This window comes from Petromyzon marinus, chromosome 6, assembly GCF_048934315.1.
Source record: "Petromyzon marinus isolate PM22_M1 ecotype Great Lakes invasive population chromosome 6, UKy_Petmar_22M1.pri1.0, whole genome shotgun sequence".
Taxonomy (NCBI): Eukaryota; Metazoa; Chordata; class Hyperoartia; order Petromyzontiformes; family Petromyzontidae; genus Petromyzon; species Petromyzon marinus.
Window position 1 is genome coordinate 3,813,337 of NC_133672.1, and position 72,089 is coordinate 3,885,425.

At 44.6% G+C, this 72,089-nt stretch overlaps 1 protein-coding gene across 8 annotated transcripts; it reads right to left on the reverse strand.

Moving 5' to 3' along the window:
- Window positions 1-11,400: 11,400 nt before the first annotated feature.
- On the reverse strand, window positions 11,401-37,482 carry KIZ (kizuna centrosomal protein). 8 transcript variants are annotated; one of them, XM_032948321.2, is made up of 18 exons: window positions 37,034-37,476; window positions 35,806-35,868; window positions 35,432-35,594; window positions 34,269-34,349; window positions 32,813-33,311; window positions 31,900-32,137; window positions 31,275-31,364; window positions 26,206-26,286; window positions 24,927-24,959; window positions 22,340-22,477; window positions 21,469-21,642; window positions 20,793-20,943; window positions 20,423-20,564; window positions 18,602-18,691; window positions 16,185-16,296; window positions 15,716-15,889; window positions 14,018-14,058; window positions 11,401-13,226 (listed from the first exon to the last, which is right to left on the reverse strand). In XM_032948321.2, exons 1-18 carry the CDS (start codon window positions 37,096-37,098, stop codon window positions 13,123-13,125), a joined length of 2,439 nt encoding a protein of 812 aa, XP_032804212.2. In that variant the 5' UTR covers window positions 37,099-37,476; the 3' UTR covers window positions 11,401-13,122. The 8 variants fall into 8 exon arrangements, with proteins under 8 accessions (XP_032804212.2, XP_032804214.2, XP_032804213.2 ...); XM_032948323.2 differs by lacking the exon at window positions 31,275-31,364 and having other exon boundaries at window positions 37,034-37,475; XM_032948322.2 differs by lacking the exon at window positions 24,927-24,959 and having other exon boundaries at window positions 37,034-37,474.
- Between the last annotated feature and the right edge of the window lie 34,607 nt (window positions 37,483-72,089).

Genomic DNA, 72,089 nt, shown 5'->3' on the forward strand with positions numbered 1-72,089 from the left:
ACGGAGCTCTCATAAGAGTAGCAATTAAAACATAACATGAGAAAACGTATTAAAGCTGGGTAAACACTGGATTAAATATTAAAACCAGTTCAGACATCACGGCCATGTGGCACCTCCATGCTATGTGTATCCTATTACGCGGAGACTAACTTGCGTGTATTCTCTAATCCACGTGTTCCTCTTTCTGTCTCTCGGTGTCATTCCAAGCACGCGTGTGTTACAGTTTTTTGGCATGGTCACAATCAAACGTTTTCCGATCCATTTGTCTTATCTGGCAAATTGTTGACAAAACAACCTCCCACGACGGCCTTCGTCCAGCAGTGGATTATCAATTTGCTGCAAGTGCAATGTTTATTCAGAATCTAGAATGTATCTCAATTTCTAAGGTCTATTAGGATTGAACACCGTTGGGCGCTTTCAAATGCGGCCGTCTGGAATGCTCTTCCTTGGGAAATTAAAAAGCCACTGGAGCTACGCACCTTTAAATCTGAATTGAACACGCATTTCTCTAGAATTGCATATTTGTGTTTAGTTTGTTGTCCTTCTCCCCGCATCTCCAATTAGCACGGTTGGCGATGTACGGTGCGAAATAAGTAAAAAATACGTACGTAAACATTGGGAGGGAAGAGGGGGGAGGAGGAGGAGGGAGGAGAGAGGTGGAGGAGGAAATAACGGGGCCAAGATGTCAGGGGATGAGAGGGCCATGCTGAGGTGAGAGGGAGAAGAGAAAAGGAAGGATCAAGTGGAAGTGAGCTGCACGGAGTAGCGTCTGTTTTCAAAGGGGGCGGGGGGAAGAGAGGGATTCAGAGTGATGTAGGGAGTCACGTGATTTACGAGAGGCTTGAGCTGACTTAGATATACAGATGGGCATTGCAGACACGCAGTGAAACACCAATTATCTGCATCGATAAATATTATCCGTTGTTTGACCATACTTCACCACGCTGGTTAGTGCGTGTTGGTGAAGGGGAATCCAGGACCGGTTCAGATATCACCCGCCAATGCTGATGTTAGCCTTGGCCAGAAATTGAACCGAGATGGGCAACGGTTCACAGTGAAGTGCGCAAAACCAAATGCGCCAATTTCTCCCCTCACGCACCGGCCGCGTTCAAAATTAATTTGAACAACGCTTCCGAAGAGTCGTGGAGACCCATGCCATTCCATAGTAAAACGTAAAAAAAAAAACTCACCACATTCGTCAATAACACCGCCTTACAAAGACAACGTAGATTATAATAGGACGCGTTTCAGCCACGGGTTAAGGGGCCTTTCTTCACAGCCCAGAGGGCCCAGAGAGTCTATGTGGCCATTCCGTCGTTGGGATTCCCAAACAGTAACATCTGGAGGAAGAGAAAGGTGGGTGGTGGGGGTGCTTGTGGTGGTGGTGGGGTTAAAGAGAGAGAGAGAGAGATATGAAGGAAATACAATTAAATCGTCCGACTAATAGAGTTTGAGCGGCCCGGCGCTCTTTAGCGCGAGCAATAATCTAACGGCGCAAATGTTTGAAAATCCGCTGGGTAAATTTGCGCAGTGTTTCGCGGCGACGGCTGCTCATTAAGGGTGGAGTCCCCCCCCCCACCCCCCCCCCACCCCCCCCCCTCTTGTCACGGAGCGATTAGCGTGGAGAGTCCTGGACAGAGGGCGACGGACGCTCTCGACAGCCCACAGCGAAGAGCCCCCACACCGCACACCCCCCGTGTCAAGGCGCGCGTGACAACATAATCTAATTTCACAAGCAGCCGACACACAACGCAAGGTGTCTTGCGGTGGGGGGGGGAGGTGGAGTGTTTTAAAAATATATGTGTAAAGAATTAAAATCGCACGGCGTTTTCGTCCTGAATCTCCGATTAGCAGCACGTGCGGTGCGAAAGAAGTTCAACGCACGTGCGTACCGTCGTGAAAAGTAATGATGACAATGTTCTATGGTTCTTTCGGTAAAGTCACGTAGATAGAAGAAAAAATAACAACAATAAAATAAGAAAAATATAAATAATAATCATGAATATAAAGAATTAAAAAATAATAATAAAAATATCACGACGTTTCGATCGCTTGTGTTGCGATCGAAACGTCGTGATATTTTTATTATTTTGTATTCACTTTATTTTGATTTATATTTTTATTATTTTATTGCCATTATATTTTCTATATACGTGACTTTACCGAAAGAGCTATAGAATATGGATTCCTGCAGTCACGAAAGTTTTAAGTCAAAATGTAATGATGACAACTTTACAGCCCTTTTCCAACCCACTGCTGAATGAAGGCCTCTCCCCTTGTTATGTCGCTCAAGGGGCTTTTGCCATACTTCACCACGCTGGTCAGTGCGCGTTGGTCAAGGGGGTGTTGGTGGATCCGGAGACTGTTTTTTTTAGACATCACCCATCACTGAAGTGAGCCGTGGCTGGGAATCGAACTCAAGATCAATGCCAACATACGTCAGCGTCTCGGCTGACACGTACACAACACACCTGCCAGCACTTACAGGTGCTAGTGTAGGGGGGGGGTGACCTGCGATGCAGTGGTTAGCGCACTACTTTCGCTACGAACCCGGCGATCCAAGTTCGATAACCCGCCCACGGCCAACACCAGTGACAATTACCTGCACGGGTCCTGCGCCTCCACTGGTTCGACTCAGCCTCAGATGAGGCACACTAGGGAGACAAAGGTGGCCAGGCGTGGTGCTGGCGGCGCGTGGTTAGTGCACTGCGCTACGAGCTCGGCGATCCGAGTTCGATTCAAGCTCACGGCCAATAAATAAGCAGTGGCGAATATTTGAATCGGGGCCAGGAGGGTCTCCCCTAGGTCTACTCAGCTTTAACTAACTATCTGGTGCGGTGTGTAAATCATTGGGGAGACAATAACAACAACCGCTCCCTTTATTGTCACCGCTATCATCTCACGTACAATTCCATGAGTATCGTTAAAGCGCCCTGGACTATATGGATCTACGTAAGATGAGATATTGTCTTGCATCTGGAGGGGGGCGCTTGGTTAAAACTTGGGCTCCTCGGCATTTGCATCGTTTGCTCATTAAGGCCCTCGCACAGCGAACGCGTGCGTCGTACGCAATCGTGAGCAACGTGAGAACAAGGCGATTGAAAGTGACCGTGGGTTTTTGTTGTTGTTTGTTTGTCCTTTACAGGCGCCACAACAAAGCATAAGCCCGAGGCGGTGCGTCGGTCGCATCTGTTTCTAGGTGGCCAAGCGTAGCCGCTGGGATCATCGTATCAATGGTTTCTCCTTCTCCAGCGCATTGGCGGTGCTGTCGACGGACAAAACATAGTCGCGTGCGGTTGTCCCACTAACGTATAACTCTCGGATTGTACCGCGTGGTGTTCGGCATGATGTCACCGTGCCACTATAACGCGGTGCCGAGCAACACGCGTTGCACAACCCTAAACACACGCACACACACACACGGGAAGAGATGCACAGCACGGTTGCGACAATACCGACGCAGTCGTATCCACGAGACGAGTCGCACAGGCCATCTTTTAAAATCGTGGTGGATGATGTCAGCCTTCTCGCGGCCCACCCTGCTACGGCAACGAGGTTTACGACGAAGTTCATAACGATTGACAACGCCAAGGGAGCCGTAACGTCGCCAGTCGACCCCTGGGTTACAGCAGAAGCAACTAAGCCTGGCAACAAAGGTCTTCCTCGGGGCCATACGAGCCGACCCATGCTCCAACCTCCCCCCTGGTTCGTCGAAGCCATATAAATGTCGAGGACCGAAGACAGATGTCCTCGCAAAGATCCTTCAAGCAAGAAGCCACCGGCAACCTTGCGCTCTTCTCTCATTTTAAGGAGGAGTGGACGAGATCCACTCCGCTTCTCAACGGACAATTGAATTGTATAACAAGTATAAAATTTCGATTTAAAGCTTTCGTGACTGCAATGATTCATCTTCTTTGGTTCTTTCGGTAAAGTCACGTAGAATGATAATAAAATAATAAATTGATAAAATAAAATATTATTGTGTTATTTTATTAAATATTATTGTGTTATTTTATTTTATCAATTTATTATTTTATTATCATTCTACGTGACTTTACCGAAAGAACCAAAGAAGAAGTATAAAATTGCATCTTTAATCTGCTGGTGTTATTCATCCATACGAAAGAAGGAGACGAGTGATTGAACAACGATGAGAATTACTCGTTTCATTCACGAGCCCGTCGTCGTGATAGATGAAATGTTGTTGCCAATAACATCTGGAAAACCGGCTATACTTCCATAATATAGGGTTTTTTGGTTTAGATCGCGTAAATTGTTACGCAATTTAACCCAAAAAAATCATATTTACGCGATCTAAACCTCCAAAAAACCCTGTATTATGGATGATATTGATCGCGAAAGCCTGCATGTTAAACCAGCTATACTCGTTTTACACGCGTGACTGCTGATGGTACCCAACAGAGTTCACCGGCTTAAACAATATCCGCCGGACACTATGCGTCTGGAAGGTCAAAGGTCATTTACGGAGAGAAAACAAAGGTCGGTTTAGATGCCAAAAAAAATACTTTAAGAAATGTCTTTCAATAGAAAAAAAATCTAACGAATTTGGCGATCCACTGCTGCAGGCCTCTCCGTCCATGCCAGTCATGGGGTTATTTTATGACTATACTTCACCACTCTTGGCACTTTGGGGCAGCACAGATCGGTGAAGGGTAGGCGCAGGGGCCCCACCGAGGAGTGGTTCGGATATCGCCGCACACTGACGCGAGCGATGCCCCATGAATCAAACTGACGACACTTCGATTGACAAGGCAGCGCTCACAGCCGTGACACCGCTCCACCCTGAAAGGATTGAGGCACAGGCACCACAAATGAGCTTGCGCTGAGATTCTGATTGCCTCGTACACGCGACATAATGCTATTGTCATCAGGGCCATGGGATTCATTTTGTGACGCGTCCGATTTTGCAATAGAATAAGCACATTACTTTTGTGTGCATGTTAAGTAGCCCTTCATATAAACTGTTTTCCATTATACAAAATGCAATAAAACGTCGGAGCAATGTACAGGTTACGTGTGTCTAATTGCACTGTCGCATTCCAATTCAAGCACCCCAGCACTTATTTGTGAAGCTATGCATTGTATCATAGCGCCATTGAATTCTGCTTGTCTAAAAGTGCACTTGAAAATATAAAATGCTATTATTAATAAAGGCAGTCATTTGCCTTTAAGTTAAAAAAAAAAATTCGCCCGTGGACTGCAACTGTCATACTTTTCACGTGCATTTGGCATTCCATATGATGGCTTTAACAGTGACAACGTCCTTCACTTACCCAAAAAACATCATCGGCCGTGGTGTGTCGACTGCCGGATGGCCTCCCCCATGCCATCACCATCTCTCACCTCCAAATAGCACAATTGACTGCTACGTACGGTGCGAAGGAAGTTCAACATACATACCATGGGTCACAATCTATCTCACGCCTGCACGATCTGACCTCGCCGCTCCGTCTCTGCTCTCATCCTCTTGACCACGTTCTCGCTTTCGGCTGCCATTGTCACCATTCTCATCGCTCGGCCATTACCATAACCCAAACCCGATCTCCAAGTCCGCTTACGTCAATGCGATGTCTGTAACTTGTCTAACTCCCTCCCCCCCCCCCCAATGATCCATGCGCCTCACTGTCTCTCAGTGTAATTCCAAGCATGTAACTCGCCACTCTTTTGTGTGTCCTTTTCAGCTTTTTTTGTTCCAAATGCTTTGTCAGTGTGTTTACGGACGTATGCCATGGCAGGCATTGATTCAGAACTGCCTTTTGGAGGCGCATTGGTATGTTGCCTTTCATTCTAAAATGAAATTTCCCCAAAGCACTCCATCCTGCTTCTATATACCTCTTTCTTCCATCATTATGATTTCAATCAGTCTTACGTAATTGCCCTAGATAAACAAACATCTGTGTCCCTGCAACGATTATTTTCTTGTCTTTTGCGAGAGAAAGCATCACCGAATCTCGTTTTTGTTGTTGCATCCAGGAGGTTCGCTTTCATTGGGATGTGTGGCCAATGCGTGTTTGGCATGTGCTAGTACCTGGAGTAAACACACACACATACGAGGGAATATCGCTTAAAGTTGCGCACAGACAGATTCAATAATTCATCTAATTTATTGAATATGTCAAAGGTACCAGCAGCAGCCGGAACAGAAACAGCAAAAAAAAACAACAACCCATGGTCGGAATTCACATTAACACAAAGAATTACAGGGCGGCTAAACTACAGCGTCAAGATGATGATAAGAAATGAACAAATGGAAACCGCACATTGCGTTCAATTGCAAAGTGCTGCAGGGCTGTGGGCCGCATTATGGCTTTAACTGGAGGCTGCAGGGAAAAAAAAAGAGGCTTGGCTTGAAAGTCGAAGAGATAATCTCCTGTATCATCACCTCGGGCCCAAACAGGCTGCCTGATCCATGGGCACACATGGGACGCGACACGTCCGCTCGCTGTGCCAATGTCCTAATCACGCAGCGCCGGATCGTGTGCACGAAATGAAACAGTCGCTCGTGAAGCGGCGTGGCTATCCGAACGCCTATTATTATTATCGCGGGCGCCGGCAAAATCCCCCACCGTTTGTGAGGCACACAATCCTATCTCTGTTCCATCTGCCCCTGGGACGTCCCAGAACGCTTTGTGTGTGTGTGGTGTGTGTGTGGACAAATCCCAAGCCTGCTGCCACATTTGCGCATGCTGCAGCAATGCTAAAGTGACATTGAGCCTCGCCAAAGCAATTCCTCCCCCACCCCATCTCCACGCCTCGTGGTTGCGGCTTGCAAAAGTCGGTTGCGTTGGAGAGCTTCGCTCTCTCAAGATGGAGAGCGAGCCGAGTGTCAATTATTGGCGCTTATTATTAGGGGCCTTGCTTTTGGCTGAGCATTCTTCTCGAGGCTAATGTGCCATCAAGGTCCTTCCAAATAGCGTCTGAGAAAGACAACTGCATTGCTGGTCACTGCGGAGAGCTCATATTACCAATGAGCATGCTTTCGTAATTGTTCCATTTCATCTCTATGAAACAATGTTTTTTTTTTCCCCAGGTTTCCGTACCCACCCACCCCACCCCTTACGAGACGTTTGTATTTATCGTTTATTAGCAACAGTTGCATTGTTGTTGTTAAAAATATATATTATGGGATGTAAAAACTTCCCTGTCAACCCCTAATCAGTGCCCTACCATATTCCAGACCAATTCAGACCTTATTGGTCACCCGTGCCCTTATAAATCTCAACGCTCATCCTACAAAATCCTATCACAAGGGAGAAACACAACACAAATAGACAAAACTGTTTTTCTCGTATTGAAACGGCTGTACGCCGTATAGACCTGAAAACTACATTTTCCTGTACAAGAATACGGGTTAAACCGTATGGGTTAACAGGGATGTAAGATCACAAACCGGTCTAAATGATTGCATTCAGTACAGAAGCAAAACAAAAAGATCATGCAGCGGTGTAGAGTTGAGCAATTACTACTTTTGAAAAGTATACAAACTCAACAAAAACACATCCCTCTAGTGCGATAACATTTTCCAACGGAGCACACTTGTCATTCACGAGTTTGGGCTGTTGAACGCTACTTTAATCGACGAAGCACACAGCTGTGATTATTTAAGATATATATTTTTTCTCTCCCTCTGTCATTGCCAGGGTCCCTTCTAGGTTAACCGTATTGACACGAGGCTCTTAATTGGCATGTTGATGCTCGACATGATAGCTTCTCATTAGCCCTTCAAATAAGGCGCCGTACAAACTCATTCTTGATGGACACGCGGTAAAAGTGGCCAGCTGTATATTGTAGCCATTAAGAGAACAAGACAAAAACGCATTCATTTTGCGTTTCTGAAAATCTCATTCTCCACGTGCAGACTAATGGGTCGCTGTCCGTGACCTCAAAGTCGTCTAGTGACATATCAGATATATGATAAAGGAAATTTTCTAAAAGGGAATGTAATCCGATACGTAATTGTATTGTTCAGCACAGCGATATTTTCAGTGTCTTATATTCTCTGGGGTAATAAACGTGTTCTCGTATTGTGCTCCACATTTGAAGCAACATTTCGGTGTGCCACTTTGAAGCGGAAACAGAAATTACAATTTGATGACGCGAACGGGCAGCATAAAACCTCGCCTTTGTGAACTCTGCATCGTTGTGGAGAAGCAATTTCGCAGGAATGAGTCTTTAACCTTCTTCGTCAATGTTTCCATTCATTCCAAAATGTGTCGATGCAGCACAGGAAGGTGCCACAATCACGTAGTCTGTAGTACCACCAACTTCAGACCACCACCTAAACAGCTCCAGTATATGGAGGCGTGCCGAGTCTTCAACCAGACACAAATCTGGCGAGGTGCCCAATAAATTAGCGTTTTGTAGCAACACAATTTTAAGTGAATATCAAACTGGCGGCCTGTGCAATGTAACAGGAACGATCATGCATACAGAATGATTATGTTGAGGAATTGAATTGGCAATGCATAACGGTGGCACTCCTGCCATGCGTCGCCTATAGGCCGTGCCGCTACCACGCCGTTTGCATAGCGGTCCTGCCCGGGAGAGGGTGCCGTAGCAGGCAGGATTGCGATACCACGGAGGGTCCATTTACCACCAGTTTGTGGCTTTAAACATCTTGGGCAAGTCTGTGATCAATTCGAATAGGAACAGAACTTTAAACTTCCATTGGTATTGGATATTTTTGTTACAGTTATCATACCCCCCCCCCCCCCGGGCTTTACGGATAGACAGATAGACTGTGAAACGCATGTTTTCAATCTTAGCTGGAAATAATACAAACGTAGGCTTCACGTGTTTTGGGAAAAGCACGTTTTCATTTAAAGAGTCCTGAAGTATGCATTGTAAATGATAAAACATAAAGTAGAAATGTTCTGCATTTCCCAGCGACAACTTATAATACCTTAATGAGAATAGGGACATAACGTGCATTATTCAAACTACAGCCCTTTGTCAGCCGACTGCATGGTGAAGAGCTTCTCACTCTGATTTAGTCTTGAAAGCTGCTTGACCATACTTCACCACACTGATCAGTGTGACGAACTGGTGGGGCGTCCCAGACTGATTTGTCACTTGCAAGTGATGCTAGCCATGCTTGGTAATCAAACTCGGGTTGCAACGTTTCCATCCCAGTGCCTAACCACTGCGCCACCACTCTATCCGACTAAATGCGTAACTAGCTTTTTCTGAAAAAACTTCGGTGAACAGTCCACCATACTATTTAGTATTTTCTATCTACGTGACTTTACCGAAAGACCCAAAGAGTATTCAAACATGTTCACGGGTAAAAGCATACACAACAAAAAAATACTCCCGGGGAGATCTGATTAAAAGTCCAACAGGCAACAAACTTGAGGAATTGCTGTTTGCAAACTCTAGGTGCATCACAGGCTTTTTTTATTACTATTTTATTTTGCCACAAACCCGAGATTGGAGAAAGAAATGAGGCTCGCTCGCACACGCAGTCGGTGAAGGAAGCGAAATTAGTCTCACATTGCACGCGCCTCGATAGCTCGCCGGCAATGAATTCCATTTCCCTCGGCGATATGAGAATCTGCCCCATTGACTTGGGCTCTAAATTAGCTTGCCCGAGTCCCTCAGACGTGCTCAATTATCCCCTGGGCCAAAGCTTCAAATTCTACCCTACGATGTCACTTCTCGTTCACTCTGTGAATTTATTTCGAGGATATATGAATATTGTCGACTATAATTTGCACTCCTTTTGATTGAAGGAGCCTGGGGATATCTTTTTTTCTTCTTTCAAAATGGGTTCATCGCTTGCATGTAAAAGGTTCTCCGCCGTTTCCTTTTGCCGTTGATTATAAAGACACTCAGGCATGCCTGCCATCACAATCCGTATTATGCTCCTCTGACTGAATGCAGTCGGCTTGGATAGGCCTTTTTTTCCCACCGTCTTCATTTATAAATGCCAACAGGACAACCAGCCCACCGATCATGTATAAAAGAAAACAACTTTCATTTTCATGGCAAAATAAATAAGCCACTATATACCAGGAATCAAGGTTTGAAAAGCAATATATGGCTGGAGCAGAAAACAAATTGATTTTAGACCAAGACGTCACCTTTTTTTAATATCCAACATTGGGTCTAAAATCTCTTTCACTAACACCATTAAGAGATTATTGACCTCCAAGACAATACCATTCCAACCAATCCATTGGATATATTTTTTTTTTATAAAATGGGTTAGGCAAGGTCAGTTTGTGGCACAAAGACATGAAAAAATTCAGTCCTTTACATCTGTATTGCCATCGCGGGATGTCACTGGGTGATGCCGGCCCGAGAGTCACGGCGTGCGGTGTCACAACATCGCGGGCACCACGAGGATGTGGGTGCAGTACCGGCCCTAGGGGCTCGGTGAGAGCTGATCGATAGCGCTGGATGGCACCACGCTCGGCGTGCAGTGCCGGCCCCTACAGGATGGGGTGTGGGAGTGCCGGCCATGGGAATGGGGTTACTAAGGGCCGTGGCACTCTGGTTGACCCCAGAGGACACGTGACCGGTTAAGTCTACACAGGGGCCCCAAGTGGGGGCTAGGGGTGGTCACGTGTCAGGGTCGAGATCCTGCTAGAGGGTTCTAGAAGGTGGTCGTGGCCAAGAGCGGAGCCAGCCACGCCGCAGAGGATCTAAGCCGGGTCCCCCAGAGGGACCGGCGCTGTTGTTCATCCTGAAGAAATCTTCATCAACGTTCTACCGAGTCTCCAACACGTGGACCTGGACCCGAGCTGTGGTCCGGTCCGTAGTAGCTAGTTAGTGTAGTTAGCCTGGTGATGACCACCAGGCTAACTACACCAGTCACGTGATAACTAGTGTAGTTAGCCTGGTGGTCACCACCTGGCTAACTACACCAGTCACGTGGTAACTGGTGTAGTTAGCCTGGTGGTCACCACCTTGCTAACTACACCAGTCACGTGGTAACTAGTGTAGTTAGCCTGGTGGTCACCACCTGGCTAACTACACCAGTCACGTGGTAACTAGTGTAGTTAGCCTGGTGGTCACCATCTTGCTAACTACACCAGTCACGTGGTAACTAGTGTAGTTAGCCTGGTGGTCACCACCTGGCTAACTACACCAGTCACGTGGTAACTAGTGTAGTTAGCCTGGTGGTCACCACCATAGGTTGTTATTCTGTTCAGGGGCAGTTACCCCGTGTGTTGGTGTTAAATAAATGTGTTGCCTCCCAGAGTACGTCTGCGACTCAGTTGAACTCACGACACATACAGTCTTAAGATTCCAATCAGCTGCAGTGCTATTTGGAAGATTACAGATTCATTGTGTCTCCCCTACATTCCTGCTGTGCATTACAGGTTTAAAGAATTATCTTTCATATGCAGTAAGTACACTTCCAAACAGCACGACTCTTGGGGTGCACATTTATTTATTAAAATTATTAAGTAAATTAGAACACAAGTCAAGGATTTCAAACGTGAAAACTTTTCTAGACTAATTTGCAGCCTTGCAAATGAACGTAGTCGCATTTTGCCATTAATATTATCTTTTGAGTTAGATCGAGCAAATATAAACCCGTCACAACCAATTAGTAAGGTTTGTCATGTAAACAAACATGCCAATTCGTTACTAGTATAGCACACTGGTGTGTTGGAGGGTAAATTTTGTGGTTTACTCTCCAACACACCGGTGTGCTGAACTCGTAAGGAATTGCCACATTTTGTTTACGTGACAAACATTACTAATTGGCTGTGTCGGGTGGTGGCGGGTTTAACAATACATTCATATTTAAGCAAACTAACCCAAAAACCTCCTATGGCTTATTTCATGTTGAGAAACATTTCATGTATTCCATTGTGGTCATGAGTTAAGTATCTTACTAATATTACACTGCTATAAGACAACGTAGGCCATTCTCAGGAAGGCTAAATTAACTTACACATCTTTTTCCTGGTTCTTTCGGTAAAGTCGCGTCGAAGGGAAATAATGAAATAATTAATACTCTATCTTATTATGCTTTATTTTTAATATTTTATTATTTCCCTTCTACGTGGTGACTTTACCGAAAGAACCAAGAAGATGAATCCCTGCAGTCACGAAAGCTTTAAATCGAAATGTACACATCTTTAATATTAAACATTATCCTGGATATTTGATTATCTTTAAAGTGGTGGAATAACATTTTAAACAGTTTAAACGTTTAAGTTTATTCCATAACGCAAGGTCAACTTCATTGCAATTAAAATCAAAATCTTTTGAAATTGTTAAGTCTCTGACCCATCTCTCCAGCGCTAAGTCTCTCCTTTGCACATAATCTGGAATGATGACGCTGGCTGACTGGGCGTGGCCTGGCAACAACCAATCAGCATTCAGTGGCCAAATCCCATACCCAAGCCTTTAAAAAAAAATGAACCAGCTTGATGCTTTCAATTTTCGCACAGCAAACGCAAGGGAGGTTCAGTCACATCCCTCCCACAGTGGCCGTGGCCGTTTTTGACGATCGAGTCACCGGGTCGGCAGTGCATGCCGAGAAACGCATTCACTCGAGACAATCGCATGAAGGCACGGGTTATTTCCCATTGTTAACGGAATCACCGGCACAGCCACTAAAGACAATTCCCATTTTCGCAGGAAAATAACGAGGACTAAATCAACGTGGTGTGATAATGTGGCCCAGTAGTTCCCTCGCTGGGATACAAACTTGGCGATCCGAGTTCGATGTCCATCCATGGCCGAGTGTACTGGAAGAGTGATATCTTAACTGGCCCCGACACCCACCTTGACCAGCCCACACTGCAGACCAATGTGGTGAAGTATGATCAAACAACTGGCTCTGACACGATATCAGGGGGAGGCCTTTCTCCAGGAATAGATTGGCAAAGGGTTGTATTTATAGGTCATTATTATTACTCCAGCACTACAAACTGAAGGAGGTAAACCTTACAACTGGTGATACCAATAAGACGGCGACAAAGCCTTGCAAAATGAAGAGACAGAACAATACAAATTTAAATAATTGTTGTGAAAATGCATAACTAAATTACAGTAGCACTGGATAATGTAAAGCACACCAAAAAGCATAACAAAATATAAATGCATCCACATTCATTGTTCAAGCCTCGCTAAAAACCTTTAATCGTAAAAGTCATCAAAGTCATCTGCCCTTGCTTCTTGACCACGTGGACTCAGGATGACATCAGCGTCTGAGATACTGTCGTCCGAATCGCCCCAGAATGCTGGCACGCGGAGACGGGGGAAGAGAAGGGAGATTAACTCGCACGCGGCTCGCAGCTCTGCAGTATTATCGCACTCAAAAACACATTGCACAGACCGGCATTAAAAATACCACAACCGTTTGCCTTTCGCCGTTTGCGCCAAACAGGTCTTCAAAGAAGTGCAAAATTGAGAAAGCCAAAGACCCAAAGCAATCGAATCATGGTTGTTGAAAGACTCGGTTACAAGTCAGCCCACAGCAGAGGCTGGCCTGAAATGATTCTCCCCAATATTTTATTTTTTATATTCTTTTACTCTGCACATATTACAAATTCAAACACCCAAGTATTCTTTCATGCAGAAAATTACTCTCCTTCCATCTGGAGATGCAAGATTTATGTAATGCATTTCCCTTGTGAAAGGTATACAGTAATGAGAGATGCCTTTCAGAATTGTAACGTGCTTTGTAAAATTGCACCTCACATTGCAAATTCAAACCGTTGCTTTAATGAGTAAATCAAAGACATGCAATTCAAAGGTATACTTTTTTATATTTTATATGTTTAATGTTTTTTTAAATGCAAAAACAGGACTGTGAACAATCGAATTAAACCGCATCAGACTGTATCATGTTTAAAAGCTTTTACCTTGGTATTGTCTACATATTGTTTCATTAATGAACAATAAACAAGTTTCACTCGAACTTATTTCTAGTTTGATTAAGAAATAAGGTGAATTGCAGTTTAACCCAAATGGTTAATCCCATTATCAGGGCTTTAGCAATATCATCAAGCAGCCTTGATCCCGTACATACCTTTCTTATTAAATCCTGTGGCTGCAGTGGTCTGCGATTCCCTTTGGTAAAAAAAAGAGACATTAAATAGGACCTTGAAATTAAACACTTTTGAACTATGGCCGTTTTTCAAAACGGTTTTCAAATACATGTCTTGGATACAGGATTTTATGTGCACACAACATACCCTGCTTTGACAATTTTTGTGTTATGAATAAATGTGCGGCGATGCATCGATTAATATCCTTGAAGCTTATGTTACATGTGTAATGACATAGAATTGGTCACTAAGTAGCATATCGCTGGCTGCTGGCAGGGAAGGGGATCTGCAGCTTGTAGCAGCCCTGACAGCAGGCCACGTGATAGACCCGAGAGGGATCTAGGGTAAAGGTTACGGAAGAGACACGTCGAGGGCCCGCTAGTAGGTTCTAGAAAGGGGGCGTGGCCGGGGCGGAGCAAGGCCACGCTAACAGGATAAAAGGGGACCCGGAGCAGAAGCTCGGGGCCGTCGTTTGGAGTGGGATCCCCGTCGTCGTCGTTGCTGTTGAAGATCGTCACCATCGCTCGCTGTCGTCTCGTGCATTCGTCGCTGTCGTCTCCACTTGATAATTGCGCTGCTAGTCGGTAGGTGGCTGTCTAAGTTCAGTGCCATCAGTGTCAGACGGCTAGCGTTGTGTTGTCGGCTAGCAACTAGTGTAGAGTTGTGTTTGAGCGAGAGGACAGAGTGTGTAACAGTATGCTCGGTGTTAATTAAAGAACTGCCTCCAAGAGTTACGTCTCCAAGTCAGTCACTACACATGCACCGAATCGTGTGAAGAATCAATGTTTTTGGATGTCTACGGGTTACATGTAATGGCTTTTGTGAGACATGCAGCCACTAGAGGCACTACCATTCACTGCAATAATAAACAAATAGATTCTGAACTGAATTACAATTGGGGGGCTGAATCTTTAAACCTCTAATGATGAAAATACAATTTACATAAAATTCACCATTATGCTATTGTGTATAATTCCCTGCAATAAACAAATTAAAATACATATGTAAAGCAACAAATCGTCTTGGATCACAGGTCACGTGTTGGGGAAAAGTGTGGGTACTTCCCAAGATGCCTGGGCATTGTGGAGAAGCAGGCCAAATACCTTCTAGAGCAGTTCTCCAGAGCTCTGCCTCGTGGAGTCCCTTCAAACTGCAGTAGAAACTAAACTATTTTTATTTTTACAGGAAAGGCCCACTGAGCGATATGGCTCTTTTCCAGAAATGAGCCGGCCACAAATGACAGCTCCACTAAGTGACTTATGATTGCTGAAATTTATAGCAGCCAAATACTCGAAAGGCACGTTTATAAATGTGGAGGGGAAAAAAGCGGATGACCCGGAGAAAAATACATGCGACAACAAGGAGGACATGCAAACTCCAACTATACAGGTATCAGGGTCAGTATTAAACCAACAACCTCCTCCTGTATACCAGGTGAGGCAGTTAACATCTCACCACCGTGGCACCAAACGGTAGCACGAGCTAGCAATTGCTGGGACCCCCCTGTACCTTTTCAAGAGTTGGGATAAACAACATTTAGCGGCGTTGTTTTTTGTGCTCATGGCGCTGGCCATGGTACGGCGAGCTATTTTAGTCACACACACACACACACAAGCAACTCTTGCCCACATTTACACCTTGAAGATCTCTGGACACTTTCCAGCCAAAACGTGTTTTACCTTGGTCCCCGCGGGGGCGTAGTGCCAGCCGCTTTATTTGGTGGGGAGTGCTCCGTGTTGACCGTAAGAGGTTTGGGTGATGGAGTTTTGGATCGTCCGTCGTCGGATGATTTCACGGGGCTGCTCCTACTGCCTGAAGCTCCGGGTGAAAGCTGCACTGCCCCTTCTAGATCCCTGAGTATGTGTCAAATGCCAGAATAAATTTCAGCTGGGTTATATATACAAACAAAAATAACTTAAACGTTTCGGGAGGCACAGTCGCCGTTGATTAAATTGGAAGTAGGTGCGTTCTAAAGTCAAACAGGTATGTTCTCAAGTCAAATTTCCGTGTGATCACTCTGTCATTACAATCAATGCTCACGTGAGATTATACTCTGAGCCACAACAGCAGTGATGACAAAACAACAAGAATAAATGTGTTTACAGAATATGTAATAAAATAAAATTATTATTTTTTGTGTACAATCACCTTGATTGGACACTTTTCTGTCGACCTGGAGATAACAATGCTTCTATGTCATCATCATCATCGTCATCAGATTCAGCTTGTGTGCCATCATTCCTCGACAATTTCTCTGCACCTTGATGGATACGTAAAAAAAATACACATGGATGGCAATCAAAAAAACAACGCTATTCTTAAAAACCATTACACTCTAGCGGAGCACAATCTTCAAGTTCTGAACCTTTTGGATAGGCGTTTGACATTTTACAATGTCGTGCCATATATATAACAAAAAAATACTACAATGACATTTACTCAATTACAGTAAATGTGATTGGCACTTTTTAAAATCGGGAAAAATGTTCGCAGACGTATCGTCATTACTGGTGTTTCATTATCGGAACGATTCCATGAAGTGAATGTGTCGATGTTCACGTGCAGAACTCGTACGAGGCAACAGAATGTGGGCCCCTTCTCACCGCAAACACTTCCCGACAGGTGCTGGATATCTCTAGATAGAAACTACTGAACTGTAACACCGAGTATCCACTGTCCATCAATAGCCCTTCATCTTCGTCTCCTATGAACCTTCTGTAAGGCTTTTTTTTTCTGTCATCCCGCGATCGAAACAGTGTTATGGGAAGAGGGGGTGAGAAATCAAATAACTGGCCACGTATGTGTAAGCTTTAATCTGACACGGTAGTGACGAGGATTGCAAAGGCTTTCAGCCAGAGACTGAGTAACAGCCATGCAGCTTAACTCGGCAGTGATAAGTTGCAAGAGAAAAAAATATCTATTCTGCAGCACTATGTTCCGAACATAGAAGTCGTGACCTCTAGATGTAACAGATTCTAAAGCAACAACCATCACACTAATGCACTGTTACACTTAGAAGTACTATTGTCGAGCATAATAAATAAAAATAAAGTACTGCGCATCTTGAAATTATTCTCGTCAGTCACATTCAAACGCAAAAGAATACCGATACCATTTTCAATCATTAAGAGACGTAACAATAACATTAATAAGTGCTTGTGTTCCATGAACAACTGACCAGTCTTTCAGTCAAGATTACAATTCTGCTTACAGCACTAGCATCGTGTATTTTTTGGCGGAGCTTGGAAAGGATTGTGAATTGACCACCATGCATACTATGTAGGGGTGTGTGTATGAATGCATTAATTCATTAACATCCATAAGGTCTCACTCTCGTGATACACGTATGACATTCTGCTTGGAAGGGGAGATCATTTTGACTTGGGAATAGGGGGTGGTATTTCCTTGTTATTCGCGAGTGATAGTAATGTGCATGTTATTTGGTAATTTGACTGTGATTTGCGAGTGAGAACAACACAAATGGAATGGTAATTAGTGTTCCCTCATCATTCACGAGGGATACGTTCTGGAGATGCTCGTGAGCAGCAAATTTCGCGGATAATAATATTGGCCTACGAAAACCTATCTTTGTAATGAATTCCCTGCACTAAATACATAAGCTATTAAATACATACAAATGATCTCATCACTTTATCTCATCATCACTTTCTCGCATCACATTCTCTCTCATCACTTTATTTTTCTCTCTCTCTCTCGATGCAGTCGAGTAGAGTTCCAGACGAGATGTATGTTGAACTTCTTTGGCACCGTACATAGCCAAACGCAAAGCACCTGATAGCCAAAATCGAGGATATCAAGTGCGTGAATCACAAGGGAATAACGTTCCGCACTATGAATCCAGCGACCTGAGAACGATCCACGGCCACGGAAAGCATCAGTGGCTCGTATCATCGGAATTTCCCCTGCCTCACCCCCCTGACTCCCCCTTCACCAATTTACATTGACCAGCATGGTGAAGTATGGTCAAAAATCACCCATGGCCAATAGTAGATGGGGAGACCTTCATCCAGGAGTGGCTTGGAAATGCAAAATGACATAACCTTTAAGTGACCTCTGCTGCCACAATATACGACCCTGCCTATTTCTACTTCCATTGACATTGTTCCACGTCTTAATTCCGGTTCACAATTCAGCAATATGTTAGCGACAACATTAAGCAATGACATGTTTGGGTTGTGTACAGGTCCTGATGTCACGACTTAGAATTGCCAGCTTCAGAATTGATGATCGGCAAGAGTGGAGTAATGCAGATGATGATGATGATGTCACAGGTTATTGTGACATGCTGTGTCTCAACAGTCACCGACTCCAGTATGTAAAGTGTGTGTGAGCAATCTGGACTGTCATTGTGAAGAGCGAAATACATATCTGTGCGAAGATGCAAAAGATAACGCATTTTCAATTAAGAAGTACAAAACATGACAGTCATCATCTCTATGATAGCGGTGGAAAACATCAGCTAATGTTATGAATAAGATAAATAATATTTGTTTTCAAACTGTGCCATGCAGACAGCATTTTTATTTATTTTTGTTTATCATTACTTGATTCCTTTGGATCCAGTGAAGGGGCATTGTCATCAAGGGTATCCTGCTTCAGTATACATTGTCGCATCTGCAGGTATGCTTGTGACTCTGCAATGAGAGAATGTACAATTTGCGGGAAGACTGGAGAGAGACAGATATACACGACTATTTGGTAATTACAAATGCCCTGCACCATGTATACCAAAGGCATATACAGTAAAAGCTTGGATTGTGAGTAACTTGGTCTGCGAGTGTTTTGCAAGACGAGCAAAATTTTAAAATATTAATTTGATAAACTATTTGGTAATTACAAATGCCCTGCACCATGTATACCAAAGGCATATACAGTAAAAGCTTGGATTGTGAGTAACTTGGTCTGCGAGTGTTTTGCAAGACGAGCAAAATTTTAAAATATTAATTTGATAAACGAGCGAGGTCTTGCAATACGAGTAATACGTGTACACGCTTTGTCTGCCAAGCGTCACGTGATCACAACTGATATACGAGTGCTTTGATATACGAGTGCTTTGGATTACAAACACGTTTCCGGAACGAATTATGCTCGCAATTATTTATTACACAATTTTACTGAATTTACTCCAGTCCTTTGGTGAGAAAAGTATTATTCTACATTAAAAAAAAAAACCTTTGAGTCGCAAAAATAGCAAGACGAGTTCTCGCTCACTCTTCAGTTCGTTGCACTTTTATTATTCCTAACATACCTCCAAAACAGACAAGCTCAAACAACTTACTTCCAAACCAAAAAAAGGGTGCACGCTACAGATTGGCGAATTATTTTTTTTTTCCCACATACAAACAGCAAGGAACAGCAATCGCAGAGCCGCAAATCAATCAGCCAATCAGTGAACAAAGTCCTTGTGGCTATTTCAGCGCTGTCAAAAGCTCTGCAGCTAGGTAACCTCAAAGTCCTTCACACAAGCACCCGGGCGCAGCCAATAAAAACACCGTTATAATCATCTCTTCAAAATTTCTGTCCACCTAAAAAAAAAAACTTCAACCGAGGAACTCACTTGAACGCTGATGGCTACAAACAATAGCTGTGACAGGATGTTGGAAGCCACTTCAATATGGCCTTCTGAAAATTACAGGACTAGATGGAACAAAATCTCGAGGCTTTCCGTAGGATGCAAAGATAAACGACCCGTATTGATTACTGGATTCTGCGCTAATAAGAAATTTGAGAAGGATTTTCGTTGTCTAATTGCATTCTACAGATGTTTGTATTGTTTGGAGCAGTAAAAAAAACCTCGTGCAATGTGAATTTAGCTTATGCCTGAATGTTTCACTCTGTAAAGGTGGTTTTTATTCATTCATGTTTATTTAGTTTCGTTCATTTTTCAATTTAAGAATACCTTTAGAACACTTTGCCGTGTTTTAGCTGCGGGACATATACCAAATCATGAAAATGGTGTATAGAATATATTAGAGCCAAGGTATCAATTTCAAGAATATCACTTCAAGAATTACTTAAATGACTGAGAAAATAAAAGCATCAGCAACCGAATGGATTACGTGATAAATATAAAATAAGTCCAAAGTACAATACTTTTATAAAATGTCACGATCAAATATTTTTTAACTGCCTGTGCTCATTCGCAAATGTAATTTTACAAAAATGTACAGCATTATTCACTAAAATCAAACCCAAGTTGTAATTTTGAAAGTGGAGTGGGTGAATTCGTATATTAACCTTTGAATTCTACACAGGAATTCCTAGACATCTGAATTTCTATGAAGCCTTATAAAATGTGACCACATTGTTAAACAAACAGTAATTATGAATGGGTGAAACGCATTGCAAAAACAGTAAAACAATACCGAGGGTTTTAACCAGCTGGGCTTGGCTAAGTCTGTCGCTCTTGGACAGAGATCCCGAGTCATCTGAGGCTGCCCGACTCAAAGACCTGTCGGGTGAAACTGCTTCTTCTCCTTCTAGAAGATTTTTCAGGAGTTCTACTGCCTGTGTGTTAGCAAAATGAGAAAAAAAAACCCAACAACATCTTTCGTATTAATTAGCAGCAGTGTGTGTGTGTGTGCAACCACAATTGTAAAACTAACACACCCTATTTCACATTCTTCAAATGCCTCAATAATAATAATGCCGATTATTTACAGAATACACAAAGCCTCACCGAGTTTGAAAAATACATGGCGAGTGAAACGCACAAGGGTGTCGAGTGGAGTATACCTTGGGGAGATGCTCACAAGTTTCAGAGACAAGGAGTGGCCCAAAGAGAGTGGCGATGTCACTGGTGGACAGGGCCCCATGGTGGATGAGATGAAGAGCGTGTTTGTACCAGCGCTCCCACAACAGCCCCGAATCCACTTGCAGGTGAGCTCTACAAAACACGTGTTTACACCATTGATTTTCTCTGCGTGGCCAGTATTTAAACATATCTGTTTAAGCAATAACGAAGCCAATATGCTGAATGCCCTGTTTTTCGTTGACAAAGGCTCTCTGCATGTTGAACTCCTTTCGCATCGTATGTAGCCAACCGTGCTAATCGGCTATATCAACTGGGAGTGCCTGCTTTGCGATCGGCTAGAATTGTGACTTCTCTACAGTAAAAGTCGAACACGTTTCTGAGTCCCAATACCAATGGCAATTTAATGGAATTTAAAACAAATTAAAAAATATATTACTTTGGAGAAAATCAAATTTTATTTGTTTAAAAATGTGAACCTTTTTACAAGCTTGGAATGACGCAATATCACCGGTGCTGTGCCTACAACAATTGCACAAGCTGATTTAAATCGCTACTACTTGAAGGAGCCTCTGTCCCTGAAGATGCTTACAAACGGCCATCATCAACGCGACCATACTTTGTCATAAGCCACTTGTCTGGTGATGCAGTAAGCCTAACCGTAGTGTGTCCGCAGTGACTGCAGTCAGGTCTGCAGTGAGTAGTCCCTCTGGCAGCAGGCAACCATCAGTAGTCTCTTGGGAGAACCTCTGCAGCTGCTGCAGAACCACAGCTCCCAGCGTGCTCAGCTCTGGCCGCTCTTCTTCCAAAGAGCCACCGCCACTATTGGAAAACCTGGAAAAGGATGACAGATCCAATTGAGCGGCAATGATGATGAGTGTTGTTTACATATGCACGGTATTTATAATCAAGTCGCTGTTCAGTAGCTGAACTTGTCTACTAACATCATTGCAAGTGTCATCACTCTAAACACTGTCCAGCATAAATACACGGTAATATATATGGGAGTACCCACACTTTACCCCAAAACACGCATCGATCGGCCGTGGTGTGCCCTGTTTATACTCCTGGCTGGACAGCAACGAGGGAATTTAAGAAAATTCGCCCATTTGTTTCAACTGCCACGCTGTGAGATCAAAACGGCAACTCCTGTATTGAAAGTCCAGTAGGCTAGCCATTACACCACAGCGGCATAAGGAACTAAATATCAATAATGAAGGGGTTTATTTGGGTTAGATCGCGTAAACAAAACATACCATTTCGATGCTCGTTCAGCACACCAGTGTGTTGGAGAGTAAACCCACATTTCCAATTAGAGCACGACATTTCAATGGTGATTACAATCAGCTTCATCAGGCAATAGCCAGCATTGTGGAGAATTCCACCAACGCTGGTGTAGGGTTTAATGACACATTTATATTTACTCCATACAAATATATAAACATTTTGGATGTTGGTCGCGGAAGCAGACTTGTTAAACCCCAAAAAAATATCAAGTTATTTTTAAACGGCAAAACACAGATGCGCGCACCTTATAACCTGTGCCATGTCAGCAGGGCGGACCGCAGTAGAGATATACAGCTGAGAGCTGCCTGCTTCCTCACAGTATCCCAGCGTCTGCTCAATGGTTTGCAGGAGGTAGAAAAGCCCCGACACCGTCAACTCTGACCTGCGCACCCAGATAGCCAAACACACTCATGTATTCATGCACGATCATGTGCATATGCAACCGGCCGCAGACGCAATACGTAAAAGATACACCCTACAGCTCTACAGAGTCTCAGGGCAATTGGTGTTATCGAGCACCTATTGAGGTCGGCAAGACCCCCAAGGGAATTGTGTTGCCAGTATCTTACACGGACACCTTTGTTTCCCCAATACGGTACTGCTGTTTGCACAATGCAGGAGGTACTCATTCAAGACTGAGCTGACCAAGAGGAGGTCAAGAACCAGTTAAGATAATCATCGCTGATGTTAGCTGTGCCTGAAAATAGAACGTGTTGCTGAATTCGTGCCGCGCGAACCGCACACCAGTGTCATGGTTTTCAGTTCGATGCTATCGATCAGTACCAGGAATACAATGAGGGAAAAAAGTATTTGATCCCCTGCTGATTATGTATGTTTGCCCACTGACAAAGAAATGATCAGTCTATAATTTTAATGGTAGGTTTATTTGAACAGTGAGAGACAGAATAACAACAAAATCCAGAAAAACGCATGTCAAAAATGTTATAAATTGATTTGCATTTTAATGAGGGAAATAAGCATTTGACCCCCTCTCAATCTGAAAGATTTCTGGCTCCCAGGTGTCTTTTATACAGGTAACGAGCTGAGATTAGGAGCACACTCTTAAAGGGAGTGCTCCTAATCTCAGCTTGTTACCTGTATAAACGACACCTGTCCACAGAAGCAATCAATCAATCAGATTTCAAACTCTCCACCATGGCCAAGACCAAAGAGCTCTCCAAGGATGTCAGGGACAAGATTGTAGACCTACAAAAGGCTGGAATGGGCTACAAGACCATTGCCAAGCAGCTTGGTGAGAATTATTATTTTATTGTTTCCCTTCAACGTGACTTTAGCGAAAGAACCAAGAATATAAGGTGACAACAGTTGGTGCGATTATTCGCAAATGGAAGAAACACAAAAGAACTGTCAATCTCCCTCGACCTGGGGCTCCATGCAAGATCTCACCTCATGGAGTTGCAATGATCATGAAAACGGTGAGGAATCAGCCCAGAACTACACGGGAGGATCTTGTCAATGATCTCAAGGCAGCTGGGACCATAGTCGCCAAGAAAACAATTGGTAACACACTACGCCGTGAAGAACTGAAATCCTGCAGCGCCCGCAAGGTCCCCTTGCCCAAGAAAGCACATATACATGCCCGTCTGAAGTTTGCCAATGAACATCTGAATGATTCAGAGGACAACTGGGTGAAAGTGTTGTGGTCAGATGAGACCAAAATGGAGCTCTTTGGCATCAACTCAACTCACCGTGTTTGGAGGAGGAGGAATGCTGCCTATGACCCCAAGAACACCATCCCCACCGTCAAACATGGAGGTGGAAACATTATGCTTTGGGGGTGTTTTTCTGCTAAGGGGACAGGACAACTTCACCGCATCAAAGAGACGATGGACGGGGCCATGTACCGTCAAGTCTTGAGTGAGAACCTTCTTCCCTCAGCCAGGGCATTGAAAATGGGTCGTGGATGGGTATTCCAGCATGACAATGACCCAAAACACACGGCCAAGGCAACAAAGGAGTGGCTCAAGAAGAAGCACATTAAGGTCCTGGAGTGGCCTAGCCAGTCTCCAGACCTTAATCCCATAGACAATCTGTGGAGGGAGCTGAAGGTTCGAGTTGCCAAACGTCAGCCTCGAAACCTAAATGACTTGGAGAAGATCTGCAAAGAGGAGTGGGACAAAATCCCTCCTGAGATGTGTGCAAACCTGGTGGCCAACTACAAGAAACGCCTGACCTCTGTGATTGCCAACAAGGGTTTTGCCACTAAGTACTAAGTCATGTTTTGCAGAGGGGTCAAATACTTATTTCCCTAATTAAAATGCAAATCAATTTATACCATTTTTGACATGCGTTTTTCTGGGTTTTTTTGTTGTTATTCTGTCTCTCACTGTTCAAATACACCTACCATTAAAATTATAGACTGATCATTTCTTCGTCAGTGGGCAAACGTACAAAATCAGCAGGGGATCAAATACTTTTTTCCCTCACTGTATGTTCATCACCATTGCCATTATTGTCAGTGCACAAATATAAATAACTATATTAATGTTGTAAAGTGCATACTGCACAAACACGCATTCACGTCTTCAAAAGCATACACGAACTATGCACAGACGCAACACACACACACACAAATGCACATATTGCGTACGTAATGCACCATGCAGGGTCCACCACGCAGGGTACTTGTATTGAATTATTTGTGGCTGCCTTAATCAGGGTTTACTATGGATACATTTGCAATATTCACAAAAATCAATAACAGCGGAACATATAATTACGTCAATTAAAGCGCACGCACACAAACATCCATGTGGGTGAAGAATATTAATGTTTTAGATGTTTCAGGTTGATGAGGAACACAAATGTACCTTACACATGCACTTAAGCTTTCATCTTCTGTTCTGAATGCAAGGCAGAGAGGCAATTTTTGATTCTCTAGGGTTAAGCATATGATCGAGGTTTCCATCAGAATACACAAACTCGCCAGCATTTGTTAAGAGCACTTCCATAAATGCTCGCAAATTACACCAAAAAGATCTGCACACCTAAATTACTGACAATTACTGGAAGTGGCCAATGAAGGCAGCAAACTGCAGGCAGTGTATCTACTTTTTTTTTTCCTCCTCGAGCTCCAGAATAATTTGGATGCGAGCACTGAAGCAATGATCTGCGCACCGTGAACTCCCGCGGACCCGGGGTTTGATTCCTAACCGCGACGGCTAACATCGTCGGTGATGAATGCTACCGAAACCGCTCCCGCATCACCAACTCGCCATGGGCCAGCGTGGTGAAACAGAGTAAAACAACTTCCGTGGTCAACACAAGGTAGGGGAGAGGGTCGTCGTCATCCATCAGCACTATTTTTTAAAAGAATTTCTTTAAATTGATGCGTACACTGTATACGTCACAATTTTATTAAAATCATATATTACCATATGCAGATGTGGACAAATACAAGATTAACAATTATGTTCACGCCGTTTAGTTGCATGTACTTGTGGCAAGATTCACGTTCAAATAATGCAAAACATTGATTTAGTGCATGTTACGTTGTACCCTATAATTTTTGTTCATAGTCAAGCGGGTGATCAATCAGGCGGTGCTCTCTATCTCTTGAAAGCAGCCGATTTCAGTCCCTCTCACAGATAAAAAAAACATCAGGGTGTTAACACAATCAGGGGGGAATGCAATAAAAGATCCATCATAATCTTCCCTGGTCCCAGGCTTTAATCTCTGCTCGTTTATTCCCTCAAGACGATAGCGGCAAGATAGATCTGTCAGTGTTGTCAAAAGGAGGCAGCTGAGATTGCATTTATTACAAACAATCACGGCATCTATCATTGGGGACCACTAATGAAAATACGGGTAGGTATGTGGCTGAAGAAATCTGCCACTCTGACCTCAAATCTGCCAACTTCTACACCACAAATCCAGCATCGGGTCAAAAGTGTGGGCCTAACCCTCAGGAGGGAGCTATTTGTCTACGCAGTTGTCCTGGCGCTGCAGGAGAGAAAGTGCTGTGGCAGTTCTTCAGTTCAAGTCACAAAATGCAGAGGTCACGCGGGGGAGCCTAAAAATAACCCTCTCGGTGATGGGGAAAAGTGGCAAGTATGTTTTCAATGCCACAACATTTATGTTATTACGTACTTTTCGCTTGCAAACACATTTTCGTCTTGGTCGTTCCTCTCATCAGCGGTGTGTTTGTCTGCTGATAGTGGGTGGTCCGCACTTAGCATTTGAAGCACAGTGAGGACAATAGGCCGGATGTAGAGGTCAGAAAAAAAGGGGAGGAAAATGAAAGGACGCACCCAAAGATTAATCTCAGCTTTTGTAGGAAGTTACATTCAAATGATAACTTGCACTATGGAAGAGATCCTGACGTATTAATGTGTATACAGTACTAGAGAATGGCATATGATAATAATCGGTGAATGTAAAGTTGAGTCTATAGACAGAGAAATATAAATACGCATTTTTTAAAGAACATTTACATTTATACATTATACATATACCAAACCTTCAATCAACTTTAAACCTTACGAATCAATAAGCCAACATTGTCAAGTGTATATTAAAGTAGTAAACAGCAATTTTATATTATCATGAATCTATGCAGCTAGAATGAATGCCCAACTCGTTTGTAGCTTAAATGCGTATTAAAACATATTTAACAACAGACTTTAGGGCCAAGAATCGCTTTTTGGCAATACGGTTGGCAGTACTGTGATAGGATACAGCTGATAAAGTGCTCTTTGAGTCATGCAGATAAAAAGTAACGGAGCAGCCGTTTCATAAATGTCGTACGTGCTTTGAAAGAGATCAAACTAGATTGCTATAAATCTCTTCACTTTCTATCACATCCAATCCCTGAGGTGCAATTTCACAAATTTTAGAGTGCTTCATTATGGGTATTGTTTCAGACCACCACGCGGGTATATTGGATTGTTTTTATAATGCCATAACGGAACATCTAATATTGCACGGTGGTATTTTCAGCGCACAATATTAAAAAAACCTTCGAGGCGTTTTATTATTATCGATAACGCAAAACCCTTCAGAAAACTTAACGAATTTTAATATTGAAAATAAAGCACCGTATAAAAATCCTACTTCACCCTAAAACCTCAACCAAGATCCCCGCCAAACTGCAAAAAGTACGCTTCAAGTAATAACACAAAAATCTCCGCATGCATCAGCGACCCCCGTGGCTTTGTGGAAGCCTCAATAGGCCTCTGGGCCTCAGCGTATGCTTGCGACATAATTGTTCCGCCATTTTCCAGTAATTTCTAAGCCGAGGTCTCGACCTTCACCCCTTTCAGCACCAGGGTTCTCCACCAGTTGCCCAAGCAACAGAGAGAGAGAAAAAAGACCAAAAAAATAATTATATTTAGACCCTTCCAAGATATTAATTGAGACAGCATTACTGCAAGGCTATAACCCCTTTCACTGGTAATGTATAGAGCAAGTGTTCATACAACATTGACCATTCCCAACAGATTATGAACACAATATTTTAAGCTATATATTATAAATATAGTTATATAAGGTGTAATGACATGCCCCTCATACATGCCACTGCCCTGGCTGACACATTAAAAGCATATGTATGTGTGTGCTCTACACTGAAAAGGGGTTAGGGGTTAAGGTTAGGGTTAGCAGTTACCCTTAAATGGAATCTTCAACAATACTACACGTGGCCTTCCAAACAGCAGCAGCAGCATCCAACCTCGACAAAATTGACACGTTCACCTCAGCCATGCCTCACTCCATGAAACACCTCGGAATGTCAGCTTACCCACCGCACAACGTGTTACGAGGCTGTTCTCAGAAATAGACATGAGATTGAAAGATTTCCCCAAGGGGCGTCCCTGCAAGATGAACTCTGGGTGGTGTGTGCGGAGCGCGCTACAGACCTCATTAACACGGAGTAATAGGTTTCCTGCAACAAAATAACCTGCACGGCCAACTCTATTTTGCTGCCCATGCAACAGTTGCTCAGACTGATAGAAATGAGGAAATATGACTCGAGCGTGGCGGGAACTCTGTATGTACTTGCCGGAAAGTCTCTACGCAATCTCACACCTGGTTACCTAACACTCAGAACTACGCGTGCTTTCTCTACTTGCTGTCAAGTCATATGTTGTGAATGTTAATGACGTTGGGAAATTTTTCAAATGTGTAAATGTAAACATGCATTTCTCACCAGATGTTGGAAAGTTTGTTTTTAAAAATATATTCACGCGATTGTTTCAGGGGTTTTATCAAGAGGATCGCACGTGTTCAAATTTGTAACGGTAATTATATAACTCACATGGGTCAACTTCCGGCAAAATTTAGATACAGGGGATACGTCTCCGAGACGTACTAACTCATTTTAAATACTCCGTTGAATAAGTACATGATGATACTCTCTTCACTGCAGCTTACAATTATCCTTATTCAATGGCAACTTCAAGTGAAAACCTTGAGGAAGATTTTCAGTCCCCTTATACGAAATGTTTTGGTTTTTATCATGTTGTTCGTGCAAATTGCATTTCACAATCGCTGAGGAACAACAGGCAAGTAATTAGTGTTCATCAAAAATGTTTAAAACCACTACACCATCAAAAATATCCAGTTTTCTACTTTTAAGTGTTACATGACAATTCTCTTTTTTATTCTGCACATTATATAACAAGTGACTGAGCGAATGTGCCGTGTAACACTGTGCCCTAAAATGGGGAGCGGTAGTGTAGTGGTTAGGGCGCTGCGCTACGAACCCAGCGACCCAAGTTCGATACCCGCTCACGGCCAATACCAGTGATGATTATCTGAACCGGTCCTGGGCCTCTCCTATTTCGACTCAGCCTCAAATGAGTACCTGGTGCGGTGTGTAAACATCGCCACCAGTGTGGTACTGGCCATCCGCTCCCTCGTGTGCCGTGCCAGCCTTCATAGACGCTCGCTAGCAGTACTTGTCCCAAAAGTATAAAAAGGCTATAAGGGTGATCTTTGTCTGGTGTCCTAAAGTTACAGAGTACTGTGGTTAGGTAACATCCTTAAGAATGCCACAAATAAAAGGTTTCGATTTACTTAAAACATAGTGATATATAGCCTGAAACTGTCCTATGACAAACTGTCAAACATGTTATCACAATTGTAAAGTGTACCAAGATGAGTGCATATATGAAGGAATGTGTTTCTAATTCCGACAAATATGTTACAGATATATTCCACGATTGTGAAAGTCTGAAAATGTATCGATGAAAATGATCCATCATTTGGAAGGAGACCGAACACATTCTTACTTGGACAAAAACATTGCTGGGGCAAGCAAGATGATCTGAAATAATTTGCGCACAAGTCAAGTGTCAAAGTGAAGAGAGCTCAACATAATTGTGGCAAAGAAGCGACACATTAGACTTGAATTTTTGCGTGTTTTAGTTTCTCCCTACTCCAGAAAACATTCTCCTTAGTGGAAAAATCACTGTAATCACCAGAGGCAATAAAAGGACAACAAATGCATTGATTATACGATATTGCTATGCCTTGCCATTAAATGACTTGACCCAGGTGATGGCGATGTGTTACGACGGAAAAAGCACATTCCAAAACACTCCATTAGAATGTTGCTCAAGGCTTTTGGTGCTCTTTTTGCACGGGTAATTGTGCATCATTTTTATGGTTTTCTATTGTATAGGGCCAACCAATTATCTTTACGTGCATTTGTGGTTGGTTCAATACAGATAAAAATGACCATTTTTACATTCCGTATCCCGATTTGGAGTGGATGTTGCATTTTTTTAGATTATGAAACAAGTGCTGTGTTACTAAAAGAAATGTGACAAGCAATGCGGTGTATTTAAATTTCATGCGTAATAAATAATGTATCGACCATCATACGTAAAACAGCAGAGTCATTCTACTGTGTAGCTTTTCACGGTTGTGATGAACGGCACTCCGATACGTTTTTTGGGTTGCGCAGGCATGTTGTTCAAAACCACGTGTGACATTTCAAATCCAGTTGCTGGAATATTCTTTGAGAACTAAGTACAGCAGTTCCAGAAAAAAACTGAAGAGTTCCCAAGGAAGCTCCCAGCATGTGCAACGAAAGGTCAGCCATCGTGCTGAGCACGATGGCTCGTGCCGAGCACGATGGCTCGCCAAGAAATGCATCGAAGAACAGATTAATTCAGTATTATCACAGCACTTAATACGGCATCACACCTGGCGATCGGTATATGCAGTACTTTCATAAAAGGAAACACTAAAACAATCAAAGATGTCATCTACAATTACTAGAATTGTTTTATGCATTGTTACCAATGCATAAACACACCTGTATGACCTATTTTATTCCTCTTTGCTTTCAGCACTGCCCTCATGCTCTCTGCAATTTGTCTTTTTCAGAATTTCCCTCTTCTTCCCCCTCAACCTTCGTCTCTTGTTTCTCTTGAACAACAACCTCCACGTTTTCATCGCAATTTCCCTCCACCTTTTCAAAGCTCAGCGGTGCATTATCTATTCCAATGTCATCCGTTTTTTGTGCGTTCTCCTCTGTGAGATCGTTTTCAATATCGCCACAGACAAGCGCCGTGTCAACAGTTAGTGGAAAAGCCGCATCTTCAGCTTGGTCGTATTTCCCATTATCAACGTAGCCATCTTCACATTTGCTGACTTTACAAATTGGAATGTTGAGTGGTTTTTTCTACCTATTTTGTATCCCTATGTCTGCTTTTTGAGTTTTCTCGTATGCTTGCTTTTTTCAGTTTCCATTTGTGTCATCTGCTCTTTTGTGTAATTCATGTTGACCAAGACCATGCCTTCTTTGTGTTGCACAGAAAAGCATTTTGCGTTTGGATTTTTTTCTCAAAATTCGAACTCAAGACTTAATCTACTCGAACAAAAAAAAACTAAAATTAAGCAAAGCAACCACTGCACAATAACAAAAAAACATATTCTCGACAATTTCTAAAGGAACAAATTAAACTAAAATATGTAGTGGTCACGTGAACAATTTACGAGAAATAATCTAAATGCTGACGCAATTTCAGTTTTCAGTTTCTTTATTTTGGTATAGCCCTGTGAGCCATTCGGCTCTTGAATCGGGTGCAACCACAATTTACAACACGATAACTTCTAATGCCTACTAACATGGAGGACAACAACAGGATAAGGAATGCGATATTCTCATCAGGCAAAACATATATACATGAAAAGACTTTTGCCAGACTTACTTGAAATTTTCCACTGGAAACGTATCAGAAGAGGAAAGGTCTCCGTGTTGTATTACTACTCCCTCTACTGGGAGCAGCAGAGTGAAAGCTCTTTTGTCAATCGGCGATGAAGCAAAAGGGAAAGAAACGTAGCATTCACCTAAATTTCACTCAGGATAATTTATACCTGTGCGATAAACATTTTATCTCAATTGCGTCAAATTTTATAACAAAGTTAATGTTAAAGAGCCTGAAAACCAATGTCATTCTACTATTCCCCATTTCCACATACAACCATCATCCAACCCGTTGCTAAGTTTTTATCTTTTCCATCATGATTTATACTTTGTAATTATATTAGTGTCATACTTTGTTGTTGTATTTGTTTTCTGAGAATTTAACAAAAGAAAATTGACATAAAACCATTTAACTTGAGTTAGGAATATTGTTTTTTTGCCGCAACCCACATTTTCCACATTGAATAATATAATTAACCTTCAAGTCCTAAATTGCTACTAACCTTTAATATGCCTGTTCACTTGCCATGACAAAAAAAATGTATCGTGAAGCCGCACAAAAGCCAAATCACCCCAAGAGAATTGTCATGCAGGCAATGAGGAATTTTCTGCTGTAAAATTCAACTTACTGTGCCTCAAAGCTTGTGGTCCTGGCTGTATTTGGAGTTGATGTCTGGTCAGGCCTTGAGTCCAGCTGATAGGTCACGTGCCGCTGTGCCCCAGAGCTACTACTGCCCATCTCTGAAGGTTGCTTTAAATGTCCCTTTCTCAATGCACCGCTGTCTCTGACAGACGTCAAAAACTCCATCTGGGTAGGCTGTTCTTTGCCAAACCAATCTTGTGAACCATTTTCCACTCTGGATGCACCTGTAAAGTTATCATAATGACAGAGCCATAATCTATTAATGTCATATCTAAGTTACTATTCTGCCTAGTTGTAATAAAGTTACATTAAGCCTCACCAGAAGTTGTCTCTCGGCTTTCAAACTTGAATATATATACCTTTAAATTAATATTCAATATGCCAGTTTAACACATAGGCTTTCGTAACCAATATCATCCATAATATAGGTTTCTTTGGGTTAGATCACGTAAGTATAAATGTGTCATTAAACCTGCCACCACCCGACACAGCCAATTAGTAAGGGTTGTCACGTAAACAAAACACAACATGTCGTGGATTTGCTCTCCAATACTCTTGAGTGCTATACTAGTAACGATTGGCATGTTCTGTTTATGTAACAACCTTACTGGCTGTGTCGGGTGGTGGTCGGTTTAACGACACATTTAAATTCACGCGATCTAACCCAAAATCTGTATTATGGATTCACTATGCCATATGCAAGAAGGCAACAACTCTTTACCACAACTTACAATTTATACATACATATAATTGCATTTCTTTAGTGTTGTTGTTTTTACAGTAAAATTATCGAACTGCTGCCAAGCAGTACTATTTACAATAGACTACGGTAAAGTAATGGCAGCAGTGTTAATAATTTTAAGAAAACACGATACATGTCGACAGGTAATGTTTCATACCTTCTTCAGACGAGTCACCATCTGTCTCTGGTGAACGAGAATCCACATTCTGAAGTGCTGGGTCTACAGCTGCCTTCACGGCAGTCTGCATGGTGTGGCCACTATTTCCCTGCGACCTTTCCAACGGTCTACTGCCATTCACATCCGAAAGTTCACTCGACGATCTTTCTTGCGATTCCGGACGCATTGCATACCTCCTTTGGTAGTTTGGGCCAAAACTGGCTTCATCGTTTACAATCCCGCCATCAAGTAAGGGGCCATCATCGGGGAAATGGAGCTGTCGACCAATATTTGGAGTTGAGGCAGCAGCTGGTAAATGATGACCAAGGCCCAGAGACATCCCAGGCAGTGTGTGTCTTTGATATGTGGGCACACTGAGCCCAATAATATCTGCTCTTTTGCCTAATCCATAATGATCAATGAACCCTTCAGCTGGATGGTGCAGTCGGGAAAACGACGGAGTGGAATCATTGTCATTGTCTTGTTTTGTTCCTGCGCACTTAAAAAAAGTAACAAGACAAGCACGAATTGCCATTAACACCAACCAAAAGACGTGTTAAAACTCTGCACGCGAATACCATACTTCAAAAGATTCCTGACAGCACTTTAATTTCAAAGATGCAATGGTGCTAAAGCACATGCATGTTAAGCATTTGCAAGAGAGAGAGAGAAAAACAATTGAACGAGGCCTACTCCCTAATCTGTTATAATACGAACATTAAACCCAATTAATGCATAAGTGGGTACTTGCAACTTGTAAAGAACCCCTCACACTGCAACAACACAAATTCTGTACAGCCAGCTCTGCAGTGTCCGCTTCTTGACATATAAAGCTTTAAAGCCACTCCTCTATCTGCTATGGAGAGGCTTCTATTTCTCCAGTTGCTTTAATAATCCATGTTTCACTGTATTCATAATGCAAGTGCTCGATTGAATTCAAAAGGCATGCAGCAAGGTGCATATTGGTGTTTAGATGTAGAGCTTAGCGATGGGTCAAAAAACATTTTAAACGATCTCTTTTGCCTCTCTGTAAAAAAATGAGCGTGACCAGCAAATAACATGAAGGCAATGTTGATCGCATGGAATTTCTAGGCGTGCAAAACAATGATATGAAAGATATACATTTTATATTGACATGTGTTTGGAAACCTCGAGTTAGCTTGAAAATATCTCGCAAGATCCTAGCAGAATTCCAGTTATTCCTAAAACCTATAAACCATCGCCCAGCCAATCAGACCATAGTCACGCATGCTAAGAGGGCTTCAACCTTTGCCTTTAAGATAGGCCCCCATCCAATGGGCAGATTTACGAACAAACCACATGATGAAAGCCTACGTGTTAAGCCACACAATGAAGGATCCAAACTGTTACTTTGCTTTTGCAAATGCTTCATACTGATAACAGAACTGTTATTCAGTAAATATTAGCCGTGTATAATCTGAAGTTGCCCACATACCTGGAGGACTTCTTGTCTTTTTTTTCCCAGCTGCTCTTTCCAAGATGGATAGAGCTGTTCCACCTGCTTTTCATACTCCAGCTAAAGTCACATCCATGTCAGTACTGTATCATTACAAATCTGTATAATGTAATATGTCCCTACTTCTACGATGAAGATGAGCTGTTTTCTAAACTTGACAATTTTGTTATGTTTCATTTTATAAAAATGTTAATGATGGAAGCTGTTCCAGGAGCTCTAGTTAACGGCGTTAATGCCGAATAACCTTTATACACGGGCTACATTTCAACCAGGCCAGCACAAGGCCCACAGCGATATCAGCACTTTACCACTTACTCTTTGACAAGCTGAGCCAAAACCAAACTGTGATCCGCTTGCCCCAACAAGACATCTGATTCTGCATCGAGGCCAATCAGGGCCAGAGATGGGGCTAGTGACGCAATAATTACTGGATACGTCATTATCACGATCCATGGATACAGTATTTGCAAAAATGTTACTTTTTCTCCCATCTATTACATGTTAAACTTCTTAACATTCATGAGGGAAATAAAAAAGATACTCTACTTTTGTTTGACAATGTGTTTTAACCCAGACAATGTGAATGCCGTCACATGTAACACAGCCATCTTTGTACGTAAGTACGTTGAACTTATATTCTTGGTTCTTTCGGTAAAGTCACGTAAAAGGGAAACAATAAAATAAAAATATAAAACAAATAAAATTATCACGACGTTTCGACTGCAACACAAGCAATCATCATCAGGTGCTGTGGATTTCGCACCTGATGATGATTGCTTGTGTTGCAGTCGAAACGTCGTGAGAATTTTATTGTTTTAATTTTTTATTATTTTATTGTTTCCCTTCTACGTGACTTTACCGAAAGAACCAAGAATATGAATCCCTGCAGTCACGAAAGCTTTAAATCAAAATTTACGTTGAACTTCTTTCACACCGCATGTAGCCAACCACGCTAATCGGAGGTGCGAGGAAGGACACCACACACGAAACACAAAAAGCAGTTAACTTTAACGAGCGGGGTTTTTTTTTTGCAGCAAATATCACGGTTCATAATTGATTTTTAAGTTCGGCCACGTAATCAACTTTTGGGGGGGGCCTTGTCAAAAAAACCAAAAACCTCCTAGATGAAGAATCGCGGCCACCTTCACACGGCGTAGAGTGTCCGTGCGGACCGCGAGCGAGGTCTCCTGTGCGTCGATTCGATCGCAATCCTGCAGCAGCTTCTGGTTTCGATGACGAGCTGCCTGCTCGCGTCCGCACACCTCCCGCAGGTAGTCCTGGAGCTTGGTCACCTTCAGCCTGGAACTGGCCAGCGTTTGTGGCCACGAATACACCTCACATTTGCCATAGTCAACGCGCACCTTTTGGTCCTAAAATTCCAGTCCTTACAAAGCACTATGTGTCCATGTTTGCCAACAAGGTACGATGCGAGATAAATAGCCGTTATACATTTTATTCATCACATCTTTACAATGCTGTAAATTTGATGCGTAGTAAATATTAATGAATAACTCACATTCTGTGGTCTGATTTGCTGTATGCAAATAACTTTCTTTCCAGCTCCAATCTTTTTTTCTCACTGAAAAAAACCCACAAATTCATCCGAAATGTTTACAGCGGTACAAGCGCTATGTATAAACTCGAAACGTGTAATTGCCATGTTATTTAAATAGCACGCTCCTGTGATGTATGTAATGTGTTCAGTTTCAATACACTGTCATGTCCCAAACGCAATTGTTCGGAATTCAAAATCCTTTAACGCAAGAAGATGCATGTGCCAATAGAACAATCTATAATACATTGTTTGATGCAATGTGTTGCTTTATTTACTATTCCGGATAGATAACATATCAGGATGTGTATGCTGTGTGTACCCTATCTGTCCTAGCATCTGACCTTATTCTATCAGCACCATACTACACCAAATAGGTGTTGTATCTCAATTAGGTAAATGTTTTATTTAAAAAAAATATCACATCTTTTTCTGCTTACAGCTGTTTGGCAGGAAGATATCGGCATGAATAGCGTTAAGGTTCCCAACACAATGCAGGCCTGTATCACCTCGGCGTGGTTTACTGCACACGTTACAGCCAATCTTACTGCTGGATGATCACGTTGATTTTGAGCTTCAGAGCTCAAAATCAGATTCTTTATTTAGACTGCGTGAGGAATCCGATGAGCTATGAAGCTCTTTTTCAACAGATGTCCAGTAGGGGCGGGTCAGCACGTTACAACAACACTAAAACACGACGGAAGCGCAAAGTATGGGAAATGTAAACAAATCGCTTTAAATATCTATTTATTTATTATTAAAACTATTTTTATCTTACCGAGTAAATCCCACTAATCTATTCACTTATTCGTGATCGGCGCATTCTCGGAGATTAGACCATAGGCAGTGTGCAGGACGGTCCAGATGTCTTGCGACCCCCATTTAATTCTCTAAAACTAAAAAAAAATGCTTAATGTTTATTGAAAACAGAAATGAATATGTAGAGGGGGGAAAAAATGTTAGGGGTTAATTAATTAGGGCGTCACAAGACATCTGGGCCACCAAGTACAGCACCGTGTGCGTGTGCAAACGTTCTGTATATCAGCGTGCTTAATCGACAGTAGAGTATTAAGAACGTAGTGGAGTATTAAGAACGTTATCCCGAGCTGTTAGTAGAAAATTAATGATAAACAAGGGTTACATTGTCATCCTTTGCAATGAGAGAGGGCAGCTTTGGGTTAAAGGCCTGTACCTGCTGTGTAGCCTTTGTTGAATCTCCGACACATTCGCATAATACCCAACAGGGTTATACGACATATCTGATCAATACCGACCACACCTGCACAAATATCGTCGAAAACAACGACAATTTTAATGTCTAATTAAGCAACGCAAGGAACAATGACGTGGCCGATGCGACGAACGGCGAAGCGAGGGCGGAACTTTTTTTTTTGTCCGTACGCAGCGGCGAATTGTTTCCCTCGGGCTGGGGGGGGAAGAAAAAAGATTAACACTCGCGCGGCTCATGGTCACGATTCCCTCGCTAAATTTGTTTATCTTAAAACACAAATCTCGTACTCGTCGTCATTACACATTACACACACACAATAGCCGCGCACCAACATCTTAATTGGAGGGTTTTTTTTGTTTGTTTTTAGTTTCCCAACATGAGTAGCTCGTGTGTGTGTGTGCGCGCTGCGTGAAATAGTTCCGTTTCGCACGCCGGGCGGGCGTCGTCAAGGCAACGCGCTCGTTACTCGGCGTGTTCAGTGAGAGAAGAATTAGCAACAACAACAACAATAGTAATAATATAAACAACAATATCAACAACAATAATAGCAACAATAATATCAACAATATCAACAGCAATAATATCAACAACAATAATATCAACAACAATATCAACAATAATAATATAAACAACAATATCAACAACAATAATAGCAACAATAATATCAACAATATCAACAGCAATAATATCAACAACAATAATATCAACAACAATATCAACAATAATGATATAAACAACAATATCAACAATAATAGCAACAACAATATCAACAACAATAGCAACAACAATAATAGCAACAATAATATCAACAATAATAGCAACAATAATAGCAACAACAATATCAACAATAATAACAACAATATCAACAATAATATCAACAATAATATCAAAATATTATTGGTTCTTTCGGTAAAGTCACGTAGAAGGGAAACATAATAATATTTGTATTATATTTTTTATTATTATGTTTCCCTTCTACGTGACTTTACCGAAAGAACCAAGAATATGAATCTGCAGTCACGAAAGCTTCAAATCAAAAAATAATAACAACAATATCAACAATAATAATATCAACAATATCAACAATAATATCAACAACAATATCAACAATAATATAAACAATATCAACAATAATAATAACAACAATATCAACAATAATATCAACAATATCAACAATTTCGATGTAAAGCTTTCGTGACTGCAGGGATTCATCTTCTGGGTTCCTTCGGTAAAGTCACCACGTAGAATGGGATTAAAATAATAAAAAAAAAATTATTCTGTTATTATTTTTATTATTTTATTCCCATTCTACGTGACTTTACCGAAAGAACCCAGAAGATCAACAACAATATCAACAATAATATCAACATAAACAAGGGGACGATAACGCCTCCTTCACGTATCTGTCCTTACACAACACAACAACAACAAAAGTATTTATTTTACGCGGCCCATCAGCCACCACGGCCATCAGAGACTTCATCAACTGAGTAGCCGACTACATGCCGTGTCAACCCACGCGGTTTAGACTCCGTATTCTTACTCTTTGGTTCTTTCGGTAAAGTTACGTAGAAAGAAAATACATCAAATAATAGAATACGACGTTTCTATTGCAAACACAAGCAGTCGTCATCAGGTAGAACTAAATTTGAGAGAGAGACAAAACAAACATGGAGACACACAGACAGACACACAAGCAGAGAGAGAGATAACACAGAGACATACAGAGAGAGACACAACATCATCTTGTACAGGGGAATTACATTTTCAGGTCCATACGGCGTACAGCCGTTTCATTAGGGGCAGAAAAAAATAAACATGAATGCTTTTGTTTTTCTCCCTTGTGATGGGATTTTGGAGGATGAACGTTAATATTTATAAGGGCACAAGGTGACCAATAAGGTCTGAATTGGTCTGTAATAAGGGAGGGGCACTGATAAGGGGTTGACAGGTATGAGGCTGCTGTACAATAATCGACATCATCATCATCATCGCGTTCCATGGCCAGATAGTCCCGTGGGTGTCCACTGTACTTTTCTCATTTGTTTCCACTTTCCTCTTTATGATTCTCCAGTAGCGCACATCTTTCTGCTACCAATATACTCAAGTAGTGCCACATCTTTCTGACACCAATTTACTCAAGTAGTGCCACATCTTTCTGGCACCAATTTACTCAAGTAGTGCCACATTTTTCTGCCACCAATATTCTCAAGTAGTGCCACATCTTTCTGACACCAATATACTCAAGTAGTGCCACATCTTTCTGACGCCAATTTACTCAAGTAGTGCCACATCTTTCTGCCACAATTATTCTCAAATAGTGCCACTTCTTTCTGCCACCAATATTCTCAAGTAGTGCCACATCTTTCTGCCACCAATATACTCAAGTAGTGCCACATCTTTCTGACACCAATTTACTCAAGTAGTGCCACATCTTTCTGACACCAATTTACTCAAGTAGTGCCACATCTTTCTGGCACCAATATTCTCAAATAGTGCCACATCTTTCTGGCACCAATTTACTCAAGTAGTGCCACATCTTTCTGACACCAATTTACTCAAGTAGTGCCACATTTTTCTGCCACCAATATTCTCAAGTTGTGCCACATCTTTCTGACACCAATATACTCAAGTAGTGCCACATTTTTCTGCCACCAATATTCTCAAGTAGTGCCACATCTTTCTGACACCAATATACTCAAGTAGTGCCACATCTTTCTGACGCCAATTTACTCAAGTAGTGCCACATCTTTCTGCCACAATTATTCTCAAATAGTGCCACTTCTTTCTGCCACCAATATTCTCAAGTAGTGCCACATCTTTCTGCCACCAATATACTCAAGTAGTGCCACATCTTTCTGACACCAATTTACTCAAGTAGTGCCACATCTTTCTGACACCAATTTACTCAAGTAGTGCCACATCTTTCTGGCACCAATATTCTCAAATAGTGCCACATCTTTCTGGCACCAATTTACTCAAGTAGTGCCACATCTTTCTGACACCAATATACTCAAGTAGTGCCACATCTTTCTGCCACCAATATACTCAAGTAGTGCCACATCTTTCTGACACCAATTTACACAAGTTGTTGTCCAACCTGCATGTGTCCAAATCATCGACACACAGCTCTTTTCATTGCTGTACTCTACCTGGTTCATGAGTTAATCCAGCGCTTCGCAACCAGTGTGCTGCGATATTTAAGGAATTGCAGGATATAACCTCACTGATCGCAAGCTAGGACAATTCCCGCACCGATTAGCACAGTTGGCTATGTACGGTGGTGACATAAGGTTGAACATACATGCATACAGTACATACACGAACATTTCATGCGGTTCAGTGGATGATCCAGCCAACCACCCCTCCACCTCATGCCCTCCTCTCTCCATGGGTCACAAGATGCAAGGTTGGACCAGTGTTGGTCCAACGTTGATACGACGTCCCATATTTACTGGGTCTATATATGCGTCAAAGTCGAGAATGAGGGAGACATGTTAAATACATTTTTGTTTACAACGACCCACTTTTTCAACTTCAAAACTTAGTTTTACTAACGCTATCTCTGCCACGAATGCCATCATCCGTCTAAAAGGTGGTCTCAAGGGGGCTACTGTCTGTCACGAACGAATTTATAAATTGTGCTTTACACGTTTTTTTTTCCACACTGCACTTAGCTCAACCCATTTTGTTTATCCACAATATTACAATGCAATGCTGTGTTTATACTCACACATTTGCAAAGCCATACCAACAGCTGTTCACCTGATTCGAAACAAAGCTGTCGTCTAAATCAATGTCGTGGTCACAAAGCTTCATAAGAATGATCAGCTGACATGTGGTACACCCAATTTAATCTAATTAGACGTTAAGGTAGGCTAATTGTAAAATGTTCGTATTTACATTACCGTACTGTAGTTGCTTGGCTGATTAGGACAACAAACTGATGTGTGTTTGGTAGGCAATTCCTACCAAAAATACACCATTGCGACATGTATACGACATGCTCGTTTCTTGAACACATAATCAGTATTCATAGAAAAGCATCGCCGGTGCGTTGTTGGTTTTATTAATGGTTGATTTACGTTGGACATTTTGAATAAATTTACACTAAAATCCTTCGCCTCAATGAGGCCGTGAAAGACTTTGTGATTTTCTTTCGCTGCTCCTTATAATGCAGTGATTTACATGCAACAATTGAACAATGGCAAATACAATTTGTCAATTTGGAACGTCGTACCCTCGCTAGTGGGGGACCATATACTCTCTTGATGTCCTATACAGGTCCACATTTGTAAGGCATTATTTATAAGTTCAGTATCACTTGACAATTGCAATACATATTGCCAGTATTTTAGTTTTTTTTATTTGAAACTTACTCTACAGAACTCTGCAGGAGAAATCTGCGATCCTGCGGGAGACCTAATATCACGAATCATATCATCCGTTGTGTCATCTTCGATTTCACTTATCATTTGTAAAAAAATATATATGGATAATCTCAAGAAATAAGAAGAATAGGTTGGCCGGGGTAATGGAAGTTTTTTTTTTCGAACCTTACAGCTGCCATGGATAACAAGACCCACGGGTAATAGGGTGGCAGATAAAAAGGAGTTATGTAGTTAACAATGAGGCAGCAACACATGACTCCCCTCCATATTTAATTTAGACTTTCGCATCAGTCAAATCCTGTAATCGGTGTTGGGTGACCACATTAGCGTAGGTTTAGTTAGGGCTTAGTTTCCATTACCTGCACCATGAACCATACAGTCCCCGCAGGTACATACACGGAGTCACAGGGAATTCAGTAAAACACAGATCGCAAGTTGCACCAGGGTGTTATGTCTTCTAACACATTTCACCATTGTCAAGGAACACTGCACTCACAGTGTTCTTCAGAAGTCCACATGCAATGCAATTAGTGCACCTTTGCACACGCGTCCTCGTTTCTGCTTATTGCTTGGATATTTAGTGTTTCTCAACGGTGTAATATGTGTCTCTGCTCAACGCGCCTGGTGCATGGCTCAATGCGTCTGGTAGCTTTTCCAATTTTCAACAACGGCTTTCTTCTTACATTGTTGGACGAGTGAAGGCGCTTACAGTAGCAAACACACACACACATAATAACACGGAGTAAGCTGGTCCATTCCCAGGGAATGTGGGCCCGACATTGTGTGTGGTCTGACCACCAAGCGTTTTTTTTTTCCCAGGGATTAAGCCGTGTAGTGGCTACTCGCTGCCCTGACAAATGAAGCCGTAAGGGTTGCACGTGCAGGCGGAACAAGCGAGGAGAGCTGCGCCGAAAAGAAGTGGGCGTAAAAGGTTGACGGTGCAAGATAAATTAGCGGCGCCCCATTCATACAACAAGTGCAAGTTTGAATTGTTGGCGCCTCCTTTGCTCGCGTTGATGTCAAACATTGCGCAGGCCTCATGTTTGTTTTTGCCCGTGATGATGCCCGCGGTCTGTAATTGTCACAAAATAATAACGTGGACGATATGGTGTCCGATATTTAGCATTGCTCGATGCAATGAGCTGCAAAGTTGCCCAATAATGGATATATATATTTTTGTTATCTGGTATATACATACAGTAATGTGCTGAATTATTACGTTAAATATGTGTGATTTAACAGAATGTATTGTAATCATGCACGCCTTTGAATAATTTACTTCCACTCTCAGGTGATATTGTATTTTACAAATTCATCCTAATGCTAATTCATTGAATAAACTAATATAAACTATCGTACTGAGCCTCTTAAGTTCGTATTCTACAGAGTAATATCGTAAAGTATTTGTAGAAAAAGATTACAGACGCCTGTGCTTTAATTTATAATGTGTTTATGAGTCATCGATAAAACGGTCCATGGACAACTCTCGTTTCAAGACACGATACGTGATAAACAATGCGCCAATTCGTCTATAATGGACATAGCATAATTGCGTTTGCGGCGTCACAAACTCGCTTTCATTTGGTTTGTTTTTGCTTTGTGCAGCTCACAGACCACCTGCCATGCAAAGTTGTTTGCAAATGAGCGCGAACAGGAAATCCTGGGGCACGCCAGGCATTTTATTTCCAGCTTTTGTTCAAAAACGTGGCTGTGATAGAAGAAATATGGTCAGCCATCTAGCCCCGCTTCCCCCCCCCCCCCCACAACAATAAAATGTCACCCACCGATTGTATGGAGTTAAATCAGCATTATCTGCACATCTCCCCGGCACTGTCACTCAAAGGAAACCCGGGTAAGCCACACTGTGACACCAGCAGCTTGTGTGTTTCATTCAAACCCATCAGTCCATTTGTTGCTTAAAGCCAAAGGGCATGGTATGAGTGAAAGCAGGTTATAAATTACGTTTTTATTTTAGCCTGACTGTATATTGGTCATTGTGATTCAAAGCTGTATCTGTATATATATTGCTGCGCTAATATGTTTACCGTACACTATAGATTGATTTGTTGACTTGAAAATCTTAATGCATATTTTTCATGCTATTGCACTGATAAAATCCACGCCGCATGGAATACTGATAGCTTTGTATATACACGGAAAGGTTTCAGATATTCACTAAGACCTGTATTGATTCACAGCTTAGTGTAAACAGCAACAAACAGATGATGTAGGTAATCCGCTAAGCTTTAAAACAGGCGTTGTTCGATTCTTGCTTAAGGGAAAAAAAACTTAAAATCTCTAGAAATAACATTGTGAAGTAGTGTTTGGCTTGTGTGGACATAGCGTACTGTACTGTATATCACAATGTACGTGGCTGCATAATTGTTTTTACAAAATAACAGAACTGTACACAGTACAGATTTGGTGAAAATGCTGTGCAGTGTATCGTGCTTAAATGTAGTGTACTCTAGTACTGCATAAATAAAATGATCGGTGTTGAAATTGGGGGACCATATCGTGCTTCTTGTAATCCGCATTTCACCGCGGAAGTTAGTTCTGTCATTACGCGAACATTTCATGGATTACGGGGGAAGTGGGATACGTGACTAATAGCGAAATTAATCTGCAATCAGTTCACAGATTATTAAGAATTCTAAACCCAAATGGTGCAAATCTGCCGTAAGGGTCTATTTTGAAGAATGTTGGATATTTTTTTAACTGGATATCCAAGTAAAAAAAAATGCATCATTATTTTCTACTGAACAAATATTTGCTGATGCAGGTCCACGTTAGCCCTGCCCACTTTGGGAGTCTGCAGAAGCGCATTCAATCTGCCGCGGTGTGCCGCGGATTACGGGAGCAGACGCAAATCCCAAAACAATCCACGAGTTAATAACAAGTTATTGCGGTTTGTTTGATCGATAATTATTGGATTGCTGCTGTATGACGACACTCCTCTTATCTGTGGCGGTGTGGCGGCGCTCTGAGCATAAACTAATCGCAGAATTCGGCAGAAATGTATTCTCTTCGGTGCAGCTACTCACGGATAAATGTGATTAGGATCAATATGCCACCACTTTTGAGTCATTCCTATCCGCATACATTCATTGATAATAGTCTTGAGTTTGGAGGTTTTGCAGGACCACTTAAAGTGTTGTATAATCCGCAGATAAGCGTAATTGGATGAATTTACGGCTTCCACGTGACCCATCCGCAGATACCTGCAGACCTTCAGAAGATAGTTCTGATACTCGGGTTACTCTTGCCCACAGATAAACAAGGCCAAAAGGAGGATTCGATGCAGATAATTTGACTTTTGCACTGCTCAGTCAGGACAACGGGTAATGGCAGTTCTGGGTAATAAAATAAGTTTGGTTTACACTTTACAGGATACTGTGCTCACTCTGAAGTCAAACAATCTGGCCATAGGGTTGCCACAATTTTCCATAGAGCAAACCCAGACATATTTCTCAATCGGCCTGGGTCTATCAAAACTGTGCAATAAACTGCAATAAAGTTCAACACAATACCGGTACCAGATCTCAGTAGATATCAACCCCTGGCCACCCGAACACAGATGCCACTTTCCAGACAGGTGTCAAACCCGTTATTTTAACGACGACAATGGCCATCACCTCTGAATTTTATGCTTTTATGCCACGATAAATAACATCTCAAATGACTTTTTTATTGGAGAGATTGTTTTATTACCTGAAACAAAAAAATAGACATTGGAAATGATTTGTGTTGTCATCCTATGACGCATAAAGCAATCCAACTTTTGTTGGTCTGCACGCATGAGATAGTGTACTGTACAGTACTGCAGTTGGTCAGCAGTAACCCACTCATCTGAACCCTGACTTTGCAGTTCACATCCAATCACCCATTTGTAGGGCCACATCCCTGTCCCCGTGGCTTAAATCAGCGCGTGTGCAGATGCCAGTTGGATTCTTCCATCGGAGGATCGTGAGATATTCATATATGTATGTTGAACGTATTTCGCACCGTACGTAGCCAACCGTGCTCATCGGAGATGGCGACAGCTTGGGATGGGCCTTTATCCAGCAGTGGATTGATCACGGCTGCTGATAATGGCAATGCCGATTTCACCATTCACCACTGCTGGACGCCGAAAACCCTGACTATGGAGTTCACAGCCAGCCATTCATTCTGTGAGAGTGGTGCGGAGTTGAGAAGCGATGAGAGCGAGGATGAAGCTTCCCACTTCCGACCTAATCAATGGGCAGACGACTCACACAGACGGGGGGGGGGGGGAGAGCATCTCCTCTGCAAGAGAAAGGAGGGCCCTCTCCGGAAGAGAATTTTGTATGAAGTGGGTGGGAGAGCATTATCGGGCTTTGAGTCAGGTTGAGGGACAATCTCCAATCACAAATGGACCACGAATGGCGCTTCAGCTACGGCACTGGGCGAGCCCTCTGCACGGAGGAAATGGAGGATCGGGCCATTTCGTTGTTAATGGCGAATGCATCAGTTTTGAAGCACTGTAATCAATATGCAATGGACAAATATGTAAGTGGATAATTGAATTGTTTTCATTAAAGCTAAGATATAAATAGAAGTGATTGAAGTCGGATACGATCTGTACATTTGCATTATACGTGCATGAGATTGGAGGATGCTGCTGTGGTATATTTGAGTAACACATGCCGCCGGTTTTGATCTCCATCTCATTTGAAATAATGAGATTATTTATAAGAACTCACCCGGCAGTATAAACGAGACCACTGGTCGATGTTGAGGTCTTGGCTTTCAAGATTATTTTGTTTTTAACCAGGTGAGAACTCAGGAGACCAGGATAGTATCGTTTTCGAGAGTGGCCTGAGGGAGTATTCTGCCATTAGTGCACTCGATATAGAATCCCAATTGAGCATTTTTTGGATAAGAATTTGACGCATTTGCACCCTGACGCCAGCACACAAAAGGCCATCTCCTGCGAATCACGTCACGACAATGTGAAGCAGACGGTGCACAGTATCCGTTGTGGTAAAAGTATCACTGTGGTAGGATGCCACGGTAGCGAAGTGTTAACTATCTCGCCAGGTATACAGGAGGTCGTGGGCTCTAATCCTGACCCTGACGCCTGTATATTTGCAGCTTGCTTTTAGAGTATTTGGCCACGAGAAATGTCCACGTGAGCTATCATTTGTGGCCAGGTGGCTTCTGGAAAGAAAAAAAAAGACACATAGCTCAGTGAGCCTTACCTGGTTCAAAAAAAATAGTTTTTGATTAATTGCAATCAGGGCGGCCTCCGGATTCGAACCGTGAAGCTGAACTGACCGTCAGCGGCCAACCACGCTGCACCACCGCTGGGCCACATCATCGCCACCTCGGGTGACGTGAGACTGAGCGGTGGAGGGCGGCCAGCAGTGGCGCTAAGCGAGGAACGTTTAGAGGGCTGCGTCTTGATCGCCCTTTCCCCGCTTTGCACTGCATTTACTTTTGTTGCAGCTCAACAGGTGACGGCAACGAACCCAGTTGCGGTGAAAATTTTACTCCAGCGCAGAACACCCGTGGCCTTAACCCTGGATGTTTCCAATGATCATTGCGCGCATTTTATTGCGTCAAATTAAATGGTCGCGGAATGCAGACTCATTTTAAAGCATCCCATCGCCTCAATGCACTCCGGCAATTATATAATCGTGTAATATAACATTGATGTTGACACCAGGATTATAATGCGTCGCATTCTTGACGTGCCCTTGTGGAATGTATATTTTAAGCTGTAGTTGAAAAAGTATTTTTTTTTACGGTTTATTAGCGTCACATCTTTTAGTAATTAATACAGTACCATGATTTACGTCTCCCCCTTTTAAGTCGTTTCGCAAATACGTCGTTACTTTACTTGACACCGCCACCCGATTTGCGTCGCCTCAACACCACACTTACGTCGCTGACAGCATCACCCCCCCTCCTGTCTCGTTATCCGTCACCTCTCAGTCTTCGCCACCACCACCAAACCCTTCGATTTTCGTCGTGGCACCTGTCAGGAACACATCCCCGACGTACACCGGGGGTATTGCGGTATTAATCAATGGACACGATTATTACATCACCCCCCTCCCCCCATCCATCATCCCTTCCTCTGCCCGCCACGCACTTGAAATGGGTGCTAACACGGTGCGTGTGGGTACTTCCACCTGTCAGCACGAGTAAGACAAATACCCGCTAAGGGTGTCCCTCTACAGCCCCCTCAAGTGGAGGCCCTTCCCACCAGCAGTGGCCTGAGCAAGCAGATTGCAGGGCTGCGCGCCTGTACCATTCACACTGCCGTATTCATTGAGCAATATGACTTTGGTAAATGTACGTGCGCGTCTTGGAACGGGACGCAAGATTCTTCACGTGCTCTGGCTTATTTTACAGACTAAAGCACGTGGCATTTGAAGCGAAGAGTCGTGCGCTCCATTGTAAAATCGTTTAGGGGAATGCGGAGAAATATTTTTTTTTCTTTCAAATCTGGTGCCAAAGCCCCTCGACCGCAATCCACAATGCAATAGCCCCATCTAATGGCTCTCGCTCGCAATGCACCGCGTGCGGTCTTGCCGTCAAACCTCGTAGCCGTCATCACTCTCTGTCGCAGCCTTCTTCATCGCAAGTCCCCGCGGGGTCACTTGGCGACCCCTGGCCCCCCTCCTCAAAATGTGAAGACATCATCCCATCATCATCATCGTTGTGCTGCTGTTGCTGCTGTCACAGCGATACTGTGTTATGGGCGACAGTGAAGAGCACTGCGAGATCGCGCTCCACGGCCTTACCAGAGCGCGCACACGACCCTCGCTCGCGGTTGGCTACGTACGGCGCGAAAGAAGTTCAGCGTCGCTGCTGTGCGCGCCTTTGCGACTCGGGGGGGGGGGGTGTGGGGTGGGTTGGTGGTGGGGCCTTGAACCTCGCTGGCAGACAACGATTGTCGTAACAGGCGCGATAATGTCAATCGGCAGAGCAAACATTGACATTTTGCTTTTAAGCATGCGGGCAATAACGGTGTCTCTTATCTAAACACATAACCCGAGCGATGTGCAAAGCTGGCTCTTGCAGTAAACTCCCCTTTACGGGCCAAGTTATTGTGCGGTGCGCTTTTAAGGGCTGCGGGTGCGCCCACGCCTCCCTCCACGTGTCGCAGGCGGAGAGCTGCCGTTGCCAGAACGTACATGTCACCAGGTGGAGAGACTCTACGGCTGAAACCGCGTCGGTCTGATTTCAGACAAATGATTTGGTGACGCTGCGTTGGCAGTGATGCACAAACATCAACAACAACAACATCTCAACACATATCGTCAATAGCACTGTGGTCTTTAAAGAGAACGTAAGTATATAATAGGCGACGTTTCGGGCAGTGACCCTTCAGAGCAAATCAAGCGGCCGGAGAGATAAAGTCAAATGTCTCTTGCAGGGGCTAAGATCGTTTTTTGTTGCTCCAATGCCGGTAACCGAGTGAAAAAAAAACGGTAAGATAGCGGTTACCGGTTTGCAGCACGCACGCCTATAGCAACGCGCTTAACGTGTTTTTTTTTGGCCGCGTTCACCGAGAAACGGCGGGAGTTGAGCGCAGTGCCACGCATGGCTCGAACACTGGATTCGCAGCCCACGGGGGTCGCAGGATTGATCTCTACCTCCAGGCGCGGCATTCGGAACAATGGGGCACTTTGTGTTAAATCCCTTCCACGCCTCGCGCCCGCCCCTCCGCCTCCCCCTCCCACCGTCCACCCACAGCAGTGTCACTTGGTAACCCCACAGTCCACGCGTGGTGGGCCAAATCGTGGGTACCCCCCCCACCACCACCTCCTCTCTTCCAAGACGTCTGGCCAGTGTGGAAAAGTAGGCCAAATACCCTCTAGTGCGGTAATCTCGAGCTCCCTCGAGACGGATGGCCCTTCTGGCAGCGGTGGCGTCAGCGATTGGTTGCAGGGCTGCGCCTGTATCTCTACAGACGTAGGCGGCAGTGTGCCGTGCTGACCACGGTCATCCCCCGTGTTACGGATCATGGAGATCATTCGGTAAGACTGTTCGGTACGGAACTTCCCCAGCCAGGATGGCCATAGAATTTTGATGCGACTTGAATCTTGTCTTGTAATAGCTTTGCCGCACTCAGCTTTTAAGTCTCATTGTTGAGGCTCATCTATTACGGGGAATGAAAAATGATTTTCTCCATAGCTCTGTCACCGCGAATCAATGAAAGATAAAATTGCCTTTTATCAGCAGCTGCTTTAGATTATGCATCTTCTGATGGGCAAAGCCACGGAAATTGAGCTGAATTACTTTCTATCAAAATGTCCAACGAGTTGGAAAAGCGTATTAATTTACATCACACCTTTCATGCACTCATATACCAACCACCTATGTCTGTGAGACTCGTATTGTGCTACATTTTAACGTCTCAAACCAATGGGATAAATTAATTATGGCTATACGACAAAAAAAATGCGTGGAGCGGGGACGGCGCAGTTCTTAGTTCACCGCACTACCAACCCAGCGACCCGAGTTCCATTCCCAGCCGCGGCTAACGTCGGGTGTCTAGCGATATCTGAACCGACGCTGGCAGGCCTTGCCTTCACCCTCCCACACTGCCCAGCGTGGTTAAAGGACTGTCGAGCAGCCTCCACGATCGACACAGCGGTGTAGGGAGACCACTATCCAGCAGTGGATTGTCAAAGCGGCTATGAATTGTTTTAATTACGGGAAAGATACGCGCGTCTGCGTTATTTCGTCTTTGAAAAATGGATAGGGACGTGGATCAATACAGTGACACCAACCATTTGTCCACGTTGATGTGGGAGGCGTCTTTTAGCTGATGCGAATATCTGCGCCAGCCTGTGAATGTAACTCCAGATACCTGTTGTGGTTACAAATAAAGACAGAGGTGCAGGGGGGAGGACGGTGTGTGTGTGTAAGTGGCGCTGCTGGGCCAGAGTCGTGGACAATTAATATAAAATAAAACTGGCCCCTCCCCCCACAATGACAAAACATCCCAATTGTCTCTTAGGATAATTTGGACTAATACTTTATTGCGCCGCATAATGATACTTTGAATGCGGATGTAGATGTTTATAGCGCATACACTACGATTAAAGTAATATGTTTTTTAATAACGTCATTCGTTCAAATTGCATCTCAAAACGCTGAAGAATGTGTAATACACGCACAACAATTTTATCAGCACAGAGGTGTATAGAACCACAGACACGCGTGAAGGCAGCCAGACCAGGCGTCAACAATTTCCCCAAGCTCAGTGTTCCTATATTTGGATGTTTGTCCAACTCCACGAATGATTATACAGGATAATATCCAGCCGTGATCATAGCCAAATACATGGTGTACATGAGGGTATAAATGTGTCCGCTATTAAATAATGAATTAGAAAGCGTCTTGAGCTGTGCGTTTGAATGCCGGGAATGTGTGGACATATGAAGTGTGTTCCAACAGACGGTGAAGTTTGAGTGGCCTCCGACTATCACAGCCGAGATGGTGGCGACAACCTCGGACTCTTAGACACCGATGCGATGTGGTTCACCAACGCCAGGAGTGGACACGTGGAGATTTAGAGAGATGAGGCTCACATTGATATCATCCTCCTCACATTACCTAAGTGCCCGTGTAGAATTTCATTGGCATAGCTCACACCGCCGTCTCATTACAGTTATTTAATAAAAATAATGGCTATAATGCAGCACCTGCACGGAGGGATGCCGTCGTGGTGTCGTGGTTAGGACACCGGACTTTGAATACAGCAGTTGCCAGGTTGATTCGATCTACCGGTGTGGCAGTTGAGACAATGGGCACGTTTATACCATACCCCCCCCCCCCCCAGCCTCTATCCACCCACGAGTATAGATAGGTGACGCCCTAGTTTGCCGATTGGTTGGTGGCGTGTGGTGGGGTAAAGTGTGGGTACTCTGATCTTCTCTAAAACATCTGGCTAGCGTGGAAGAGAAAAGGCCAAATACCCTCAAACGGGGCTGCCAGGAGCTCCATCGAGTGAAGGGCCTTCCACCCAGCAGTGGCGTGAGCAGGTAATTGCAGGGACCGCACCTTTACCTTTACACATTTACAGACTCTGTGTGCATGCTGTAGAACGCGAGCGATGTTCAAAGTGAATTTATAAACACACCGTGGAGAGCCTTGCGCGAGCAACGTTGTGATTCATAAAAGAAATGTGGGTCAGATCACGTCAGAAAAATGCCAATGTGTCGTATACCCAATTCCCGCACCTCTGATTAGCACGGTTGGCTACGCTACGCGAACGAAGTTCAACATACACACATACCCTCCTTTACCCAACTCAGCCAAATAAATACAATTGTCACGTGAACAAATGGGCCCATTTATATTGCTGCTGTGCACCGATTTGTGTGTGTGCGTTGGAGAGCAACCCACAAATTGAACAATTCGGTACGACGTTTCGCTGCATCAGACGATTGCCAGAATTGAAGTTCTCCAGCCTAAAACCACTGCTCTGCCGTTAGCAAGCACAAATGACCCAATGGCCCTGCGACGAAAATGCTCAATTTGAGTTGAGACAACAGGTTGGGCGCTTTATGTATTCAGGCAGCTTCCAACCAACAATCCCTAAAAGCCATGGACAAAACCAGGCCCTCTACTTGCAAACACCGCAGCAGGGATGCAAGCTTAATTGCCAACAATCCTAGTTAAGATGCGCTCCTCGTTTCACTGCCGTTGCCCAGCGATGCACAACAATATTACATCGTCTAACCGGCCGAGTGGTTCAACAGTTGAGCGAGATGGCTGCCAATTGGGAGGTTACGAATGTTTAAATATCGGGCTGGGTTTTGACTCAGCCCATCGTTCCCCTCCGGAGTCGGTAAAATAACGACCACTTTTGTTGGGGGACATCAACAGTGATTGCCCTGGAAGGCAAACTCGTCGCCGGCATAGCAATGTGGAATTTCCACCACTGACTCAGTGCTGCAAACGGGAGATGAGCACTGCCTCAATGCTCATTTGAGCAGGGAATCACTTCGAAGCTTTGTTTTGTATGCTTCTCTTCTCAATGGTAATGTTTATTTATGTTTTTACTTTTTTTATCTAACTAAATTTTTTGTATCTACTTATAGTTTAAAAAAATAACACTTGACAAAAAATTCGGAATCGAACGAATCCGAGAGCGCGCCTGCCGGGGAGATGGAGCGATGAAATGTAGCTCATTGTACGGATGCTGGGTGGATGATGACATTCATCGTAAACAGGTGGCGGCAGATGGGGGGATGCATTCATCCAGCAGTGGATTGACCAGGGTTGATGATGACGGTGGTGGTGATAATGATGATGTTGATCAGCAATAATCAGCGATCGGTGCAAATAGCCGCAAACATAAACTGGGTCACAAAAATTGCAAAACACAATTGCATTGACCTAAAGCTGCACTTTATTTTAAGCATCTGCTGGAATACAAGTCCAATACAGCGGACGCGCACATTTGAAGCAAAATTTTAAAAAGGATGGGGCCCGGTTGAATTTACCAAACGAGGCATTTCTCGCCAAATGCATTTGTTTTTTATCACAATCCGGCCATGCGCGCTCCTCTACTGAACCTAATGCACATCTATTTTGCTTACAAAGTCACAATTAAAATGGCGCATGCTGGCACTCGGAGTGAGCATGCCTTTCTGGCATCCAGCAGAGCCCAATGAAGCGCTTCGTGTTCATCGCTTTGGAGATTTTGCTTTATCCATACTTTGACGTTGCAGAGATTCGTGAAAAAAAGTATTATAATGTATCAGCCGAAATAAAAAAAATAACCTTCCGATTCCTTACCCTCTAGCTCCCTCTGATTCTCTTTCTCCCCTCACTTCTCAGAATATGCCCCAGCCGTGCCGCTTGCGTGGCTGTAAATGAGCCAATCTGGGTAATGTGGCAGATATCTGCAGAATGCCACGAATCCGCCCGGGGAAGGGTAGTTTATCAACCCCGCGTGTATCCTGCACTGTCTGCCGCTGTTTAATCACGAGTCCCCGAGGCCCCAGTCACGCAGCAGAGATGAGCAGAGACTAATTTAACTTGGCAAAGCCAAATCCCTTCCTGCCAACCTTGCAGCCGGATTTGTTAATGACAATGACGCTTTGTTAGCTTTGTTAATTAAGCTGTTAAAACATGTGAGGAACAGCATTGAGGGACGGTAAGGTTTTTTTTTCCTTCCTTGATTCATACGATTTTTTTTTGCTGGAGCAATCTCAAGGCTGATTTTTTTTTTACGAGTGAAGCTGTTTTGCATAATAACTCTGATCAGCAAATATTAGCCAAAATGTTAATTGCTTGCTGATGAAGGCATCGTAATTAACCAAGGTTGGGTAATTAACCAGCCTCGCTAATTAGTGTTCCTTCTTTTAGAATTACTCTGACATGTTTGGTTTTTCCTCTTCGAGCCTTGGCCATCTGTCTCTTTAAGACTTAAACACAACCACACGTATATATTTTCTTTGGCATGCAGTTTGTCGTTTTCTCTTTTCAACCGACACTGATGTAAACTTTTGCTCATCTGCATTTCAAAATAAAAAGTTCCTTCGTGAGTCTTTAGAAACAATAAGAAAAGTTAAACACCCAAAACGTAAATAAATAAGCACGTCAACAAGTATTCTTCTATAAGTGCATTACAACGATGTTACATTGCCACACGTGGACGACTTAAAGGACGTTAAGACTGACCTTTAACCTTCTCTTTAAATATATTAAGTAGCTACTACGACGACTACCACTGCTATGTGACGCACAGCAGAGAAATAATTTATACGCAGATATATACCTGTGTTGATAATGAGCATCGCAAGCATCTCTCTACTATGTATGTCACTTATCATCAGATGCGCTTCTGCGGCCATCTGGAACGCTCTTCGTTCCGATATTGGGAAACCACTGGAGTTATGCACTTTTAAATCTAGACTCAAACCCCATTTCTTTGAAACTGCTTTTTGTGTTTAGTTGTCCTTCCCCCACACTCCTGATTATCACGGTTTGGCTACGTAGGGTGCAAAAGTAGTTCAACATACATTTATTCATTCCACCTTACGGATGGATATATTGGAATGTGTTTCATCGATGTATGATACGCAGAGCTCCGCGACTAGTTTGATCGGTAATAAAGGTTTTTTGAGGTTAGATCGCAAAAATTCAAGTGCCGTTAACCCGCCACCGTCCAACACGGCCAATTAGTAAGGTTAGTCACGTGAACAAATCGTGCCAATTAGATACTACTTCGCTGGCTGTAATCACCAGTGGAACGCCGTTGTAAATGTTGTGGGTTTACCTCTCCAACACACCAGTGGTGCAGAAGTAGGAAGTCATTGGCACGTTCGTCTTCGGTGACAAACCTTACACACTGGCTGTGTCGTGTGATGGTGGTGGTGGCTTGTTAACGACACATTCATATTTACGAGATCCAACCCCCCCCCCACCAAACCCCCTTTATTACGCATCATCGATGCATGGTGGCAATGGCGAAGAAGGAATCCGTCGCACAAAGCCGGACACCCCCCCCCCCCCCTTCCGGGTGGGTTTGTGCCACGGCCGCCGCAAGGGCTCCGCTTGACACATCTCCGCCTGTTCGAGGCTGAGAATAAACGTGTTTGTGTTCGAGTGACATCCCGCCTCTGTCCCCGTGGCGGTCACGGTCACTCTTCCCCTTTTGAGTTGGTTCGCACCGCCGGTTCGCTTCTGTCCGGGGGGGGAGCGGGCGGACACCCCGACAACGCGCGCCTCGCCCTGCACGTACTCTCCGCCTTGCGTGCGCATCATACGAGGACTGTCCATGAGGGTGCAATGTGCAATTTATTTATTAAGTAGTTATATAGCCGGAGAGCAGTTGGAGCGATGGCGATAAGACTATGCAGAGGCAACGATCCCCCGTATCGCCTTAAGGGACTGTTTGGGGCAAGTTCTCGTATGTTTGGGGCAAGTTCTCGTATGTTTGGGGCAAGTTCTCGTATGTTTGGGGCAAGTTCTAGTATGTTTGGGGCAAGTTCTAGTATGTTTGGGGCAAGTTCTCGTATGTTTGGGGCAAGTTCTCGTATGTTTGGGGCAAGTTCTCGTATGTTTGGGGCAAGGGCTGTGAGCGACCACCTATGAAGGTGGGCGGAGCACACGAGGTGGTGGGGCGGTCAGCACCACGCCCGGCTGCCTTTGTCTCCCTAGTGCTGCTGCGTTTAATACACTTATAAGCACTCACTTAAGGCTGAGTTTGACCTTTGGCGAGGCCCAGGACCCGTGGAAATATTCGCCGCTGATATCGCTCGCTAGCGGGAATCGAACTGGGGTCGCCGGGTTCGTAGTCCCGGTGCGTTCATCGCTACACTACCGCTCCCCACAGTTGCCGCACTCTCCCCACGACACGCGTCGTGGGGAGAGTTTGGGGGGAGTGTCCGGAATGTTGACCGTGCCGAATGCTTCTGCGATGCTCTCTTGAAGATCCACTCATAAACGCATCATTATTAGTTTAACACGGACGCTTTCGCGACCGCTATTATCCACAATGGAGTGTTTTTTTGGGTTAAGTCGCATATATATATAAAGTGTGTCATTAAACCCGCCACCACCCGTCGCAGCCAATTAGCAAGGGTTGTTACGTAAAGAAGACGTGCCAATTTACGACCGAAACAGGAGGACTTCTCCACAACTCTGGCTGTCGCCTGATGAGGCTGGTTGTGATTACCGGCGAAACGTGACGGTACTCGAATGGTAAACGTTGTGGGTTTTACTCTCCAACACACAACTGGGTGGTGCTGAACTAGTAACGAATCGGCACGTTTTAGTTTTACGTGACAAACCTTCCTGATTGGCCGTGTCGGGTGGTGGCGGGTTTAACGACACATTTATATTTACTCGATCTAACCCCAAAAAAAAACCTCTTTTTGTGCATTGTTATTAGTTGGCGACGCCACTCCGTTGGCGGTGGTGCACAATAACAACGAAGAAAAGAAAACCAAAAGTAATTTAAAAAAAAAGTCGCCACGCACGTTAATTATTATAAGGCTGTGGCACTTGAAAATGAAACAGTTTGTAATAGGCGACGTTCCGGGCAAAGGACCCATCTTGAACATTTTGGAATGCGTAATGAATCACGGCCGTTGCCTCAAACGTCGTTTATGACGTTCTTTTCTCTTTAATGAAAAATTATTGACGAATGTGTTGACGGTTTTTTTTAAGCCCGCTTAAATTTTATGTTCGTACAAACAAAGATAAACTTCATATCGTGAGTGACATTTTCCCAAAAATCCAACTCCGCGGCTCAAGCCTCGAATTATCATTCTTTAAATTTCTCGACGATAACTTTTAGGAGCTCCCCGTAAGATGTATTCCAAGCAGTTGCTTCACCCAAACGAAAAACATTCAATAAAGTGCACACGCGTATATATTGTACATATGTAAAAAAAACACGAATGTGTTATATTTATATTCTTGGTTCTTTCGGTAAAGTCACGCAGAAGGGAAACAAAAAATAATAAAATATAAACCACACCTGATGATGATTGCTTGTGTTGCAGTCGAAACGTCGTGAGAATTTCATTGTTTTATATTTTTATTATTTTACTGTTTCCCTTCTGCGTGACTTTATCGAAAGAACCAAGAATATGAATCCCTGCAGTCACGAAAGCTTTCAATGAAAACTAATGTGTTAGTTTCTGGATGAGTTTATATGATTAGCGATTTCTTGTCTGCCACGTGATATACCAGACATCGTCCTTGCAGCCACACGGACTACATCTTACACCGTGACCATTATAAAGCTTCTCAGGCTGTGGTAATGAGCCTCTAATTAGTTACATGGCAATCAGCTGCATCGTGCCAATGGCACAGAGTCCTCTAATCCCCTGCGCTTAGATCCAGACAGTGACGAATACAAATTGGCAAGTGGTCCGCGCAGGCTATGCGACTACAAGGTCTCATGCAGCCGTTTTTTTGCAGATAAACACGTTTGGCTGTGTTCGACCTCAATCCTTTATAATGATAAATGACTTGCTCTGATAATGACCTAAAGGACTCGCACTACACCGTGTATGTTATCAAAGGAAGATGCGGTGTAATTGTGTCCTGCGGCAATAACGCTCACCCACAGCATTACTCGGGCTATTTTGTACTTTTTCATGCATTCATGTCAGGTTATGTATTTCGTTTTAATGACTCTAATGAGCGTAATTACTTGTTTTGTTTGCAGGGAGGAGGTTTGCTGCAAACTCTAAATGACGTTATGCCTCTTGTAACCACAACAACTGGCAAAATGTCGGTTCAAAGAGCCACTCTTCCAGACGCTCAACCACGCACAGTTTGGTATATCAGATCATCGTTATGATGATGCTAATCACGATGGTAATCATCATCATAAGCCATGAGCAATCCACTGCTGGATGAAAGCCTGCCCAAAGCCGTCGACATATCTCACGACGCTGCGACGTAATACTCCACTTTCGCTCCCGCACACACGAGGTGGTATCCACGCTCATGATACTTTTAATACAGATCGTGACGGATTTTTTTTCTCTTGCCAATTGTTAGCCTTCAAATTAAGGACAGGGGACGTTGAAATAAACGTTACTGTCGACCAAAAAAATATAGAGAGAGGTCGGTTGAGGATGGGAACAGAGGTCCCTAATTGTGCAAAAAATATATAAAAGACTCTGTCACATGACCCATCTGACCCAGAGGTCAAAACCTTTCCCATGGTTTACAGCGCAAAGCCTGCCCACGGGACAAAGGCATCTTTGTGGCACGGCTGCCATCTGTCCACAGTCGCAGCCCGCTCCAACGCGGGTTCCTAGACCTCGCCACACCTGCAGACACCCACTGATTTGCGAGGCTCCTTCTGTTTAACAGGAATGGACTTTAAATAACAACGTGTCTGTTGGCCTGGCGTGAATGTCTCACTGTCGTTAATAAATCCCCCCCCCCCCCCGAATGTGGTGCACGTGGAGGCAGAAAGACACGAGAGGGGCCTTTTGTGAGTACGTGGAAAATAATGCATTATGTGTATACCAAAAAACATTTCTTGAATTTTTTCGTTTTTTGTTATTTGTTTGCAACTCATCAGATGTGTTTCGAAGCCTGCGCGAATGGAGTGATTCCCGTTTGCTGCTGGACTGCACGCAAGTTTCATGCAGGTGTGGCGAAGAGTATGAGTAATGGCCAAGCCAAATTTAATAATAGTGGCTTCACTACCCTTCTTCCTCACTCACTCACACTCTCCCTTCCGAGTGAAAAAAAAACCTAGAATAAAAATTATGATTTTCTCTCTCTCTCTCTGTTGAATTTTTTTTTTAAATGGCTGTAAAAGGAATTAAACCTACATAGTCTGCCACAAAATAAATGGAAAAGTATCAGTGCATGCAGGCCACCCGTCCGGGATGGTAATCTGGCGAGCGCAGAAGGCAGAGCGTGAGCGGATTATTCCTTCGCAGAGTCCCTCGATTGATTTGGCACAAAGACGCGGGGGGGGGAGGGCGGCCTGTGGGAGGTGTGTGACAAGTTAGAGGTTGGTTGGAAGGCTGGGCCGGGGGTGGTGGTGGTGGTTGCGGTGGCTGGGCCGGCATGACTGGCAGCTGGCCCCCAGAGACACGCTGTACCCTAATGCGTGTAATCGGTGACAAACACAGCAATTAATTTGCGCGCTGGCTGTGCGAGCGGCGTCTCCCAGTGGAATGGGCGGCCAGGCAGATGGCACCGGGCACCATAAACGCCTCCACCGCCACTAAACTGCTCTTTTTTTTGGGGGGGGGGATGGGGGTGGGGATGATTTCTATTTTCCGGGGTCTTTTATTTGACATTGTTAACGATATAAATATATATTTACTTTGAATAGCATTTATATGGAATAAAAAATATATATGATGGCGACGACGACGATGATGATGGTGATGATGTGATAATTATTTGTTATTATCTTCGTCGTGGGGACATACGGATGCAGGGTTGACCCGAGCCCCATTTCGCTCGAAATGATCATTCCGAAATATGCAGTCCAAAAAAATGTGCACGCCAAAACTTTTGCAGTCACGAAGGCATTGTTGCTGCCAAAGGCTACTGAAGAGAGGAGCCTTTGAGACTCGCGCAGTTGTTGGGGATTTGTTAAACTTGACATTACCTTATTCACATATTGTATGTTTAACTTACTCTATATAGGATTAAAAAAAAACCCTTCTAAATGCATCACTCGCCACCCGTCTCAATGCTTTACATCACCGCCCTCATCTGTATTTTTCAGGCCTTTGTTAATCCACTGCTGGATGAGGGGGGGCTTCCCATACCATGTCGGCCATTGTGGGGGTTGCCTGACCATACTTCACCGCACTGGTTAGTGAGGGTTTGTGAAAGGGGGGAGGGTGGGGGGTGCAGGAGGAATGGTTCAGCGATCACTCGCCACTGACGTTAGCCGTGGATGGGAATCAAACTCAGAATCGGTCCAGATATAATCATGGTGTGCACACACAACATTTTTTTTACAGGGTTCCCTCGCTTTATGCGGTATGTATGCATGCGTGTTGAGCTTCTTTCGCACCGTACGTAGCCAACTGTGCGGTAGTAGTAGTAGATGCATTCCAAAACAAGGACGCATGAGGCAAAGCCACACACGTTGAGACAACCAAGTAGCGCGCACAATACACGGAGTACACACACAGTACACATAGCACACACACAGTACACAGTATACAGAGTACACATAACACACACACAGTACACATAGCACACACATAGTATACACACAGTACACATGGCACACACAGTACACATAGTATACACACAGTACACAGAGTATACACACAGTACACAGAGTACACACATAGCACACACACAGTACACAGAGTATACACACAGTACACATAGCACACACATAGTACACACCGTACACACAGTACACAGAGTATACACAGAGTACACAGATTACACACAGTAACACAGAGTATACACACAGTACACATAGCACACACACAGTACAGAGAGTACACACACAGTACACATAGCACACACAGTAAACATAGCACACACAGTACACATAGTATGCACACAGTACACAGAGGACACACACAGTACACATAGCACACAGTACACAGAGTACACACATAGTACACACCGTACACACATAGTACACAGAGTACACACAGTACAGAGAGTAAACACAGTACACAGAGGACACACACAGTACACACACAGTCCATAGACAGTACACACAGCGAGTATACACACAATCCACACACAGGGTGCATACACAGTACACACAGAGTACACAGAGCATACGCACAGTACACACACACAGTACACAGGGCACACACACGCAGTACACACACCGTACACACACACAACGTTGCCTGACGTCCGACGGCATATCCGCGCGTAGAGTTAATTCAAACCACGTAACATTGCGACATTTGGGTAGAAACGAAGTTCGCCGCATATACTGCACGAGAAATCGCCCGAAACCGAACGCGCATCGATCGCGCGGGGAACTTGTGTTATCCAAGATGTGGTGGTGCACTCTGCTGTTCTCGGCGAAGCAGCTCCAGGAGGCTTAGGTCGGATTGATGGACGCGTGGCAAGCACCCCCCCCCCCCCCCCCCCTTGGTAGGCTTGGGTTCGGGGCACTCAATGGGGAGGAGATACGGGAAGTTGTTCCGTAGCATTGTCCTTTCTCTCTTTCCTCCAGGAGCGCTCGCCTCCGGAGGCGGAGGAGGATTGAGGAGATGATGATGATGATGATGCTTCCTCCCGTGCCCTTGAACTGAACCCTCCCATCGATGCGTCCCATTCTCTTGAGAGAAGCATGCGGCTAAAGTCCAAGCGTGGACGCGGCGTCGTGAACGGGGGCAAAAGTGTCAACTGCACGGCCCAGAATCACCCTCGACGGCCGCTGAGGACGAAACGTGGGTGCGGTGATTTGTGCGTAACGGTCAAGCGCGTGAGATAACGCCTCGAAATGCACGCGTGGTTTATGGTTTATATATCGATGGGCATATTTTGCTTTAATTTCTCCGCATTATTTCACTTAGTCATCCTCCTAAGGGGGCCATCCATTTAATGGGTACGCAAAAATCTGTCGAAACTTGACCCCTCCCACCGTCCATGTACTCACACGGACTTTTTACACCCCCACCTGCGTACGTACAGCCTGATGCTCTGCCCCCCCCCCCCGAATCCTATAGAACGGCCGATATTTAATCCACGCAGAAACGATCAAGGATTAATAATATTAACGTGTTGAAGCAAACAGATAGTCCACCGCCGGCTGCATTAAATAATTAGGTTGCGTACCTTGGCCACTTATTTTGCTGAGCTGCGTGATAGCTGCAGTCAGGGGGACACGGTGGCACACGACAACTCTTCCACAGTCCCACTTCTCCCGGTAGTACTTGTTGTCAGACAGATGAATAAACTGAACTGTGGCTCATTTGAAGGCCAATGTAGACAAATTGTTATCGAGGCTTCACCTCCCCCCCCCCCCCCGTTTCCTGTGCGTACATTGTCAGTAGACACCCCCCCCCCATACGCAAGCGTACGCATTTGGGTTAACCCCCCTCCCCCCTCCATGCGTACGTAGTAAATGGATGGCCCCTAATGACCTCTTTGTCATCATATTTCACGAGCCATATATGTCAGTTTAACACGTAGCCTGTTTTTAGGTAAGATCGCGTGAGTATACATGTGTCGTGAAACCCGTGACCACCCGACACAGCCAATTAGTAATGTTTGTCACGTAAACAGAACATGCCAATTCGTTACTAGTACAGCACACCGGTGTGTTGAAAAGAAAATCCACAATGTTGTGGATTTGCTATCTAACCCTCCAAAAATACCTATATTATGGGCCATATATGTAGATGTGTGTACATATATACATGTACATTTAAAAATGTTTGATTTACTTCTACCGAGTACGTCACACAGGGATGTACCATTCCGGCCGTGGTGCTGACCACCCACCCCCTCGTGTGCCGTGCCGGCCTTCATAGGCGCTCGCTAACAGCACTTGCTCCAACAGTCTGTTAAAGCTATACCGGAGATATTTGTCTGATCCACGTGATCTGCTCCCTGTTTCTCAGTGCAATTCCCTGCGTGCGTCTCTCCAAGCGTATTTGCACACTTTTCAACGTATTTATTTTCTTGTATTCGATGTCATAGCAGCTTATAGCGTGCTTTTTCCCTGGATATGAATGTATCGGTCAATGATCAAAATTACTCACTATTTTAAACTCTTCGTTGATCCACTCGTGAGTAAAAGGCTTCCTCTCATGGTGGGGGGGTGGGGGGCTTTGTCATACTTCACCACAAAGGTCGTACGGGTTATGAAATTGGGAGAGGCCCACGACTGATCAGATACCAAGTGCCAATGATGTGTTAGGCGTGGCCGGGAAATTGAACTCAGGTGACCATATACTACTAAACTAAAACTAACTAAGCTTTTTTTTATTTTACCAGCTAGGCGCCCACTGAGCCATATAGCTGTTTTTCAGAAGGGGACTGGTCACAAATGATAGCTCAGCGAAGTGGAAATGTATAGCAGCCAAATACTCTAAACGCATGTTGATTATAAATGGGGGGGGGGGGAATGGAGGTCCTGGAGAAAAAAACCTACGCGACCACGGGAAGAGAGAATGCGAACTCCAAATATGCAGGCGTCAGGGTCAGGACCGAACCCACGACCTTCTGCATACCAGGCGAGGTAGTGAACATTCATAGCGCAGCGTGTGAACCGCCGTGTCGTTACTCCCACCGCTACTGTTCCAGCACAATCCGGCTGCGAAGACCAAATGACGATTCCTGCACCGTTTCAAGTATTGAACACAGACCGCGCGCGCCGTGTCTACTTGAAGTGTTTCACACAGGAACGTGGTTTTGTCTTCGCCCCGTGTTAACCGGGGCACCACTCACGCCAACCACGGGGGTACGCGTGATCACGGCGAGTCGATGGCCACAGAGAGCAACTCTCCCCCCCCCCCCACTCCCCTCTCCTGTTCGCAGAAACGGTCCACGTCGACGTTTGAAGCTGTGAAAAGGCCAGAGGCCACAGTGGTGACCATCGGTCACTACCCAGCACCATGGCCCACAAAAAGCACCACCCGTGAACAGTCCCATTGTGGGGGGGGGGGGGCAGCAGTGGGGCAGAGCGACCCGATAACCCCCCCCCCCAGAACCCCCCCCCCCGTGACCCTTCCCCTGGCCACCCGTCCCAATTCTCTCTCTGGCCCTTTGTGCGGCCTCTGGTCCTGTGAATACATAATGGAGTAGTGGGGACTTCATTTTATGCGCCGTGTGGATTTGCATTTGCATGGGACGATCCGAACGAGGAGAGAGTTAGTGAGGGGAACGGATGGGGTTGTTTGTGTGCATGAGAGTGGTAGAGAAGGGAGAGGAGGAGGAGGAGGTGTTGGTCGTGGTTGGGGAGGAGGAGGAGTGGACAGTTGTTGTTGGGGTGGGTGGGTTGGCGGGCTGGCGTGCTGGGGAGAGGCGGTTTGGCGGTTTTGGGCTGGAAGTGACCCGTGAAGGTGGCCCGTTAGTGGGAGGCCTCCACTCCGTCATTCATGGCCCCCAGCATCACTGCGCCTGGTAACTGTTATTTGTCACTGAAACCACCACTTATCGCGGCTCCTCCCGAGTCCCAACCACCACCACCCCCACGCCACCCCCGCATGCGTGACAATTACACGCGAATTAAACGGCCGCGGCAGAAGCGCGCGCCTCTCACGAGACACTCCGTCGGTTCATTAGAAGGCCGTGAATTTATTGAAATGGCCATCATCTGCATACACGGAAGAAACCCCCACACACACACACAATGCCGCATGCGAAGCGAGTACCGATCGCAGTGGAGGAGATGTATGCAGAGAGCGGGGGAGGGGTGATGTATTTGTTTGTTGTTGTTGTTGTTGTTGGCGTGAGTCCGAGATTATTTTTTTGATGCACGATCAACAATGCCAGAGCAGGGGTGGGTGGGGTGGGTGGGGGGGCCGCGGAGTGGCCACAAAAAAAAACGAAATAAGGCGACCGACAAAACAAAAAACACCAAAAGAAAGTCTTGGGTAGAGAGGAAAATGACTGATGTTCGTCTTTATGCACATTTTATCTTTGAAGTTTAGTTTGCAGCCGCTAATCTTTGAAAATGAAAGGCGGTTGGCTCATACAATTTTTTCACCACCACCCTCCCCCCCCCCCCATGCTTAAAAAAAAGGGAATTTTTCAGTCGAGTGATTTCTTAGTCTCTGCAAAGAAGATAACTTCACTTGTGTTTGATTCCGTCATAAAAGCAAATCCTTTTTATATGAAGATTTAGGCTGCCCTGCTGGCCCCGGTCGACTGAGATACTCTTGCAAGTTCTCCGAGATGAAACGGCCGCAATGGTTTCCGGTCAAAGCCGCCCCTATAGCGATCGCGCCCCCTTCCTTTATCGCCTTGCCACCGACGGGAGGGGGGAAGGGGGGGGGGCGGACTCCCGACTCCTAGCGATGCGGGCAGGGGGCTCCAGGAACGAGGAAGGGGGCGGTGGAGACGGTGGTGGGGGGGGGGGGGAGGAGGTTTGCCGAGGCGTGAATTGAAAGTGGGGTGCCTTAGAAACGCGGCCGCTGCTCCGCTGGCTTTGCCGTGGGTCCGGGGGAAGAGTCGGAGACGACGAGAGGGGAGGTTGGGTTAGAGGAGCTGTGTGGAATCGAGGCATTGGTGCTGTGTGGGGGGGGGGGGGGAAGGGTGTAGGGAGGCTGTGGGGGGCTGGGTGGGGGGGGAATTTGGGGAGGAGACATGGCCGCTTTTATGTGGCAGCTGTCAGCACATTTGCAATGCTGATCGCACTGCATGAAGGGGTCAGAGACTGAACACGCACAAATTAGGTTAATCCCCGATGAAATCAGAGCGCAGTTTTGGAGGGCTCGGCGGTCGACAAAAAGGGCCGTTCGCCTCGAGTCACCGTGACCACGGGCACGGATCACAGTCGATATTTTTTTTTTATCGCGTCGATGTTGTCGCCCGCGCGGCCACCCGCTCTGCCCGGTCTCACGACTTGTGTGGGCCCACTTTGGCACAACCCGCCGGCCCAGCGAATCTCGATCTAATGCCACCGCCACTACTACTACTACTACACTACTACCACCGCTAATAATAATACAAAATATAACACCGACTTGTTTTGAGTAAAGTGAAAAATCAACAACAAAAAAACAACAGCAACATTAAATGATGAATCGTGATACTGAGTTGGCAGTGACCTTTCTTGCAGGGGTCACGGAGAGCTGCGATTAAGGAGGGGGGCCGTTGCCCGAAACGTCGCCAGTTATTTACGCGTCGTTGTTTCTCCCCTATGATTTGGGGGGGGGGGTACCGTTGTTGACGAGTGCGTTGAGTGTAAGGGTTGTTTTGTGCGAGTTTGTTTAAATGATCAGCACCAGAGTGCGGCTGCGGCATTGCACGCTAAGAGCAGAGGTGCTTGCTAACAGCACTTGCGTGAACAGTCCGTTGAATGCGACATGGGGGGATTTTTGTTTTTGTGACGAGCCAAAAGTTTTTCCTTAGTTTACAGTAAACACATTTAGCTTGTGAACCTCTTTCAAAGCGGCTATCATTGTTTAAAACAAAAGTCCAACGGGAAGTGGACTGCTTGTAGAAATTAGGAGCCTCATTTAACACGACGTATTTTTTTTCCCAACATTTTTGTTTACGCATTCAATCATTCCCATTGTGATGATGTATTTTTTTTCTTGAAAATCAAACATTACATGTTTGTATCTACACACATTACCTTTTAATCAGTACAGTGGGTTCACGAACTGTGCTGTTTAACCAACCAGTGGCATGCGTGTGATTCCGGCCCACGGTCAACATCAATGTCGAGTTATATCTGAACTGATGATGTGGATAACCCCCTTCACCAGTCTACGCTCACCGGTGTGGAGAAGTATGCACAAACAACTCCAGTGACTGACTGACGGGCGACGCCTTCATCCAACAAGTGGATGTCCTTCTGTGGCCGTCTGGTACGCTCTTCCTTCCGATATTGGGGAGCCAATGGAGCTATCCACTTTTAAATCTAGATTGACAAACTCATTTATTTTCAACTGCCTTTTGTGTTTAATTTATTGTCCTTCCCCCGCACGGTTGGCTACGAACGGTGAGAAAGACGTTCAACATACGAACATTTGCAAACAGCTCCACATTATATTTTAAACAGTAGTACAGTGCGCGAACCACTTTAATTACCACCGCTCTCCACAAATCAATACAATAAATATACCGTCAATAATAATAATAATAAAACACACAATATCTGTTAAATATTTAAACCTAACACGTTATATGTACAGTATATATACATGTGCGTTCATTCAGTATGTATCGAATACTACGCGTGGTGCACACAATTGTAGTAACAATCATGAGAGTAGCGTCACATTACAGTATTTTCAAACATAGTCATATATAGTGTGTGTGTCTTTAAAAAAGAGAATCCATTTGGTTGATTTTTTCCTCCATGAAGCCCACCTCCGTGGCCTGGGTCAATCGTGGGCCAGATCGCTTATCATAACCCCAGCCCCATTATTTCTCCCGGGCAGCCTCCCTGCCATCCCCGGGTACCATTTAGCCACTGTGACAGATGCACCTAAGAACCGGCACATCTGTATTTCAAAGTGGGACCCCCCCCACCATCGCTACAGAGACGGCACCAGCAGCTTTGTGCACAGCTCCCAGGCCTCCGTTCACCCCCACAACCCCTGACAACCCAGAGCCCCCCCTCCCTCCCAAACATGCCCCCCCCCTCTTACCCCTACTGGTGTTTGATACGCTATGGCCAATTAGAGGTAATGAGGAGTGGACCGATTCGGCCGTGCTGGAGACCCCGCGTGCGTGCGCGCGTGTGTGTGTGTGTGCCTCGCCGTGAGACGCGCTGCATGCAAATGAAGAGCGATTTTTTTCGCTCTCTCTCTCACTTTTTTGTTTTGCAGTCGCCGAGCGCTCCGCTTGTGACTGGGAGCCGCATCAGCTTGCAAAAAGTGCAATGGCTCACGCGCGAGACAATGGGGGGGGGGGGGGGGGGCGTTGCGCTGACGTCCGCGTTGAGTTGTCCGTCGCTTGGACTTTGTCGAACTACCCCACGTTGTTCGCTAGTGTCTGCAGCATTGTGCAACATATCGTCACCGTTAGCCATGGTATATCAGCTGCTGGACGAAGGCTTCTTCCAAGTCGTCGCCATCTGTGCGGGCTCCACGGTTGGAACGATTCAGTCCACCGAGGAAGCTGCATCTCACACGAGATTATTTCCCATCGCTCCATATCCTCGGCTGGTGGATGGGACGACTTGTGGAATCCGTTCCATTCGTTGGCTCGCGACTCCGTCCCTATTCTTGACCAGCTGCCATCTGTGCAGATATGTGGTCCACAATATATAGAGATGCCATTCACGATTAAATCGCGTCGCACGTTCGATTTTTAGTTATCCAAAGATTTAAAACATTGAGAGGTTTTTTTTTTATTTGTACATCCATTAACTCTAATGGTTACGTTCCCATATATACCGTATATGAATACGCTTATGAGCTTGTGTGTGAATCTCTGTCAGCGGTGACGAAGCCGTTATTGGCACAACTCCGCCCGGCCACCTGAGTTCGATTCCCGGTCACGGCCATAACCCGTGGCGATTGGGGGAAAAAAAATCGTAGAACCGGTCCTGGGCCTTGCCAGCTTCACCAAACCCCGCACTGTCCGTCCAGCCGCGGTGAAGCATAGCCAAAGGAATCCCCATGAGTGTGTGTGAGGCTGGGGAGGGGAGCTGGTGCTGTTGGGGCCGGCTGGGTGGATGGAGGGGCGTGCTTGCACCCATCCAGCGGTGGATGAACAAATCTGTGTATACGTATACCTGTGGACCCGCAGTGTGCGCGCGGGATCACAGTCATTAAAGGAGGCAATTAACTCGACTGCTCGTTGTGCAGGAGGCAGCGAAGCCCCGCGTCGTTCTATGACCACCCTCTCCCCCCCACCACCACAAAATTAATTACACGTGCGCACACGGAAGGCGCACATAAATATCGTGCGAGGAGCATAGCAGGCAGGGATGTAGGCGGTGCACCAGCGCCCGATGCGCGATAACATTGAGCCTGCTTCCACGAACAATCCTTTACACAGGGAAATTGATCTGTCATTCAAATGACTCCAAAATGTCACGCTATCACCCTGCTGGCGAGGGACGGGAGAGCCGAGATGGGCTGGGGGGGGTGGGGGTGTTCGGGCAGACACTGCTTGTTAAACATTCCCAGCGACTCGCGATAACAATTCTAATTTGCCGGGAGGAACTTCACCGGAGCGATTTCTCGCTTTGACATTTAATGAATTGGATTTCACAGATCACTGGCCAGGCGCGCCTCATTTCCATCCAGCCCTCGGCAGTGCGCCGTCTCCGATGCAATTTGATGTCCAGCCGGAGGCAACGGTATTCTTTTGGCCTCGGCTGATAGCAGAATTAGGGATGAAACATTTCAAACGGGGAAGAATATCAAAGTGTGCCTCCGGCTAAGGCTGCTATCTCTTACACCCGTATAATTTAGTTTTTCAGCTTGCGGGATATATATATATATTTTTTAATCGCTGAATTGGTTTGGTCTTCAGGAAGATTAAAATACGGCTTGTTTGTTGCAGTGCTTAGATATACGCGCTCGTGGATGGAGAGGAACTTGGAGCTGACTATTATACTTTTTTTTACTTAAGTTTTGCCGTCCTTATCAACCACTAACAGTGAATATTATCTAAAGGCTCAGCTCAATCACAGTTTAAAGTTGTCAGGATATTAATGGTTATCCGTGACGCTTCAGCCCCTGATGGCAACGCGGCAGAGCCATCGCGGAGAGGTGCATGAAGTTGGAGAGTTTAAAAAGTGGCGATAGATCTCGTGACTTCATTTCACTTCACATTATACACGAGCGCAGAATTTATTGGCGGACGGATTTTATTTATATTGCAAAGCTGTACAGCTCAAAAAGTATGATTTGCTTTTCTTCCTCCTGTTAGTGAGTATGTTGTTAGTGGGGATATTGTCAGTAAATAAACTGTCAGCGAGTATATAGTCCGTATATTGTCAAGAAGTATATTGTCAGTAAGCAGTGAGTATATAGGCAGTATACATAATAAAGGTTTTTGGGTTAGATCGCGTTATTTATAAATGTGTCGTAACCCTCCACCACCCGACACTTTAGCCCATCGGTGTGTTGAAGAGTGAATCCACAACATTTACAGTTTGAGTACTGTAAATGTTGTGGATTCACTCTTCAACACACCAGTAGGCTAAAGTAGTGAACTATTTGTCTTTTGTCAACGTGACGCTTTTTTGCTGATTGGCCGTGTCGGATGGTGGAGGGTTACGACACATTTATAAATAAACGCGATCTAACCCAAAAACCTTTATTATGAATAATATTGGTCGCGAGAGCCTACGTGTTAAATAGTCAGTATATATATTGTCAGTGTGTATATATAGCCAGTGAGTAGTATATAGCTAGTGAGTACATGGTTCACACCTGTGTGGTCAAAGTGTAGTCCGCGTTGGGACAGCGCCAGAATGAACCCGCGCTGAGACTCGAGTGCGGTGTGAGCCGTCGTGGTTTCCCCGTCATTATCTGATTGAGCTTCGTTAATAGCCCAATAAAATTCTGGGCACACACCGCTAGCCCCCCCCCCCCTTCTTCTCCTCCCCCAGGGCGGCGGGGGGGGGGGCTCTCTCTGAATTAGCATGCAGAAAATGCGCCCACGAGTAGGGAGAGAAAGATCGCGCATTTAAGTAACGCGTTTATCCAAAACGCGTTTTCACCGTGTCACATAATGCAAGAAAAATTACGGTTTTTCAGAGTTTCTCCCGTCAATGGCCCATGCTAAATGGCAGCATTACAATAACACCCCCCCCCCACCCCAGCACCCCGCTAGCCGCGTGGGCCCCACTGCCCACCACCACCACCACCACACGTCTCGACATTTGCCGCAAGCGCCTGCAGTGTAAACAGCGGCGCGCTGACGCAGCGGCCAGCAGGCAACCCCGGTCGAGGAAGAAGAAGCAAAACACACGGAGTAATCAAAACCTGTGGCCGACGCCTCTGGCTCGGAGGCTTTAGTGATCCAGGAATCGTCCTTCTAAAAAAAAACAGCCACATCGGATGTGCGTGTGCGCGCGCACAAATATTTGCTGTACTGAAGATTTTATGGTGTGGCAGTGCCATGCACAGCGAGAGAAGGTGGTGGTGGTGGTGTTGGTGGTGGTAGTGGTGGGGGCGGCGGCGGGAAACCCTGGCAGGAGCACCTCTCGTTTTATCGTTCTGCATTTATTCAGCTACATTGGCTATTTTGTGGCCGCTTGTAAAAAAAAGGAACATTGCCCTGCAAAAAATAGAAAGAGAGGCAGGTGTCTTCAAAAGGGCAATTTCCTGGGCTCAGGAGCACTTAGCTAAAGGGAAAGAAAGTCCTCACCGCCCTCTCGTGCTTCCCAGCCCACTCTCGCAAACCTGCCAGCTGCAGCGAGTTCATTGCGAGGGCCCTGTAATGCGTGCACACACACAGAGCAAATACAGGCTGGCTCGTAGAGTATTCGTTCTTGTCGATCGGCAGGATGCGCGTGATGGGGTCAAGTGTGGGTACTCCCACCTCTTCCCGGAGATCTGGCCAGCGTTGAAGAGAAGTCCAAATACCCAATAGAGAGAGGCTCTCCAGAGATCCATCTCGTTGAGCCCCTTCTGCCAAGCAGTGGCACGAACAGGGAAATTCGGCGCTGCACCTTTACCCTGTTTAGTAGCATATTGGAAGTGGCACAATGTCAGGGTTTGTTGGTCGTTTTGGTAAGAATGTGGCAGCGACATTTACAGATTTCGTCTTTTGTTTTTCCCAACTGAGATAGATGTGTAAGTCGTGAAGCTTGATTAAATAACCCAAATGCATGCCCTTGATTATTAAGATTCTCAAGCTATTGAATAACCTGCTTGAAAACCTTCCCGTCACAATAATCGGCCAATGGCTGAAGGATTTTTTGATTCGGCGGCCCTCTTTACAAGGTCATGCATACCCTAGTACGATTGGGATGTGGTTTTAGCTACAGTCACTCAATCCATCCTCCCTATCCTCAAGGCTATGAAGAATGGCACCTATTACACATATGCTCTATTTAGTGCAGAATTATGCGTTGCAATGTTGTTATCAATCTCGCTGATGCAGTTCTCAACAACAGAAGAGACTCCAACTTTTTCTCCGAGTGATATCACCTGCGCAATATTATTAATAATATTATTGTCACCCTCAATATTCAGCATTTTCGACATTCCTGATTATTTGTTGCAGCGACCCTTTCGCTCTTGACCTCGGGGTTGAACGATACCGATGTTTACAAAGGCCTTGACCCCCCTACCCGCCCCCCTTCGGAGTTCGAACGCTGCGAATTTCGGACGCACACGACGAAACGCACTCGGCTTGAGACCGCGTGCAGCTCAAGAGGCGCGGGGGGGGGGGGATGCTTGAGTTTTCCCCCACGCTGACGCAAAGCCACGGAGGCAAGAAGCCCCCTCTTGTCCTAATCTCATAATGGGTGGCGGTCAAATTGCTTGACTGGACTCTTTACAGTTACTTAAATCTCGGTAGCGATGGGAATGAAAAAAAATACGTATATTTATTCC

Bases quoted from the DNA above. Each gene is read 5' to 3' on its own strand.
- KIZ (XM_032948321.2), bottom strand. From the start codon at position 37,098: ATGTCGTATAACCCTGTTGGGTATTATGCGAATGTGTCGGAGATTCAA. The intron at 20,944-21,468 runs GTTAGGCTTACT...CGTGTTTTGTAG, and splicing joins GTCACTGCGGACACACTACG to AGCTCACCTGCAAGTGGATT. The intron at 13,227-14,017 runs GTATGTACGGGA...TCCGCGTGCCAG, and splicing joins CACAGGATTTAATAAGAAAG to CATTCTGGGGCGATTCGGAC.